Source organism: Bos grunniens, chromosome 3 (assembly GCF_055505025.1).
Source record: "Bos grunniens cultivar Pamir isolate PY7600 chromosome 3, Bosgru_T2T1.0, whole genome shotgun sequence".
NCBI lineage: Eukaryota > Metazoa > Chordata > Mammalia > Artiodactyla > Bovidae > Bos > Bos grunniens.
Window position 1 is genome coordinate 88,698,081 of NC_141167.1, and position 72,089 is coordinate 88,770,169.

At 42.9% G+C, this 72,089-nt stretch overlaps 1 non-coding gene across 1 annotated transcript; it reads right to left on the bottom strand.

The window, feature by feature from the left end:
- Positions 1–5,188: 5,188 nt before the first annotated feature.
- Positions 5,189–5,261, bottom strand: TRNAK-UUU (transfer RNA lysine (anticodon UUU)). The gene has a single exon. It is a non-coding gene; the product is annotated as a tRNA-Lys (tRNA).
- Between the last annotated feature and the right edge of the window lie 66,828 nt (positions 5,262–72,089).

Consider the following 72,089-nt stretch of genomic DNA (forward strand, 5'->3'; position numbering starts at 1 on the left):
AAAGTATATTCCAAGCTTCAACAACAGCAAATGCAAAGACCCTGAGGTGAAATGCTGCCTGGAATATTCATGGAAGGACAGTGTGGCTACGGATCAGAGTCAAGGATAAGGCCAGAGACATATGGGGCCAGATCTTGTAGGGCTTTGTTGACCCTTGAAAGGACCTTGACATTATTCTAGGAAGGAAAGTCATAGAAAGTTTTGAGCAGAGAGTGAGGTGATCTGACTTTTATTTTCACAGCATTAATTCTAGCCGCTCTTTGAAGAGTAGACTGAAAGGCCAAGGGAATCTAATTAGCAAACAACTGAGATAATGGAAGTGGGGGGTGACGGAGTGAGTCTTAAATGGGGAAGGGGAAGGTTTGGGTGAAGGGTTTTGGCAGAGGGAGCAAGAAGGAACATGTAATTTTTTTTTAATAATTCAGAATGTTAATTTCATTATGCCATATTATAACACTTGGTATCTCTGGCAATATAAAGTTCCTGTTTTTGATGATGAAGTGAGTTAATACATGTATAAAATCCACCTCTGGCCTATGGCAACCATTTGATTAGTGCTAGTTATTGCTTTGGAGAAGGCAATGGCACCCCACTCCAGTACTCTTGCCTGGAAAATCCTATGGACGGAGGAGCCTGGTAGGCTGCAGTCCATGGGGTCTCGAAGAGTCGGACACAACTGAGCGATTTAGCAGCAGCAGTAGCAGCAGCAGTTATTGCTTATTTTCTAAATTTTCTACCATAGCTATTTCTAAAAGGGATTTGATATAGCTAACAACCAACACTGTATCCATAACATAATTGGTTAAAATGAAAATAAAGTTCAGAAAATCATGTATAGGAGGAAAGGATTGTAATTGGACCAGAAATTAGATTATTACTGTAATTAAGCACTAATTCAATTTTTGTGTTTCCTGAGAGTCAAGACAAGAAATGAAATCCGATAATTTACAAGATTCTGTCTGACAGAGGAAACAGCAGTTTTTAGGAGACCCAGAATTGTTCTTGGCACTAAAATCCCATGGATTCTTAACATAAAGTCTCTGATTATTAGCAGTATATAATGTCCTCAACAGTAATTCAGCAGGTAATACAGAGACACTCTTTGTTTGGGTGTTTCTTTTATTGATTCACAATAGAATTGTTACATAATAACTCGGTGGAAACATTAGGGAGACAGCAGAGAAGGCAATGGCACCCCACTCCAGTACTCTTGCCTGGAAAATCCCATGGATGGAGGAGCCTGGTAGGCTGCAGTCCATGGGGTTGCTAGAGTCGGACACGACTGAGTGACTTCACTTTCACTTTTCACTTTCATGCATTGGAGAAGGAAATGGCAACCCACTCCAGTGTTCTTGCCTGGAGAATCCCAGGTACCGGAAGCCTGGTGGGCTGCCGTCTATGGGGTTGCACAGAGTTGGACACGACTGAAGCGACGCAGCAGCATGGTGTACTGAAAGACACTAGATGAGTTCTCAGAACTAAGCTTCCGTTCCTCAGTACCTGTGTCAGCTTTAGCACACTTAGCCTTTTTGATTTTAGTGTCAGCATCCATAAAATGGGCCCTCTACTAACTCCTTCTCTGTCTACTTGGCAAAATTCTGAGGCATGAATGAGATGATTCATTTGAATGATACCTTCATCATTCAATCAACAAATATTTACTGAGGGTCCTCTATGTGGTAGTCACTGTTAAGAAGTGTTGAGTGAATAAAAACGTCCAGACCCACTCTTCTGAAACTTTTGTTCCAGTAGGGAAGACAAGCACATAAAACACACATTTACTTTCTGTCTGGCTTACTTTATTTAGAATGATAATCTCTAGGTCCATCCACGAGAGAGGGAGAAACGGAAGGAGAGAAACAGGGGAGTATGATATTGCTTATATGTAGAATCTTAAAAAAAAGATACAAATGAACTCATTTACAAAACAGAAACAGACCAACAGACATAGAAAACATATTTATGGTTACCAAAGAATAAAGGGGGAGGAGAGGGGTAAATGAAGAGGATGGGATTAACAGATACACACTATTATATAAAAACATAGATAAACAACAAGGACGTACCCTATAGAACAGGGAACTGTACTCAATGTTTTGTAATAGATTATAAGGGAAAAGAATCTAAAAAAGTTTTTTATATAATAAAATATATATATTGACTCAAATATGTAATTGAGTCAGTTTGCTGTGTACCTGAAACTAACAACATTGTAAATCAACTATAATTCAATTAAACAACAGCAACGACATGTTTACTAAAGTTAAGTGATAACACAGGGCATACATAAAATTAAAGGAGGGCAAGGGGACAAGAGAATGAATCTAGAGAAATGTGGTTAATGTGGGCTCTGGCTGCCATGCCAAAAAGCACCCGCCATCTGCACTTTTGACTGGGGTCTACTTCATGCATTTACTCATTTTTTTCAATAAAAATTTACAAAGCTATTCCCATGGCCTAGAGTTTGGGCAGTCAGTTGAATAATTGCCAGTGTATTGTCGAACTGATCTCCCCATATCTCCTGACTTGCCACCTTGAGACTCTCCATCCAAGTTGCCTAGGCCTGGTCAGTTCAGTTCAGTTCAGTCACTCAGTCGTGTCTGACTCTTTGCGAACCCATAGACTGCAGCATGCCAGGCTTCCCTGTCTATCAACTTGTTCAAACTCATGTCCATAGAGTCGGTGATGTAATCCAACCATCTCATCCTCTGTTGTCCCCTTCTCCTCCTGCCTTCAATCTTTCCTAGCATCAGGGTCTTTTCCAAAGAGTCAGTTCTTCGCATCGGGTGGCCCAGGTATTGCAGTTCCAGCTTCAGCATCAGTCCTTCCAAAGAATATTCAGGACTGATTTTCTTTAGGATGGACTGGTTGGATCTCCTTGCAGTCCAAGGGACTCTCAGGAGTTTTCTCCAACACCATGGTTCAAAAGTATCAATTCTTCGGTGCTCAGCTTTCTCTATAGTCCAACTCTCACATCCATACATGATCACTGGAAAAACCATAGCCTTGCCTAGATCAACCTTTGTCAGCAAAGTAATGTCTCTGCTTTTTAATATGCTGTCCAAGTTGGTCATAACTTTCCTTCCAAGGAGCAAGTGTCTTTTAATTTCATGGCTGCAGTCACCATCTGCAGTGATTTTCGAGCCCCCCAAAATAAAGTCTGTCATTGTTTCCATTGTTTCCCCATCTATTTGCCATGAGGTGATAGGACTGGATGCCAAGATCTTAGTTTTCTGAATGTTGAGTTTTAAGCCAACTTTTTCACTCTCCTCTTTCACTTTCATCAAGAAGCTCTTTAGTTCTTTTTCTCTTTCTGCTGTAAGGGTGGGGTAATCTGCATATCTGAGGTTATTGATATTTTTCCTGGCAATCTTGATTTCAGCTTGTGCTTCATCCAGCCAGGCAATTCACATGATGTACTCTGAGTGTAAGTTAAATAAGCAGAGTGACAATATACAGCCTTGAAGTATTCCTTTCCCAAATTGGAACCAGGCCTGGTACCCAGCTTTAAAGCCTTGATATGCAGTTGGCCTCAGATGTTGCTCCTTCTCCTTCCTGGATGAGGAGAGCTCCCTCTCCTTCCTGGTGGCCTGGACTGTGGTCGCATGAATGGGGTTTATGTGAAATCCAGCATGGAAAGAAGGACCGTCTGTACCTTTTCTTTTCTTAACGCCCAAACCATTCTTAGAAAATAATGGAAGGCCCTTGCTGCTGTTGCTGTGTGCACGCCCATCTGCCATCTGGTAGCTCCCTAGGCCTGTGGGCTGGATTAGTGGATATCTCTCAAAAGCAGGTCAGTGTCATGGCTAACAGCCATGGTCTCTAATTCAACCTGCCTGGGTTGAAAACTCAGCTCTGCCATTTACCAGCTTTGTGGCCTTGAGTAGGTTTGACTTAGCCTGTCTGTAAAGTGGGATGAATGACAACACCTTTCTCATAGAATTATTATAAGGAGTTGATAAGTTAGTATATGGAAAAAACTTGGAATGGCACCTGGAACACATTAGCTATTCACTTGGTGTTAGGTATTATTTCCTGTACCTTTATGACAAACTCTTGAATTGATTCCAGCTCATGATTTATAAAGGACCAGCCCCTATCATTTTTATGCCTCTAAAGTAACCCCACAAGGTGGCCTTCCTTGGCTTAGCAAGAAACTTTTTCTACAATGCTTTTCTCTAAGGCAGTGAGTGAGATTTAAAGAGGGAAAGTATAACTTTAAATTGGCCAAATTTTTCTATTTCTCCCCATTTCTTGGGCTATTATCTTTGTGCAAGCTACTTTGACCTTTAGTTTGAACCCTTTCCAGGTCCATGCATCCATTCTGATTTGCAACCCCTAAATTCTGTTCTCTGTTCAACAGGCAAAGGAATCTCTTTAAAATGTAAACGTGATCAAGTTACTTCTCTGATGAAAATATCCAATTTCTTCCTATTACTCTTGAGATAAAACCCAAAGGGTTTCCTCTGGGCTACAAGGCCCTGCATAATCTAGCTTGATTATTCTCTCTGGTAGTCAGTCATACCAAGCACAATTTCTACTTCCTTGTTTTTTTTTACCTGCTGTCCCTTCTGTTTGAGTACTCCCTCCAGATCTTTGCATGGATGAAGCCTTATTATTCGGATCTCAGTTCAAACAGAGGCAGTGAAGGGGAATGGTCACAAGTATGACTTTAGAGCCAACCTGCCTGGATCAATAGATCTTGGGCTTCACCACTTTCTAGCTGTGTGACCTTGGAAAAGGTACTCAGCCTCTCTGTGCCCCAGTTTCCGCATCTGTGATAGGTGTGATAATAACACCTACATCATAGGATTTTTGGAGGTCTAAGTGTATTAGCATTTGCTTAAAAAAAAGTACAATTTGAATGTTTCTTTAAACAATTGAAATGTTGTTTCTGCAAAAAGTCATTCTTTGGCCTATTCCAAGTTATTACCTTCCCTATTTGGAAGGTGCTCAGTTGTGCCTGACCTTCTGTAACCCTTTGGACTGTAGCCCACCAGGCTCTGCTGTCCATGGGATTTTTCAGGCAAGAATATAGAAGTGGGTTGTCATTTCCTCCTCCAGAGGATCTTCCTGGCCCAGGGATCGCACCTGTGTCTCCCTCGTTGCAGGCAGATTCTTTACCCTCTGAGCCATGAGGGAAGCCCAAGGTTAGTATTCTCTGGCCCAAGAAAACATAGGAACTTAGTGCCTGGACAGGGACTTGAACCCTGGGCCCTCAGATTAAAAGTCTGATGCTCTACCAACTGAGCTACCCAGGCTCTAACAATGTGAAGGTGTCTCATTTTTCTTTTCTTTGTGGCACTTGCCATTTTCAGTGATCATTTGTTTGTGAATTGATTAGTTCCCCCACTAGATTTTTCATGGCGACAAAAATATTGTCTGCCTTATTCCTTAAGGATCTGTAATCCTGATTCTCAGAACAGAGTTTATGTTCTCAACAAACATTCATCAAATGAAAGAACTGGAGTTCAGATTGCTACCACTGTAGTGGCTTTTTATCTAGATATTTGACCTCATGCATAATATCTATACCTCCTTGCTGTTTGATATACACGCCAAACATTAATGCTGATTATCTTTGGGAGATGGGATTACAAGGGATTTATTTTTTCATTTTGTTCATCTATATTACTTTAAAAATAATGAGCATGAATATTTTATAATTAATATAACTTTAAAATTAAATAATAAATTTAATTAATTTATTTAAATTATTAAAATAAATTATTAAATTTATTTATTTAAATTAAATTTAAATAAATATTTGTGAATGATTTAACACAGATTCATAGTGAGTATTTAATAAATAGCCAGTCTTATTACTACTAAGCTTTTCAATAAGCCTGAAAGGGCCTCCTTCCTCTATGGCACTGAGCTGCTGACTCCTACCCCAATCTGAGGCTTGGGACTCAGTTACTACCAGACCCCAGCTGGAATGACCAGCCCACCTCTCCAGCCAGTTTCAGAAATTAGAATAAAAGTGAGCTGAGGGGCTTTCTCTTTTAGACCAGCTCCTTCTCACCCTTTGGAGCCCACGTTCGCCTCCGGATCCTGGTGGATGAGCTTTCAACATTGCTTAGTATGCACCTCACATCCTGCAGGGTGCAGAGAATATTAATATGGCAAATTCCATTGTTTATTTCCCTCCCAAATCATTTTCAGTGGTGAGGAAAGAGATCGTGCCCAGCTGCTGGAATGTAATCAGGAGCAGATCTGCACAGCCCTGGGAGATGGAGCTGATACAAAGCTGTGATTCTTCAGCTAGTGAATTTCCAGCACGAGGGCTTGCCCACCCCTCCCCAACATGGTGGATGGACCAAATGCTTATTATTTGTAGGCTGGGGGAGGGAAGTGGGACACCCCTGGCACAGAGCCATGCACAGCTTGGTGGCTGATGATGCAGGAGGCAGGGGAGCTGGGGTGAGTCCTCATTTTTCATTAGGAATCCTATGGCTTTTATTGTCGTCAGACTATCTGTCAGGGTAGCCGGCTCTAGCCGGGGCTTCTGGGTCCTAACGACCTGCTTTCTATTTGGCTCCCACAGACTGTCCATGATTATGTCTTTGAAGGTTAGCTTGAAATAATTTGAAAGCCATTGTTGTTCCCAGAGAGCAAAGGAGAAATACAGTCTCTCAGAGCAGGTTAAGGATTCTGCAGCTTTCTCAAAGGGCTTCCCAGGTGGTGCAGTGGTAAAATGGATCTGCTTACCAATGCAAGACACACAGGTTCGATCCCTGCATCAGGAAGATCCCCTGAAGTAGGAAATGGCAACCCATTCCAGTATTCTTGCTTGGAGAATTCTATGAACAGAGGAGTCTGGCTTGGTTTTCTCAAAAATGGTGACTTACAGGCTGCGGCTATCTGGTCCATCCTACAAAGCAGCGAGTCTTGTGTGTAAGCACAAGAGCACTAGGGTCACGTTCTCTGAGTTCAAAGCCTGATTAGCTGTGTGTCCAAGGGCAAATCTCTGTGTTTTCATTGATGCACCTGTAAAACAGGGCTGGGACTCTGCCTCATTTTTGAGAAATTCAGGAACCTGCAGTTTGAAAGATTCCATGACTGCTATGTGGATTCTCAATCTAAAACTGATGTCACTATAAAATTCCAGAGGACAGGCCAGCAGGCATAATCTGGCAGTGTGGGGCCACTACCCCTGTACTAGTGTGCTCAGCTAGGGGTAGATTCCAGGCCGGAGCCACAGTCCAAAGTATTGCTTTGGGGCAAGGTGAGTGATTTCAGTCATGTCCGACTCTTTGAAACCCTATGGACTGTAGCCTGCCAGGCTCCTCTGTCCATGGGGATGCTCTGGAGTGGATTGCCATTCCCTGCTTCAGGGGATCTTCCCCACCCAAGGATCGAACCCGTGTCTCTTAGGTCTCCTGCATTGGTAACCAGGATTTTACTACTAACACCACCTGGTATTGTTTTAATCATCTAAAATAAAGCCTGGAAAAGGAGAAACCTACCTACCACAGGTATCTATTCATGAAGACCAGAGCCAGTGGGGGAGATTCTAAGGATAAATTCTAGATTCTACCTTACAGCAACCCCATGCATTCATTTATTCATCCAGCAAATGAAACAATTTTTAAGAGGCTGCTGCTGTACAGTCCATCCTACAAAGCAGCGAGTGTCGTGTGTAAGCACAGAGGACTACGATCACATTCTCTGAGTTCAAAGCCTGATTAGCTGTGTGTCCAAGGGCAAATCTCTGTTTTTGCTGATGCATCTGTAAAACAGGGCTGGGACTCTTCCTCACAGGGTTTTGTGAAGAGAAAAGAAGGCAATCTATGTTCAGTGTTTAGCATATTTGGCACTTTCTAAATACTCCATGAAAAGTAAAAGTAGCTTTCACTTTTCACTCTTCTGTCCATGGGATTTTCCAGGCAGGGATACTGGAGTGGGTTTCCATTTCCTTCTCCAGGGGATCTTCCTGACCCAGGGATTGAATCTGGGTCTCCTGCATTGCAGGAAGATTCTTTACTGTCTGAGCCACCAGGGAATCCCAAATACTCCATAAATGATAGCTATTGTCATTATTTCTACAGGAGACACAGAGAAGTTAGTCTTGGTCCCTGACTTTGAGATGCTTGTATGAATGTGCACAGCTGGCAGCATGGCACAGATGACCAGTCCGGTTACCGTATTCCGGGGTAAGTGAGCTTTCCTTGTCACCTTGACACTAAAGTCCCAGCATTGGAGGCTGCTGCTGGTAGTGACCTGGCCTTGAACTAGATCTGGTGGCTCACGCCTCTGTCCTCACGGGCATTCACTTCCCATACATCTTGCAGTGTTTGCCTTCTGCCACTTCCTACACTTTCCCCCCTTGAAACCTCCTCCTTTTCTTTCTTAAAACAAAGTAAAAATGTATCACCTGAAACAGAGGCTGAAAAATAGTCCAATCACTGTGGTTCAAAACCAAATTCCTTTTTGGTGGCACTTCTTGGTGAGTGGTTCCCTTCATGACCATGGGGCCTTCCTGGAGCAGAGATAAATGAGCCAATTTGGCTCTTATTTTATGTTTGGACCAAAATAAGTAGGAAATTCTGAATTATAATTTGTTTGTGTGATTATTAACTCATCTAAACATAAATTCCTCACAAACCATGGTGTTGAAGAGAAATTATTAACCAATCCATTATGTTTAACGTGCAGCTCTTTAAAAAAAAAAAGCCAGCTAGGTGTTCTCTGGTGGTCCAGTGGCTAAGACTCTGAGCTCCCAATGCAGGGGGCCTGGGTTTGACCCCTGGTGAGGAAACTAGATCTCACACGCTGCAGCTAAAAGTTGGAGCAGCTAGATAAATAAATAATAAAATAAACAATTAAAAATTTTAAAAAAGCAGCTAATAATTCATCTTAGGGGCCAGTGAAAGTGCTGCTAGCAATAATAGCTAGTGTTTACTGAGGACCTTCCTTGTGCCAATCACTCTTCTAAATATTATGTATATATGAAACCCACTTCATCCTCACATCTGCCCTGTGAGGTAGGTGCTGTAATTATCCCTTTTTACAGATGAAGAAAGTCATCTGTAAAAGTTACAGAGAGATTAAGAAGCTTGCCCTGTGTTTCACAGTCAAAACACATTAGGACCAGGATTCAAACCCAGGCAGATTGGTTCCAGAGTTGATGCTCTTAGCCTCCCAGTTACTCATTCATCATGTGTTTGTTGAGAACCCCCTTGGTGCCAGGCACTGTGCTGAGTCCAGAGGGTTCAAAGGAAAACAGGACATAGCGCTTTCCTTTTAGGGGCTGAGTCTGGCTTGAGAGTTGAACACATAAACAAACAGAGCTTAGATTTGAACCCAACCATTCTGGATCCAGAGAGGGGTACTAAATGATGAGTAGGGATTTGCCTATCAGACAGAAAGGAATGAACGGGAAAGCTTTTCCTGGAAAACTGAAAGAAGCCAGACCAGACAAGGGTACCTCCAGATTGCTTTGTGCTGGTTTCCTTTCTTCCACCAAATCCTAGGGAGACTTCCCATTCCTAAACCCACACCATGATCCACTCAGGGATAAAACCAAAACCACCCAAAAGGGATATATCAAACCACATTAGCTTTTTGAGCAGGTCCTTACCTGACCTGAGCACGACAGTATTCTTGAGGCTCAGGTGCTGTTTGATCCCCTTGATATGTGGTTCCCTTTGGAGGGATTTGAGTTTTAATCTGTTTGATTTTTTCTTTTCCCTGAAGATTAAAATCCTCTCCCTCTTGCTCTTGAAATCTCAGATTACTCAGAGATGTGATCCACTACATTTCGCCTGGAGAAGGGGAGGAAGTGGGCTGTCGTCCTGGTGCCGGCTGGCATCTGGACTGCACCCCCCCACCCCCCAACACACACCCAGGGAGAATGGCAGGAGGTCAGGTCAGGTCACACTTAGGATGTCCATTTTACTTTGAGGTTTCTTAGGAAGCTGACTTCACCCTTCTTTCAATCACCTGGTCAGATAGATAGATTGCTGCAAGAAAAATCCTCTTGTTAATCCTCGGAGGCCCAAATGCAATATCTCACCCTCCTAGGCCTCCCCTGGAAGCAATAATACACATCTATAGTATTGGTGTGGCTCATATTGTGAGGCGAATAGCAAAAGAGAAGAGACTGGTGGGTGAAAAAATGATCTCTAGAGATTTGGGGAGACTGAAGTTGTCAACTTGGGAACCACATGATGTGGAAATCCTCCTTATTCTTTGATGGGTACCAGGCTGGCTTTATTTTTCTATTTCTATTATCTCTTCATTAAGAGGGCTTCCTAGGTAGCACAGTGGTAAAGAATCTGCCTATAATGCAGGAGACACCAGAGATGCAATTTCAATCCCTGCATCAGGAGGATCCCTTGGAACAGGAAATGGCAACCCACTGCAGTATTCTTGCCTGGAAAATCCCATGGACAGAAGAGGCTGGTGGGCTGAAGTCCACAGAGTCTCATAGCCTTATCCATCTCCTCTACGATGAGTAAATCTTTTGCTGTAGTCCTGTCCTCTTACCCCAGGGTCCAATGCCTGGTGTGAATATCTATTTATGAATCTCACTGTCCATCTAAACCTGACAAGTCCAGCACCCAGCATAAAAAAAACAAAAACAAAAACAAAAAAAACACATTCTCTCCCATTTCTGTTCAGTCAATATAGTTATGGACCTCAAAACTTGTGGGTTACCTGGAAACCACTGTTCCATAGTGCTCAGCTTTCCTAAACTTCCAGCAGTCTCCTCACAGCAGATGTTTTCTTCCCCTACCCACAGTCGGGTCCCTACCCTGAAATGGGTTACCTCACCATTTGGCTGGACTTCTAAACAGCCTTCCTAAGGGTTCTTCCATCTCTGCCTTCTCCACCCCCACCCCCTACAGTCCACCCAGCAGCATGGTGCCCCAGAGCTTCTTTGAAAAGACTACTATAATCACATAACTCTCTTCTTCACAAGCACTTGATGGCTTCCTTGTTTTCAGAACAGGGCTTCCAGGATAGCTCAGTTGGTAAAGAATATGCCTGCAATGTAGGAGACTCTGGTTCAATTCCCGGGTGGGAAGATCTCCTGCAGAAGGGATAGGCTATCCACTCTAGTATTCTTGGGCTTCCCCTGTGGCTCAGCTGGTACAGAATCCGCCTGCAATGTGGGAGACCCTGGGTTGGGAAAATCCCTGGAGAAGGGGATAGCTACCCACACCAGTATTCTGGCCTGGAAAATTCCATGGACTCATGGCAAATAGATGGGGAAACAGTGGAAACAGTGGCTGACTTTATTTTTCTGGGCTCCAAAATCACTGCAGATGGTGATTGCAGCCATGAAATTAAAAGATGCTTACTTCTGGGAAGGAAAGTTATGACCAACCTAGACAGCATATTGAAAAGTGGAGACATTACTTTGTCAACAAAGGTCCGTCTAGTCAAGGCTATAGTTTTTCCTGTGGTCATGTATGGATGTGAGAGTTGGACTGTGAAGAAAGCTGAGCCCTGAAGAATTGATGCTTTTGAACTGTGGTGTTGGAGAAGACCCTTGAGAGTCCCTTGGACCGCAAAGAGATCCAACCAGTCCATCCTAAAGGAGATCAGTCCTGGGTGTTCGTTGGAAGGACTGATGCTGAAGCTGAAACTCCAATACTTAGGCCACCTGATGCGAAGAGCTGACTCATTTGAAAAGGTCCTGATGCTGGGAAAGATTGAGGGCAGGAGGAGAGGGGGACGACAGAGGATGAGATGGTTTGATGGTATCACCAACTCAATGGACATGGGTTTGGGTGGACTCCAGAAGTTGGTGATGGACAGGGAGGCCTGGCGTGCTGCGGTTCATGGGGTCACAAAGAGTCAGACACGACTGAGCGACTGAACTGAACTGATATAGTCCATTGGGTCATAGAGTCGGATGCGACTTTCACTTTCACTTTCTTTTCAGAAACACACCGAAATTCTCCCAAAGGCTTTCAAGGCCTTCTGTCCGTTTCCAGCCAAGGCGCCCCCTGGTGTCTGCTCTGGGTTTGCATGCGTGCTAAGTCGCGTACGACTGACTCTGTGGCCCCACGGACTGTACCCTGCCAAACTCCTCTGTCCATGAGATTCTCCAGGCAAGAATACTGGAGTGGGTAGGCATGCCCTCCTCCAGGGGATCTTCCTGATACAGGAATCAAACCTAAGTCTGGTATGTCTTCTGCATTGGCAGGTGGGTTCTTTACCGCTAGTGCCACCTGGGAAGCAGGTTTGAGGATAGCATATTCACAGTCTTCTTGTCATTTATCTCCCAAGGAGTCCCAAGGTTGCTGAGATAACCAGGACTGATTACTTTAGGGAAATTGAGTGGACAGGAGGGGAAACTCACTAGACACAGCAGGAATGACACATAGGCGACTCCTGTCCTTCAGGACCTGTCTCCTCACCTTGCCTGTTCAGATTACTCCCAGGTAGTGTGTTTCAAATGGAGCTGAAATCCTATCCCATTTATTCTTGTTCATATTAGCACAGTGTTTGGTGAGCTCTTTATCAAGGGCTGACAAGTTGGTGCCAACCGAAGGAGGCTGAGCACATTTATCACTGCAGCTGGAACATGCCCCAGCCTAAAAAGACTGTGCCGACCACTTGTCATTTCCTGGCAGCTCCCTGCCGTTCTTGCACCTAGCTTTCTCATAATTGAAAACCTCCAACTTCTGTGACCTTCAAGAGTTGCATGAAAAATTATTGGCCAAGTCCAGCTTCACATGGAAACTGAGAGCTGAGGTTTTGCCAGAGTCAGGCTGGGACAGTTGAGCCTGAAGTGTTCTGGGGAGTAAATAAAATAAGAGAATTTTGAAGTCTCATTACCCTTCTTACTTTATAGGCCAGTAGAGTGAGGCTGGAGATGGTAGGGAAGGCCCCAGCTTTAGGACTTCCATGGAGAAATTTGAGGGTGACATCTTGATTGGAAGAAGGAGCTAGCAGACTTATATTAAAGATGAAATTTCATAGAAGGCATTTTTAAAAATTAGATTGCTTATTGGGAGTGGCTGTGGGGGTTGGTGGAGACAATGGGGGTAGTCAGGCCACAGCCCTATACTAGCCATTGATATTTATCATCCAGTGTTTTTCCCTGCTCGGCTCTGCACCACAGGGGCCAACCCCTGAGAATGACGTGTCCCAGGTTCCTTTGTCCCCTGGCTTCTAAGAGAATGAGAGGCACTGGCAGGAGACTGAAGACCAAGAGGATTCAGGAGGCCCGGTTGCTAGTCTGAGGAGGAGAGTCAAGGAGAGTCTGCATCTCTTCTATGACCCCAGACACCACTAGCAGCTCTCTTAGCTCCAGCTCCTCTATCCACAGGATGGTCTTGCCCCTGGGATGAGGTGACACCACACCCTCCCTCTCTCTGCAGCCCGGAGTTGGTGAGTGCTTCCTACAGCTTGCTTCACCCTCCTTTATGATCCTTTAACTTCCTACAGTATATAGTGCTGATGAGCAAAGTCCAGGAGATGGTGAAGGACAGGGAAGCCTGGTGTGCTGCAAACATGGAGTCACAAAGAGTCAGATGTGACTTAGTGACTAAACAATTACAGACAACCTCTCTTTAAGTTTCTTCTATTGAATTTTGTGACATGGATGCATTTTCCTGACTGGACTGTCTTTCCTAAACGGTTCCTTGACACAGTCACTAGCAGGAATGGATTTGAAGGCAGCTATCTGGTGAGAGCCAAGTTTAGAACCATTGCCCTGACCAACAGTTTATAGAATCTTTTGATGCTACCACACAACCTTCTGAAAAACAGGCACACGAGTCACAAATAAAACAGGTCTCTGCTTTCCCAAGTGAAGTCACTCAGTTGTGTCCAACTCTTTGCCACCCTATGGACTTCTTCAGGCCAGAATACTGGTGTCAGTAGCGGTTCTCTTCTCCAGGGGATCTTCCCAACCCAAGGATTGAACCCAGATCTCCCACACTGCAGGCTGATTCTTTACCAGCTGAACCACCAGGGAAGTCCAAGAATACTGGAGTGGATAGACTATCCCTTCTCCAGCAGATCTTCCCGACCCAGGAATTAAACCGGAGTATCCTGCATTGCAGGCAGATTCTTTACCAGCTGAGCCACCAGGGACTATTAGGAGGGGTCCTGTTAGGATACCCCAGGGATCCTATTAATCATGTACCATGCTGTACAACACAGGCTCTTCTTCCCAAATTATGTTCAACATGCTCTGCCAGCATCTTGGTGAGAGATGGAAGGGAAGGAGGAGAAAGAGATGCTGCTCCTCCAGGGAACTCCACTCAGAGAAGAGACCTGAAATTAGGCAAACGATGACAGAGCATATGTCGATGAATGCTTGCTTCCAGGCTCTGTTTCTCTGCCTTGCAGCCCAACCCCATGCCTTTGCTACCTGGACTGGTCAGTGAGTACTATGGAAGTGGAAACTTTCCTATAATATCAGCCTCAGAAAAACACTGCCGAGATGGGAAGCTCCCCAAACATATGTTTGGCCCTCCCTCCCCCAAACATTATGTTGGCCCTCCCTCTCCCAACATAATGATACCACACCTGCAGCCTTCTTTTTGATTCCATGAATATTTATCGAGCTCCCAGAGTGTGCCCTCTTGGGTATTTCAAAGAAATACAAATCATGGTCCCTGCCTTCAAAAGGTCTTTATCTATCTGCAGAGAGGAAGTGGACCTATCTGAACCATCTGAAGAGGGGCACAAGGCAGACTTCTATTCAGTGTCAGGATGAGGGCTTGGGAAGGCAGGTAGTGGGAGCTTCTACTGGTTGTGCTCCAACTAGAGTTTTAGAAGCACTGCTCACTAAACATTTTACATATATCATTCCTTTTAATTATTCCCCAAATAATGAAAACTGTATATCATTATTTCCATTTAATAGAAAACTGAGACTCCAAGAGGTTAAGTATTCCAGAATCATAGGGCTCTTTGGTTAAGTATCCCAGGATAGCCATGGTAGAGCTGGAATCACTGCCTCATTTGTCTGGTTCCAAACTCATGCTTTTCCTACCCTTTCACTCACTTGTTCCTGCTGTAGCCAGGGGCAGAGACTGGACTCAGTCCTGGGTATCCTGGGAAGCCAAGTAGTGAAGATGCTGGACCAAGGGTGGGACATTAGGTGGGCTGTGTCTGAGGATCACTCTGCCTGAGGTCTGCAGGGTGAGCCCAGGAAGAGACTAGGGACAAGGAGAGGAGTTAAAGGAACTGTGCCAAAGATGCCTGTAGATTCCCTGAGAATGGAAAGGAATGGGTGCAGAAAGAAACGGTTTGAAGGGAAGGTCACCAGACCTATGTGGCTGATTGACACAGAGAATGAAGGAGAAGCGTTGAGAGGATTAATGAGCCCTCAATGACTCATAATTTGAATGTGATTATGATTTTGAAAAAATTTACCTCCTCAATCTGAAACTAAATGCCAAATATGCTCTTTTTCCTCCCTGTAAATTAAAAAAAGGGGGAGTGGTAGTTTTCAATAAAAAACTATACTTTATACTTGTTGATTTCATGATTGGGATGGTTTATTGAGTTATTAATAACTGTAATACCAGGAAAACAATACTGGTTGTCAATGTTTCCATTGGGTAAAAAGGGGGTTGATGGAATTCAGGTTCAGGCAAATGTAGTAGGCCATGGAGAGGTTCCAGAAAAGACTCACTTAAAAGTTGTAGAGGAGGAAGCTAGAGGATTATTGGCTTTAGGAAGAGTTGGTTGCAGAAAGGATCCATTGGGATGAGACTTGTCACTCATTAGGAAAGAATTAAATCTTTCAAAGACTGGAGTTGAGTAAATCAGCTACTCCTTGGGCAATAAACAGACCAGAAGGGTAACAAATAGATGTATAAACATAGTCTTATTGCTTAAGCTGTGCCAGATGGATTGATTAAGCTACAGATCTGTAATCTGCCTGCTGAGATGTATGCTGTGACCTGAGGTTTCCTCCCACTGTTGTGTTCTTTATTTTGAAAACCTGAATGAGTAGAAAACTCACCTAGGACTCCAGATAAAGGATCCCAATGTAAAAGAAAAAGGATCTGTACGTTTGGATCCTAATGTAAAAAAAAAGCTCTGTCCCTTACTTTCTTGGTTAGTGAGAAAAGTAAATGTACATGAACACTGATGCTCTCTGTTTGAGGCTTCAGTAGAATTAGGGTCATCAGGAAGGATACTCAGTTTGTGAGAGGACATGTGGTTTAAATGAGAGGAATAGTATAAGACCAGTCTAGACTTCTCATTTCATGGACTAGGACACTGAGACTCACAGAAGGAACGTGGTCTTAGGTTGAGGTGCTGATGGAAGGTCTAGACCAAGAGGTGAGAGGAATGGGAATTAAGAAAGTGAGAAAGATGTGATGGTAAAGACCTGAGTCTTAAAGGAAACTGACAGCCAGGAGCAGAAGAGATATACTCCAAAATACAGTAATAAAATGTGAGAGAACAAGAATAGTTCAGTATAAAGGAAGCCAAAGAAGAGAATTTTGAGAAGAAAAAGATTAGTCAATGTAGCAATGGCCCCAAAATGATAGTGGAAATCCGATGTAAGCAATTTTTGAATTTGTAATGTGATCTTTAGAAGTACCATTGTAGTAAAGTGATAGGAAGGGAAAAACAGTCAAGTGAAGGGTGTGTGTGTGTGTGTGTTCACCTGAGTCCTGTTTGAATTCTCCTGCCCTGACTCGAAGGTGGTGAAGCTAAAGTGAGAGGAGGGTTGGCACCACTGACGAGTGGAGCAGAGGTTGAAGGTGAGATACTCTTCTCCGACACTGAGGGAAATGCTCAAATCAGGACCCAAGAGTCAAGCATGGATCTGACTTCCTAGAGAGGGGTATTGGGATGAGCCGGGATCCCAAAGGGCCAAACACAAACTGAAGGGAAATGAGCCAGAGAATGAACCAGGATGCGCTCAAGGAAGAGGGAAGGGCCCAGGAGGGATCAGACTGGGGCAGATGAACTAGGGGCGTTGTCCAGAGCTGCCTTGGTGTGTCTGCCACAGTGTGACGGGCGTAGGAGCAGGGTCAGCTTTATGAGCACACAGACTGCCCTCAGAAGGCCCAGGCTTGGTTTAATGTTCTGTTCTCACCATCTTGAAAGTCTTAATAATTTTATTTTACAGCTTTTTGTAGGTAAAGTCTGATGAGATGATGGAGAGAATGTGTGTGAGAGGAGTAGTGTGTGATGTGTGTTGGCCTCTGTCCCAATTTCCTATAGTGTTTGTGATGTCCCCTGAGCACAGAAATTTTCCCGGAGTCACGAGGTGTGAGACACTCAAGGAAAACACAAGATAAATGTGCTGTGTGTGTGGTTGAGTAATTCGAGGTGCTAACAGCTACCCACCCCCCTCCATGAAGCCACACTTTCCATTTGGACTAGAACTTGCTTCCAAAGCAGACTGCAATGATGTTTTAAGCCCACAAATGACTAAGGAACCCTATCCTATCCTTGCTCATGTTACTTCTCTGAATTAACCAACCACTCACGCTAAAAACGATGACTTAGAAGGAAAGGGAAAGACAGGACAACCTTACTCCTTTTCCTCCCTTTCTTACTCATCAGTAAGCTGGAGACAGTGAATATTGATAGAATGGGCACAAATTGAGAAGTCAAATGAAAAGCAAAAAAAGAGCTTAAACAAGTCCAGACACAATTAATATTAGCACCTCTTCACTAGCTTTTCAATTCAAGTGCAGCTTATAAATACACATTCACTTGAAGGGAGAAATAACATATTTAGAGAGGAGTGTGGACATTAGAGCTATTCTGGTGTCTCAGATGGTAAAGAATCTGCCTGCAATGCAGGAGACCAAGTTCAATCTCTGGGTTGGGAAGATTCCCTGGAGTAGAAATGGCAGCCCACTCCAGTATTCTTGCCTAGAGAATTCTGACAGAGGAGCCTGGTGGGCTAGAGTCCATGGGATCACAAAGAGTTGGACATGAACAGAATAATGAGGCAAGCCTGTGCTCTATGACTGTGAAAATAACCACTGATTTCTACTCACACCCATTTTCTTGTTGATGCCACAGCTTCTCTTTCAACCAAATAGGACAAATTGGGTGTTTTCTCATTTATTAGGCAGTGATAATGATCGCCCCTCAGCATACTGTCTACTTTTATTAAGGATAAAAGTATTTCATGCCTGAGACCAGACTAGATGCTCATTACAGGAGCACAGTCACTGCCCTCACTGAGTTTTCAGTCTGGTGGGAGATACACAAGTAAATAGGTGGCTGTGATGCCAAGTGATAATTGCTATGGGGATGGACCCACAGGGATGCTGAGGTACACTCAAGAGGGACCCAAACCCAGCTGTGAAGCATACCCCCAAAAGATGATAGTTATGCTGAGTTTTGAAGGACAGAAAGTAATTTGCCAGACCATGGAGATAAGGGGTAGAGGGAAAACCATTCCTGGAAGAGGGAAGGGCATGTTGATGGATCAGAGGAGAGGGTGGGGGGTGCATGTGTGCATAGTATACATGGGGGACTGCAAGGACAGGGCAAGTGATACAGAGAGCTCCAGAGGTAACAGCAGAGAGATGAGAACAAGAAAGGCCTCCATACCGTATTCATAAGTGAGCTTTATCCTGATGACTGTGAGGGGTCATTGAACTGTTTGAGGAAGGAGGGTGTCATGATCAGATTTGCATCTTTGGAAAGATGGTCCTGGAAGCAGTGTGGAGAGCAAATTGGGAGATGGTAAGGCTGAGGGAAGGAGGTCATTTGGAGATGGTTGCAGCCATTAGGGTAAAGCAATGGGAACAGTGGCTTTCAGTGGGGGAGACACGGAGGGGGTGTGGTGGGGAGAAGGTGATGAAAGGGAGAAAGAACTGGTGAACTTGGGTATTGATTGGATATATGGGGTCAAAAAGAGAGAGGGAAATCCCAAACCACTTCCAGTCCTCTAGCTTGGGAAGGAGGTTCATAGTGTTACTGTTCTCTAGACTAGAAACAGAAAAGGAAAGCATCGAGTGGGAAAAATGATGCTGAGTCTGAAGGACCTGTGAGATATCCAGTAAGCCACTATGTATTTGATTCTAAACCTCTGGAGACAGATTTGAGCTGAAGATATAGACTGGTAATACAGGAGTTATGCCCAGACAAATCAGGGCTGAGGGCTTCCCTGGTGGTCCAGTGGTCAGGACTCCCTGCTTCCAATGCAGGGGGCATGGGTCTGATTCCTGGTTGGGGAACTAAGATCCCACAGGCCATGCAAAAAAAAAAAAAAAAAAAAACTGAAAAAAAAAAATCAGGGATGAAAGAGGGACACTGACATTTAGTGGGAGGCCAAGAAACGTGTTTAAGAATTCTTAACCCAGAAAAAACCTAGAGAAGGTGATATTTGGATGCCCAAGAAAAGAATGAAACACATGAGGAAAAAAATCACCAGCTGAAAAAAAAGTCATAGATAATAACTAATATTTGAAAATTTTAATCCAATTAAAATGTATTAATTGGATTTAGCAACAGGGTCTGTTTTTGTCAGTGATGAGGTCGGTTTCCCCAGGGGGGTGATGGAATGCAAGCCAGATTGTAGTGAGCTGAGGGGTAGGAGTGGGAGGTGAGAAAACAAAGATAAATATAGACAACATTTCATGACATTTGACTTCAAAGGGGAGAAAAGAAATAGATGATAGTTAAAGTTGGACCTATGGTTAGAGGAAGATTTTATTTGTTTAAGTGGAAGTTGTTTAATCAGACTTAATTGCTGATGGAAAGAGGGAAGGGGGAAGAGAAAGAGAATGAATACAGGAGATAGTTTTCCAAAATGCTTTCATATTTACTCATTTATTTAGCCTTACAGTTCACTTAGAAGACTATTTGTCTTTTTTATTTTTCTTCCATTTTCAGGTAGAGAAACAAAATGAAACCCAGAAAAGTGAAGTAAATTCTCTAAGATTATATGTCAGAGAGACAAGCCTAGACTCTGGGGTTCCACTGGGCAGTAAAGCTTAAGGAAGAAAAACTCATTTTCATCCATAAAATCCCTTGAGCTCAGAGCAGATCCAAGGTGCTGTAATTATCTTGCCCCGGACTCCCCACCCGCAACTGGGAGGGGGAACCAATCTCCTAGCTCTTATCAGACTCTATTGAGCTGGAGCTTTAATGAGCAGCAGCAATCTGTTATTTTCCCCGTGTTTGCCTTGCAAGTTGCTCTTTTAATTCACATCCAGAGAGGGAGAAGGAGATGAATATTAAAAGCGCACATCAAGGGACTGAGGGAGGCAGGAAGACAGGGAGCTCTTCAGTATGCAAGGACAGAAGCAGGATTTGACACAATGCAAAATCTGTTGCCCGAGTCTGCTCTGGTCTCTGACAAGTCTACTCTTGGGGATTGTTGCTCACTAGACTGCTTGGCTGTTGGGAGAGGAGATGTTTCTGGAATTGTCTAAACTGTGAGATTGACTCACTCTGGAATGATGGCAGAAAGAAGCTGTATTATTGAGACCTTGAGAAAATAATTCTTTCTGGAGTAAGGAGTTAGGCAAGGGGCAGATTTCTGTTATGGGACATCTCCTCAAAAGGAGCAGTAAGTTCCACTGGAGTGGGATGGTTTGGGGTGTAGGTAAGATGGATGGACAAAGTCTCAATGTCAAGAGTAACATTTTCTTTTGTGTCTACTAAGTAATAAGGTTCAAATTTACCAAGTTAACTTCCTAGACAGGTGAAAATCCAGGACAGAGGTTGGCAAACATTTGAGACTTGTTTGTCATTGCTGGTCCAGAATACCCACTCAGGGCTTTTCTGCTTTGTGAATCTGAGAACTGGAAAGAATGAGAAGTTAATGAGAGAGCATAGGAAGATAGTCTCAGTTCCATGTGCTACATGAATTTTCACTTTCAGAGACACATAAAGCTTGTATTTGCTGATTCAGGCAAGGTCAGGTCTGGAAGACCTCAAGGTTGTAATGGATGAGTGCCAGGATTGGTTGGATCCTTTGTCCATGGAATTCTCCAGGCAAGAATATGGAGTATTTCTTGGAGTATGGGTAGCCTTTCCCTTCTTCAGGGGATCTTCCTGACCCAGGGATCAAACCCGGTCTCCTGCATTGCATGCAGATTCTTTACCATCTGAGCCACTGGGAAGCCCCAATATGGCTCTGCAGGTAAAGAGTCCACTTGTGATGCAGGAGACATAGGAGATGTGGTTTTCACCCCTGGGTTGGGAAGATCCCCTGGGGGAGGAAGTGGCAACCCATTCCAGTATTTTTGCCTGAAAAACCCCATGGACAGAGGAGCCTTGTGGGCTACAGTCCAAAGAGTACAAGTCCAAGATCACAAAGAGTCAGATACGTCTGAGTAATTTAGCATGCCCTGATAAGAAAACCAAGAAAACCGTTTGCTGGTTGGCTGTTAATCCATGCAAAGCACAAATTTACACAAGGCTGCCATCTTTAAAATCTAATACTGTGCATGAAATGTTGTAAATATTTCACAAATCTTTGTTTAATGACTAAATGAACCCTCCTTATTCTTCATTGCTTTATTCAGATGATCTGTGCCAATTCAATCCAACAAATTTTTATTGAGCACTTTCTATGTAAGAGGAACCTAGAAAGCTCTAGAAAGGGACTTGTCTTCCTAGTTGTAGCAGAATGTAGCATAGTTTGCCTATGTCCACATCCTCTTAACACTCCTGATTCCTCAATAAGCTACTGGCTCCTTCCTGAAAGCATTTGTGACTCTCTGACTTGGGGCTTTCTCTTTTTGCAGGAGTCTGCTCAGCCTGTGCACAGTGTGGCTTGGACCAGTGCTCCTGGGAGCACTCTTCAACTAATGACAGGTGGCAGTCAGGGCAGTCAGTGGAGTCAGGCACTCCTGGAAGTGCCTAGGAAAAGTGAAGCCCAGTTGCCCACTGAGCAATGGCAAACCCTACATTGACTCCCATCCTTCCCTTTTCTCCACTCCCATGTATCATACAGGGCTTCCTGGGATTGCCTTCCAAAGAAACTTCTTCTAGTCAAATCTTTGTTTCAGCATCTGCTTTCAGGGGAACCCAGCTGAAAAGACATAATCTGTGGTAAGTATATTTGAATATGATCTGCAGGGATGGAAAGAAAGTTTCTATCACTGAGCAGCTGGAGGCAGAACTGGAAGAAGGAGTGAATGGTAGGTACACTCTCATGATCATAGCCGAATACTTGCCTGAAAGGGGCTAGTTAAAAGACAAGGTCTCTGGAAGTAACATGGTAGTAATTATAGGGTCCCTCTAAAATACGTCTGCCTGGAATCTCAACATGTGACCTTATTTGGATATAGGATCTGCAGATGTAATTGGTTATGAAGAGGTCATAGTGGATTAGAGTGGGCCCTAAATTCAATGACTGATGATTTTATTAAGAGGAGAAAAGGATGTACAGAGATACACATAGGTTAAGAAGGCCATATTGGAAAGTGGAGTGATGCAGTGACCAAACCAAAGAAAATCAAGCATTTCAGGAGTCACAAGAAACCAGGAAGAAGCGAGGAGAGATTCTTCTCTAGAATCTTCAGAGGGAGCATGGCTCTGCTAACACCTGGATTTCAGACTTGTAGCCTCCAGAACTGTGAAAATATAAATATCTGTGGTTTTAAGCTACCCAGTTTGTGGAACTGTTTCCAGCAGCCCCAGGAAACTAATATAGATATGAAAGCAAATAGATAAGAATTATGGAAGATACAAAGTGTTATGTAAAGACAAGGTGGTGATATATATTTTTTAATGTTGTTATTTTTCTTTGGAGTCCCTGCTTGTTTTCTCTAGCCTGTCCCTAGTGTTCATTAATTAAGTAGGGAATCCTAAAAGGACTCTATGCAGCTCCTTTTTTTCTGCCCTACAGGCCTGAGTCTACAGAAGCCAGATCTGTGTTTGCTGTAGGCAGATGCCTGTTTTCTGAGCTCAAAAGTGGGGAGAATGGAGGAGGGCACTTTAGGTACTGAGAAATGTCAGCCTAATGCTCACTCAGTGGGCAGAGAGAATGTTTTTCTGCCTAATGAGATTTGAAAAATATTTACAGGGCAACTTCAAAGCCACTGGATAAAAAACAGAATGAAAGGAGGTATAGACTAAGTTGAAAGGAAAAGTGATGAGTTGAAATGTAGAGGGAGATTGTCTGAGTTCCTCAGTCTTCCTTCAGGGCCATCTCATTCTTTCCCCCTCTTTATTGACTTTAGTAATTCTATAAAGATGCCACCCCTGATTTGGGCATCTGGTCTACCTTCCTCTGGCCTCAGCTCCTACACACCTTACCACCTATAGGGTATGATTCAATGAGGGCATGCATGCTCCCTGCCTTCAAATACTTTCCCTGCTTGTTAGTCACTACTTATTATTTCCCTTCCTTAATTTTCTTTAATAATTGATCAACACTTTATTTCTACCAAAAAATAAAACAAAACACCAAAGAGTTCACTTGCAAGTGGCAAGTGGGGAGTTTACTTGGTGGTGGGGAGGAATAGTACATTAGCTTAAATTTTGACTTACTTGTAAACAACTGTCATCAAGGCAAGTTTTGATGGGGAAAGGGAAAGAGAGAAGACAATGTCTTGGACTCCTCTGACTTTTCTCAGCATGGCAGGTCTGGGCATGCCTCCCCCAGGGACTAAGAACTCAAGACCAGTTCATCATGTCTTCTCAGCAAACCTACTGATGCCCTCTCATCCCAGGACCTTTTTCTTCCTACATGCTCTGTCTGTATACTTTATGTGGTATATCAGGTCTAGAGTAGTTTTAAATGTCTCAGATAATAATAACAACAAATACCCACTGCTGGCATGTGCTAACTTAAATGTATCTTCTGAGCTAACCCTCTAGGCATTCTACAAGGTAGATAATTGATTACATAGATGCAAAAAGAAAGCTTATGTCACATAACTCATAGATAGCATAGCCAGGGTTTGAACCCATATCTCTCTAATTTCAGGGCCTGAGTCCTTAACAAGACTCTCCTTCATGAAATTCACCCAATTTTTCCTCTAGTCATTCTTTAGACACTTCCTACTTTTCCTCTGCTCTTTCCAGCCTGACCAATAAATTCAGAGCAAGAGCTGCTGTTGCATCACCTTTCCAGCATCTTCGAATAACTTTCATAGGTTGAAGGGAAGGGTGGAGGTAGGGAGAGATGGTTAATTTTGCTTCCATCTCTTTTCTCACCCTCAACAGTTCTTTCCAAGTATTGTACTCAGCTGCTGTGTCATCCTCTAGAGTGAGAGCCTTCAGAGATTCTCACACAGCTTTTACCTCTGTGCCCAAACCTCTCTTTCTCTTTGAAAGGAAATAGAGACAAAGTCTCAAAATAGTTCTTCTGTGGATCTTTATATAAATATGTTTGAGAGCTTTAAAGTGGAGAGCTATGACTGCCAGCAAGAGTTTGACCCCCTTTTCCCTCCTTTATTCCTCCCAAGACAGGTATATCCCAGATACCAGATAAGAAGTTAGCTCAGCTGTAGTTTATACACTGCTGGGGCTGGAAAGGCTGTTTATAAATGTGAACTCTCCCTTCCATATCCTGCTCCTGCTCCATTTTTTTGCCTTATTGTTCCCTTTTAGGAGTTTCACTGCTGTACTGGGATGGTGATGTGGGGTTGGGGAGGATGGGGTCACTGGTTTCTGTATTTTCCAGGGTCAAGACTGGTCTGACCAAGTTCAGAGGCACAGGAGGATTCAGGGATATTGAGAGAAACACAGCTCAGGCTAAAAAGCTAATGGAGGATGCTGTGATTGGTGCAGAGAAATAGCCCTGAAGGATAATCTTATGTGAAGCCATGATTCTAATAGAAGAAGACCAGTCAGTTCTGAAATTAAGACTAGAGTCAGAGGTGGGGCCCATAGCTGAGTTCTTCATTCAGAAATGGAGCAGGACTCTGAAGTTCTTGCCCCACTGTGTCCCCAGCCTGCCTTTGTCTGAAAAAATTTAGTCAAAGAATAAGTCTTAAGAGCCTCCTGATGAAAGTGAAAGAGGAGAGTGAAAAAACTGGTTTAAAGCTGAACATTCAGAAAATTAAGATCGTGGTATCTGGTCCCATCATTTCATGGCAAATAGATGGGGAAACAGTGGAAACAGTGGCTGACTTTATTTTGGGGGGCTCCAAAATCACTGCAGATGGTGATTGCAGCAATGAAATTAAAAGACCCTTACTCCTTGGAAGGAAAGTTATGACCAACCTAGACAGCATATTGAAAAGTGGAGACATTACTTTGTCAACAAAGGTCCGTCTAGTCAAAGCTATGGTTTTTCCACTAGTCATATATGAATGTGAGAGTTGGACTATAAAGAAAGCTGAGCACGGAAGAATTGATGCTTTTGAACTGTGGTGTTGGAGAAGACTCTTGAGAGTCCCTTGGACTGCAAGGACATCCAACCAGTCTATCCTAAAAGAGATCAGTCTTGGGTGTTCATTGGAAGGACTGATGTTGAAGCTGAAACTCCAATACTTTGGCCACCTGATGCAAAGAGCTGACTCATTTGAAAAGACCCTGATGCTGGGAAAGACTGAAGGTGGGAGGAGAAGGGGATAACAGAGGATGAGATGGTTGGAGCATCACCGACTCAATGGACATGAGTTTGGGTAAACTCCAGGAGTTGGTGATGGACAGGGAGGCCTGGTGTGCTGTGGTCCATGGGGTCACAAAGTCTGACACGACTGAGCTACTGAACTGAAGTTTAATCAGAGAAATGACAACATGCAGAAACAAAGGAAAACAGTCAAAGGAGACTAAGTAGTAATAATGTAGTCATTAAGCATAGTCAAGGACTTTTAGTTCCCTCTCAAGGGCCACAGATAATATTCTGAGCCATATCTTGTGAGCCTTTTTATAGCTACTGAAACCTGTACCAGATGAAAGTAGTTAACTACATGATGACCAGACAGTGGCCGTGACATATGCTGCCACAGTTCTGAGAATTGGCCTCAAAGAAATGGAAACAAACTAACCGTGGAACTGAAGATTAACTGAACCTAAAACAATCAGGATGACGCTGATCAGATCACCAATGACCAATCTGAAGATATGCATGTAGCCCCCTACCCCCAATTACCTGTTAAAGCTCTTGCCCTCTGATTGTTAGGGGCTGGGGTGGGGGTGGTGGGTGGGACTTGGGCTTTTGAAGGACATCTGCCCTCCTCACCAGTTGACAGTATCTGAAATAAAGCAAACTTTCCTTTTAACCAACCTGGTCTCTTTATTGGCTTTTGAGCGGTGAGAAGTCAGACCCACCTTTTTGCTAACAATTCCTGTGAGGCTGCCTGGAGCTCCAAGATGTAAAATCAGGACAGGAAAGCCCTGCTCCAGCTTGTCAGGATGGGACTGGCTCAGGGCCAGAGTTACTCCTCTGGAACTCTGCTCTCCCTCATCCATGTCTATCACTGCTGAGAAGGGTAGAAACAGCCACTCATCTGATTGCTGCTAAGTCGCTTCAGTCGTGTCCGACTCTGTGCGACCCCATAGACGGTAGCCCACCAGGCTCCCTGGTCCCTGGGATTCTCCAGGCAATAATACTGGAGTGGGTTGCCATTGCCTTCTCCAAGTGAAAAGTGAAAGTGAAGTCACTCAGTTATGTCCGACTCTGTGCGACCCCATGGACTGCAGCCTACCAGGCTCCTCTGTCCATGGGATTTTCCAGGCAAGAGTACTGGAGTGGGTTGCCATTGCCTTCTCCAACTCATCTGATTACCCTCCATCTAACCATCCCAGTCCCATCCAAAAAGAGCAGAGGACACTGAGTAGGGTGGCCATGCCAGGCAATTGGTTATAGTTTGCTGAGGACACTGGCTATGGATAATGACGCTCTAAATCCCCTCCCCTCTCTGAGCCCTTTTATAAGGTGAGCCCAGGCCTGCCCAGTTGGAGCCTGTCCCTGGGCCAGCCTCCACCTGCAGTTCCCCATGGGCCAGAGCCCAGGACCATGTCTTAATGCTTTCGTTATAGTCCACATTTCTATACTGTTACCTGGGGTTCCCTGGTCAGCAACCCTCTTTCTGATTGTTCTGAGTTCCTTATCCTGCTTAATCAAGTCTGCTCTCAGGTAATTTTTGTTTGGAGCAATGGGCTCCAGAGATGGTGAAATGAGCCCATCTCAGTGGGAGGAAAAGAAGAGGGCAGTCATTGGGCAGGCAAAAGGATATTCGGTGCTTTGTTCCACTGATGGCTCATGGCTAGGATGGGTGTGGGAGACTAAAAACCACTTTCAGAGTGTGGGGGCATGTGTTCTAGGGCACCTTGAGCAGCAGGGTGGGGTTGGAACCTTGGTATCACAGAGTTGTTGGCACTTGAAAGTACGAAGTGGCTGCAGTGCTGTCTCCAGGGGTGATGATGATAGCGATGATAACAAAAGCTTCCTGCTCTATTCTTACTATGTGCTCAAAAAAAAAAAAAAAAAAAAAAAAGTGTCCCCGGACCATGTTGCTGTTCAGTTGCTAAGCTGAGTCCAACTCTTTGCAACCCCATGGACTATAGCACACCGGGCTTCCCTGTCCTTCACCATTCCCCAGAGTTTGCTCAAATTCATGTCCATTGAGTTGGTGATGCCATTCAGCTATCTCATTCTCTGTCACCCCCTTCTCCTGCCCTCAATCTTTCCCAGAATCAGGGTCTTTTCCAATGAGCTGGGTCTTTGCGTTAGGTGGCCAAAGTATTGGAGCTTCAGCTTCAGCATCAGTCCTTCCAAATGAATATTCAGGATTGATTTCCTTTACGATTGACTGGTGGTTGGTCTCCTTGCTGTCCAAGGGGCTCTCAAGAGTCTTCCCCAGAACCATTATTTGAAAACATCAATTCTTCAGCACTCAGCCTTCTTTATGGTCCAACTCTCACATCCATACATGACTATTGGAAAAACCATAGCTTTGACTAGATGGACCTTTGTTGGCAAAATGATGTCTCCGAATTTTAATATTCTGTCTGTTGTTTAGTCGATAAGTCATGTCCTACTCTTTGCAACCCCATTGACTGTAGCCTGCCAGGCTCCTTTGTCCATGGAATTTTCCAGACACAAATACTGGAGTGGGTTGCCATTTCCTTGCTTTTCTTCCAAGGAGCAAGTGGCTTTTAATTTCGTGGCTGCAGTCACCGTCCACAGTGATTTTGGAGCCCCGCAAAATAATATCTGTCACTGTTTCCATTTTTTTCCTCATCTGTTTGTCATGAAGTGATGGGACCAGATTCCATGACCTTGGTTTTTTTGGATGTTGAGTTTTAAACCAGCTTTTTCACTCCCCTCTTTTATCTTCATCAAGAGGCTCTTTAGTTTGTTTTTGCTTTCTTAGAGTGATATCATCTGCATATCTGAGATTGTTGTTATTTCTACCAGCAATCTTGATTCCAGCTTGTGCTTCATTCAGCCTGGCATTTCACATGATGTACTCCACATATAAGTAAGCAGGGTGACAATATCTAGGTTTGTCATAGCTTTTCTTTTAGCCTTAATGTATTTCTGTCCCAATTTTGAACCAGTCCATTGTTCCATGTCTGGTTGTAACTGTTGCTTCTGGACCATGAGCAACTGAAATTAGTCCATGGTGTCCACTTCTGTGTCCACAGTGCCTGGTCCTAAATTCACTTACTGAGCTTCTCCTCTGAACCTGACGGTGTACTAGGTGCTGGGAGTTCATAAACAGGACACAGCCTCTGCCCTCAAGATGCTCAGAGTCCAGTAGAGGAAACCTGAGAACAAACACACAGTGTAAGAGACTGGGTGACTGAGATGCAAACTGAGCGCAGTGAGTGTCCAGATGTGGGCGGACTAAATCTGCCCTGGGGTTAGGAGAGGTTCAGGTAGGAGGCTTCTGTTGGTTTGAACTGAAGATGTCAGGTGAGGAGCAGCGGTCCAGGCTGGGTGTGGCTCTGTGTGGCTATTTGTCCCTTTTCTGGCTTTAGACAAGAGAGCCATGGTGGCCAGAACACTCTGAAACAAGGGGCTGAGAAGAAGAGCAGGAAATACAGGGAAGCTCTTCCCAGACTCATCCCTAAAGAAGAGCAGCGATAACAGAAAAGTTAAAAAATTTCTCCATTTTACTTCCTCAAGGTGTCAGCTTGAGCCTGCCCTCTCCTGCCACCTCCCTTCCCCTATGGGTTGTTTCTCCCATCTCTTTCTGAGAGGGACTAAAGAGGTGTCACACATCTCTTCTGCACACCTACTCTGTACCCAGGAGCCGCAGGGCACTGAGAGCCTTGAATCGCCTCACGTGCAGCAGCCGTGCCGGGGAGCCTGGGTGTGTGTGTGCACCAGCCTCTGCACCTCTTGTGCAGCTCTGACCACAAGGTGCAGGAACAGCCCTGGGGTCCCCATTCACCTGCAGTCTTTCCTCCCTAAATTCTCCCCATCCTCCTCCATCCTACCCATTTTCACATTTCTTCTCTCGGCATGCTCACTCTCTGTCTCCTCTAAGCCTCTCTCTGACTTATTCCCCCATCTTAATAGGATGCATTAAGATACAGGGAAAAGGCAGTGGGCTTTGGAGTCAGGCCAGATTCAAATGAAGGCTTGGCTGTGTGGTGTGGGACAAGTTGCTTGCTTGGCAAAACTGCAGCATTCTCGACCTTTTAGCTGTTGGAGTTGCTGTGAGGGTTAATAATAGCCCTCAGTAAATGATCACCCTTAGTATTAGTCACCTACCAGCCACCTGCTGCTTCCCATAGCTTCCTTCTTCTCAGTCCTTAACCAACCCAGAAGTCAAGCTGGGATGAGAAGGTTGAGGGTCCTGGAATAAATATATTCAACCATCCCTTTCTTTGAGGGGACTTAAGGCTGGGGAAAGCACTGGAGAAGAGCAGAGAAGGAATCCCAAGGACAAAATACTCCTTAAGGACTTCTATGGGCCAGACACTGCTGGATGTTTTATATGCATCCTCATTTAATTCCTACAACAATCCTACAGGGTAATTGTTATTCTTCCCCTTTTTTTGGATATTATCCTCACAGAGAGTAATTACTATTCCCAGAATCAAACAAAGAATAAGTGCAGGGAATTGCCTGGTGGTCCAGTGGTCAGGAACTTGAACTGTTACTGCCAAGACCTGGGTTTGATTCCTGGTCAGGAAACTAAAATCCCACAAGCTGCACAGTGTGGCCAGAAAAAAAAAAAAAAAGGAAGAAGTGTAAAGCTAGTTCTTAAACTCAGGTATTTATGTTCTTATTGTTATTTTATTTTTTTGTCTATAAGTCAGGGTAAGATATGCTTGGAGCTAAGACAACAGAGGGGACCCCTTCTCTCCTTGCCCGCAGTTCCCCTGCAGTCCTCCCTGAACCTGGTGCTCACCTTCTGTTCCCATGGGAATCTTATTATCCCACCAGGCTCCACTTTGGCATCCTCACAGCCAGGCCACGGCTCCACCTGAAGATCTCGACAGGAAGAAGTAGAAGCTGCAGAAGAAAAGGAGGGCCTGAAGATAGTCAGTAAAAGAAGAGAGGACTCACGAATTACTCCCAAGAAGGCAGAAGTCCAAATAAACAGTGGAGCAGCTGAAATGCTTGCATGAGAGCGTTTTGCTGCAAGTAATTAGCAAGGTGCACACAGCTGAGCACACATAAATGCTGACCAGGAGTGTACTTTTCTAGAATTAGGATAATTTGTCAGAGGCCAGAGAAGAGTAGAAATGATAAATAGACAGAAGTATCCTGCTCTGAACCCACAAACTGACCAGCAGCTGCCAGCAACTTGGAATTATGAGGAGGCATCAGCTAAGGAGACGTTCAGTCCCCAAATATCTGAAAGAACAGGACAATTCAGTCATTTTTCATGAAAAGCCCTCCTTGAAGTTCTGCATATGTCTCCCAAGGCCTCTAAAGGGCATTCAAGCTTCCAGGAAGGGAGCTGTGCTGTTTCTGACATTCCTCTTGACTAGGCTAGTGATGGGCAATCCCACAGGAGAGAAGTGATGGGCCAAGGCATTCAGAACTGGGAATGGAGGTAAACAAAAGTCATGCCTTGTTGACAACAGCCTGAAATGAGTCCCCAGACAGAGCTCTCTGGGGGTGGTGAGAACACCACAAAAGCTGGAGCCAGGTGAGGGGGGCCAGGTCTCTAAGGCCTGCTGAGCCAGGAGGAGAATCACCCAGACCCAGGGAGAGTGCATTGCCTGGAGGGAAGTGACATCATAGTCAGAAAGAGCCACCTCATTCCCAGATGGGCAATGGGGCATGTCTGAACTGAAGGGCAAGGCCAAGAAGAAATTGGGTGTCTGAAGAGGGTGGAGGCCAGCAGTGTGGGGTTGGGACATGGCATACACAGGGTCTAGGTAGCTGGGATTCTGTCCAGGATGAGGGAATCTGGACCAGAGTCTGAGTATCTGAGGATCCTCCTTCTTAAGTGATCTCTGGTTTTTTCCATCTGGATGTGATTGTTTAAGAGGCGAGAACCATGTTAGAAAAGTGAAAGTGGAAATATTAGTTGTTCAGTCAGTCGTATTTGACTCTTTGCAACCACGTGGACTGTAGCCCACCAGGCTCCTCTGTCCATGAAATTCTCCAGGCAAGAATACTGGAGTGGGTTTCCATTCCCTTCTCCAGGGGATCTTACTGACCCAGGGATTGAACCCTGGTCTTCTGCACTGCAGGCAGATTCTTTACCATCTGAGCCACTAGGGAAACCTGTCTTAGGAAAATTGCTGTTTTACTTATCAGAGATTCCTAGGAGTTCCCTAGGCAGGACAGGCAAAGTCCAACCTGGAGGTGCCACTGGGAGCGCATTTGCCAAGGTGAGCCCTCCTTAAAGAAGCTTGGCCTGGTGACCCTCGGACATACCTCCCAGTGGGCCTCCCCATGTCCTCCAGGTGAGGCCTTATTGTTCCCTCAGCCCTTCAAGAACACCCCCTTGGGTCAGGCACCAAAATGTAGAAAGGAGCTAAGACAAATGGAGAAGGCGATGGGCCTCTGTCCCTGACATGCTGAACCATCGTATGTGATGACTCCAACTCTGACCTGGCATCCAAGGAGGCTGCTGGAAGCCTGTATGTACCCTCTCAGGGTTGGCTTTCCTCATCCTGCAAACGGAGCTCCTAGCAGCCTCTGAAGCATGGAATGAAGCCTCTTTCTAAGGTAAGAGGAGAGAACAGTTGTATCCAGACTGGAAAAAGCAGGAACTGTGAGATCCATTAAGGAAGGATTAGGGGTGGGGGATTCTTCTTTATCTAAACCTTTTTGATTTTAAAAATCTTGAAAGTGATTGTGTTAGTCACCCAGTTTCACTTTCATTATCAAGATTCTCAAAACCAAAAAGATTTTATTGTTGTTCAGTTGCTCAGTTGTGTCCGACTCCTGGCAATCCCATGGACGGCAAAACGCCAGGCTTCCCTGTCCTTCACCATCTCCCAGAGTTTACTCAAACTCATGTCCATTGAGTCGGTGATGCCATCCAACCATCTCATCCTCTGTCATCTCCTTCTCCTCTCCTCTCCTCTCCATCTTTCCCAGCATCAGGGTCATTTCCAATGAGTCAGCTCTTCACATCAGGTAGCCAAAGTATTGGAGCTTCAGCTTCAGCACCAGTCCTTCCAATGAATATTCAGGGTTGATTTCCTTTAGGACTGACTGGTTTGATATCCTTTGCAAAAGAGGTAATGAAGAATCCCCCACCACCAATCCTTAATGAATCTCACAGTTTCTGCTTTTTTTCAATCTGGATACGACTGTTTGAGAATCTTAATTGTTCTTAAAGGTCAGCTCAACCCTGTAGCCTTTGGTCAGTGCCTTTCCTCCAACTCTTACTGATAAATGTGTTTATCTGCTTTGGGGCTTTAGGGTGTCATTAGGCTCCTAAACTCTCAGAACATCCTTTTCAGGCTCAACACCTTCTAATGATGACATGGAAGCAGTGCAATGGCTTAGTGAGCGCCAAGGGCAAACCAGTAGTGCCAGTGCTACTGGTTTTCACACTTCAATGTTTTAGGAATTACTGGGAATCAGGAGTGGGGCCTGAAGTTCTTCATTTCTAGTATGCTCCTAAGCCAAGGCTCAGCATGAGTTTTCTGTGTATGAGGACCATATAGCAATATTTTCAGCTTTGCAGGCCATGGGGTCTCTGTCTTAACTGCTCACCTCCTCTGTAGCAGCCAGCACAAAAGCAACCCTGTGTGTGTTAAGTCACTTCAGTAGTGTCCGACTCTTTGTGACCCCATAGACTACAGCCTTCCAGGCTTCTCTGTCCATGGGATTTTCCAGGCAAGAATACTGGAGTGGGTCGCCAGTGCTACTCTAAGGGATCTTCCCGACCCAGGGATTGAATTTGTGTCTCTTAACATACTAAACCAACGGGTGTGGCTGTGTTCCAATACAACTTTATTGACAAAAATGTGCAGTTGTTGACAAAAATGGAAGGCTGGATTTGGACTTGTGATCCATCCCCGTCCCAGTTGATGCGGATGTTGCTGGCCTGTGGACTGTACTTCTTATGGCGATGCCTGGGAAGGTTTGGCCAGCCTGAAGACCTGAAGGAGATCCTGGAAAAGCCATGTCCCCATAGAGGGGGTGTCAGGCATCTGCAGGGAAGTGGGCCCCTCCAGGTAAGGGGGACTAGTGTTATTTATTGTTATCACAAAGGGCCTGGGGGAGACACAGTGAAGACGGAAAGTTTGTGAATTTTCAGCAACATTTATACTTTCCCTTTGGTTGGGGAATCTGTTCCTCCAGGCTGATTTATTATGTTAAATGAACCAAAGGACCCTGACCTGATTTCATTGAATTTTTTTCTTGGATTTCTCTCAGTATTGAGAAGAATGGGAAGAATGTGAAGATCACAGTCTTTATGGGGATCTGGAGCGCTTATTTTGACTGTCTTTTGAATTCAGATACCAGCCCGTATTTCCAGGAGAATTCAACACTGCCTTGTCCATAAGCTTGCTTGTCCCAAATTGATCAAAGTGGAGGGAAACTAATCCATAGCTTCTTGTTCTTTCCAAGGAGGCTCAATTCAGAAAAATGGGCATTAGTGCTATAACTTAATGGTGTTTATCAATCATCATTATGATTAAGAGTTCAGGTTTCAGAGACAGTCCAACCTAAGTTTCAGTATACCACTTAATAGCTGGGTGGGCAACTTATTTAAGCCAACTTTTTATGTGACTACATCCATTAAAAAAAACACCCAATAAATAAATTAAAAATGACAGAAATATTGAACATGAAAAATAAAAAGTTCACTACCTAAAATGTCGATGACCCCAGGATAACCACTGTTGAAACCTTGATATATATTCTTTCATTATTTTTTAATGACTATTGTAATAAAAATATTTTTTCTCAAATCATCATGTTGTTGTTCAGTTGCCCAGTCATGTCTGTTTGTGACCCGATAGACTGTAGCATGCCAGGCCCCCCTGTCCCTCACCATCTCCTGGAGTTTGCCCAAGTTCAAGTCCACTGCATCGGTGATGCCATCCAGCCATCTCATCCCTGACACCCTCTTCTCCTTCTCCCATCTATATTATTATTACTGTTCAGTTTTTTTTTTTTCCTATTACTGTATTCTGAATATCTTTCTGTGTCAGTACATAAAGATATCTCTTTCTTTTACTGGTAAGTAGTGTACTGATGTGCCATAATTTAATTAATTAAGTTCATTTGTTTAACTTTATTAAGTCTCAATCCTTCATAGTTTCAATAAGGGTAATAGTACCTACTTCACAGAATTGTTGCTGAGGATTAAATGAATTTTTATTTGGAGAGAACTGAATACGGAGTCCATGGTATTTAAAAAACTCACAGAGTGATGATAACAAATCAGTCATGTCTCATATCTATTTCCCAAAGGCCTGCAAGCTGCACACAAGACAGACTCATGGAGATGAGATACAAATAGAACACAAGCGCAGGAGGAGTAGATGGCCAGAAATGCTCACGTCACTGCAAAGTGGATTAGCATCTTAAGTTTCCAGATGTTGACACTGTGTATTGAGTCAAGCCAATAGGTAAGATCAATTTGAAAGATAAAAATCACATTGCACCTGAATTATTTATACAAAATCAACAGTCATTTGCCTATATTTCTTACTCAAGCGTTTTGGCCAGAGCTAAAGCTCCAAAAGGACTGATTTCTTGCTTTGGACAGCGCCCTACCCATTGCCACCACAATGGGGGCTTATAAATAGTAATTTTGATGCAGTGATGCAGCATAATAGAAAGTTCACTTGGCTTACGTTGAGCCAGCGGCATCTGTTGCCTATTATTAGGAGTAGAAATGAGAGTACTTCTGCCTACAAGGAAAGCACAGCATAATCAAGCCCTGGATGGAACAATGTTTTACTTACAAAGCTAGATCAGCCTCAGTAGTGGGCACTGGTCTCCCATGGCCAGTGGGTCCTTCCCGGCAGCCAATGCAGGGCAATTGGCCCTCTTGTGGTGTGACAGGAGGACGCTATTCGCTCCTTGCAGAGGACAGATGTAGCACCGGGGTTGTCCAGGTGCCATCTGATACACATGGCTCAGCAATTCAAAGTCTTGCTTGAATCTGAAACAGAGAAAGTTATTCCTACACAATGTGACCAGTCCAGCACAGGCTGCTGGGAATCTTTATCTCAAGGGAAGAAAGTGTTTCAAAGACTTCCCTAGTGGTCCAGTAATTAAGATTCTGTGCTACCACTGCAGGGGGTGCAGGTTCAATCCCTAGTCAGGGAACTAGGTTCTCATATAACTCACGTGTAGCCAAAAAAATGAGAGAAAAAAATTGTTTCAGACCCAAGGTCTACCCTTAGGCAGGTGTGCAGGGGTTGAAAGACAGAGTGCATGAGACTGCCTTTTCCAACAGCTTAGACACAAAAGACATGCTTGATTCTGGGCTCCGCTGCCAACAGACCTGTGACAAATAGTATCCTTGGGTTTCTTTTCAGTGTGTGCTAAGTTGCTCAGTCACGTCCAACTCTTTGTGACCCTTTGGACTGTAGCCCGCCAGGATCCTCTGTCCATGGAATTTTTCAGGCAAGAATGATGCAGTGGGCTGCCATTTCCTTCTCCAGGGACCTTCCTGACCCAGGGATTGAACCTCTGTCTCCTGTGTCTCCTGCATTGCAGGTGGACTCTTTACCTGCTGAGCCATACTGGAGTGGGTTTTCTTATCAGTAAAGTAGGCCAGAAAATCTATTGTACCACCCAGGTTATCTGTGAGGATTAGGGAAGATAATGAAAGCCCCGAACAAAAGACTTTACTTGGGATTAGTCAACTTGGAATACATAACTTGATCTTGCTACATCATTGATCATGTGGACTCTAAACAGGAAGTGAACTTAAAGTTCACTTAAGTTCACTGTGTAACACAGAAATTGGAGCTAGAGGGATGCCTGCTATGAGAGTTAATGTAATTTCAGGCTGCATTTGTAGAAACATAACAGGATGTAACTGTTCTACTCTGCTCTGTACAAATCACACTTCCATCTTGTGTGTGGTCTGGGTGGAAGAAATCGAGGCTGTTTGAGTCTAGGGTAGAGAACAAATGGGAGAAGGCAATGGCACCCCACTCTAGTACTCTTGCCTGGAAAATCCCATGGACAGAGGAGCCTGGTAGGCTGCAGTCCATGGGGTCTTGAAGAGTTGGACACGACTGAGTGACTTCACTTTCACTTTTCACTTTCATGCATTGGAGAAGGAAATGGCAACCCACTCCAGTGTTCTTGCCTGGAGAATCCCAGGGACGAGGGAGCCTGCTGGGCTGCCGTCTATGGGGTCGCACAGAGTCGGATACGACTGAAGCGACTTAGCAGCAGCAGCAGCAGAGAACAAATGGGACACATGACCACCCTCTCAACCCTTGAAATATCTGAAGCCCTCTGTTTAGCCCAAGGTTAGGGATTTGATTCTTTGTGGCTGAAAATGAGAGATTTGGGTTCAGTATAAGGAAGCACTTTTCACAGGCAGAACTGATCATAGAAGGAATAGACCCCAACAAGTTCCCTGGCACGGTGGTGTGTGAGCAGAGCCTAAATGGCCATGGGTCTTGGTTGTTCTGGGGGAGATTTAAGCCACAGGTAGGTGGTTGGGACAGATGGTCTCTAAGGCCCCCTGAGATCCAGATATTCAAGGATACTGTGGTTGGTCCCAAGAAGCAGAAGTGGTTGCATGTTTACTAACAATGACACAAATGCATAGAAAGAAAAGAACTTTGGATTTATTATTCAGCCAACTACTTAGAGCATTTTGGTCATTTCTATACTAACATAATAAAAATGGAGTATTGACATATGTTATTATTGGTTGAACTGGGTTTTCAAACAAAACATATGTTGGAATCTAACCCCACTACCTCAGAATGTGATTTTACTTGGAAATATGGTCTTTACAGAGGTAATCAAATTAAAATGAGAATCCGTCTGCCAATGCAAGAGACATGGGTTCGATTCCTGTGTTGGGAAGATCCCCTGGAGGAGGAAATGGCAACTCACTCTAGTATTCTTGCCTGGGAAATTCAGTGGATAGAGGAACCTGGTGGACTATAGTCCATGGGGTTGCAAATAATTGGACATGACTTACAGACTAGACAACAGCAACAGAAGGATAAAGCCCCAATGCAATATGACTTGTGTTCTTATTGAAAGGGGACATTTGGATACAAAGACACGCCCAAAGGGAAGGTGATATAAAGACACAGGGGAAATATGTACAGATGGAGGTTTGGAATGATGTATCTATAAGCAAAGGAACCACCTGAGGCTATCAGAGCTAAGATAGAAGCTGAAACAGACCCTTCCCTACAGCCTTCAGAGGGAGCATGGCCCAGCCAACACCTTGCTTTTGGACTTCTGGCCTCCAGGACTGAGAGACAATCGTTTCTGTTGGTCGAAGCTGCCTGGTTTGTGGTATGTTGTTATGGCAGCCCGGACTAATACAACATAGTCGTACGTAAGCGTCACTATGTTGTGGCAAAGAGGAAAAAATACACATATGTATGATACACGTGTAGAAAAAAGAATAAATCAACTCCCGGTGGTGTGGAACTGGCATAACTTTCTGAGGAAGATAAGATAATTTGCAATAAGGTGCAAAGTGAAGTTGCTCAGTCATGTCTGACTCTTTGTGGCCCCATGGAATGTAGCCTACCAGGCTCCCCGTCCACGGGATTTTTCAGGTGGGAGTACTGGAGTGGGTTGCCATTTCCTTCTCCAGGGAATCTTCCCGACCCAGGGATGGAACCTGGGTCTCCCACATTGTAGCAGTTGCTTTACTGTCTGAGCCACCAGGGAAGTCCATATAAGGAACAAACTTGGCCATAATAAGATATACAGACAAATAAGCTTGTGCATGATGAAAAAACAAAACCAAATCACAACAATAAATACATTGAAGGATTTCCTTCCTCCTCTCCCCGACCCTCGCCCACCAGAGGACTTTGAGGATTCTTTAGCCTTAAATTAGCTTATTGATATGATTCTGCTGTTCTCTTTGGAGGCTAGATCTGGCTTTAAGAGAAAAGAGGTCATAGCTCTTGCTGTCAAAATGCTCCTATAGTTGACTTAATTGGTTGGAGAAGAAGCCCTGTCCTGTTCTTGTCTGGGTTTGAGGGCAAAACTATAATGTGAGTTTCATTTCAGCCTCATCCACTTTGTTCTCAAGTTCACGTGCCCTCTGGGCAGCACCAAAATAGCTCTGCAGAAGTTCAAGCTCCTCTCACACCTCCCACAGTCAGGCAAGGTGTTAGAGTGCTGGGCTCTGTGTGGTACATAGCATCACGATAGGATGAGGGCAAAGAGCTTTTTGGAAGAGGAAAAAACTGTCCTTTTTTCCTCCCCCAGCTGATCCCAAAGCTTATTATCTCTCATGCAATAATAATTCTTGAATCCTAGAGCAAGAAGAAGCCTTGGCTATGTAGAACTCTCTTACTTTGCAAAGAGAAAACCAAGGCCTATTAGAAGTGAGGATGGAATTTCGATGACACTGGGGGCATGGATTCAGAACTAGGTGAATTCTCCATTCATCTTTTCTCCTGAGAGTGAGGAGGGAGCACCGACTGTAGGTAAGGCATTATTCTAGACTCAGAAAATGAGTGGACAATCTTTGCCACCAAAACCTTATGACTTGGTGTCAAACACTATAGGAGGAAATGAAGCTAGTAGGGCAGCGATGTCTTCAACCCAGGTGCACATTACAATCACCTAAGAAGCTGTAGTACTGTACTTATTTCACCATCAGAAGTGCAGCTTTAATTGATCTGGGGTAAGGTCCGGGCATTGGTGCTTTTTTAATCTTCTCATGTGATTCTTTTGGTCACTTGATGTGAAGAGCCAACTCACTGGAAAAGACTCTGATGATGGGAAAGATTGAAGGCAAAAGAAGAGTACAGCAGAGTATGAGATGGTTAAATAGCATCACTGACTCAATGGACATGAGTTTGAGCAAACTCTGGGAGATAGTGGGCTGCAGCTTGATGTGCTGCAGTCCATGGAGTTGCAAAGAGTAGGACATGACAATTTAGTGACCAAACAACAACAACATGTGATTCTAATGGGCAATCAAGGTTGAGAATCACTGTATAAGGGGAGCAGAGAGCTAGGGCCATAAGGGAAGCAAGGAAAGTTCAAGGTTTTGTTCAATGAGCTTGGAGTCTGGTCTGGATCCCTATAAGTGGAGCTCAAAAAACGAGGGAGCCTCCTACAGATGTGAGGACCCACATGAGCAGGAAATGGAAGTGGGAAAACATGAAACATGATCAGAGGATAGCTGACCTTGTTTTTGTGGTTCACAGAGCACCTAGGGAGTAAAGGGAAATGGGCAGGAAAGATGGAGAGGAGACTGCTTTGTTCAAGGACACACAGAAAGTACTGGCAGAGCTGGAACCAGAATGTGAATCCCCTGATGCCTGGATCACATCAAGGGGCAGAATCTAGGAGCAAGACTCTTGAAACCAGAGCAGTAGTCCTGGCACGGGATAAGGAAGCCAAACCAGAGACTTTTCTCCGGTCAATCTTGATGACACAGGACAAGAATATGCTGAGAGCTGAAGAAAACTTGCTAGCTGTATTGGTCTGGAGGAAATGAAGTTCTTTTATTACTCTGGGAATACAGTGAATCATGATTGGTTTGCCTTCTGTAAATGATCAACTTATACACTGATATAACAAAGACCAGTTAATAAACTTTTTTAAAAGTTAATAAACTTTTTCCAGGTCACACAGGTGAAAATTTTACCTGTTTTGAAAATCACTTCTGTTCCTTTTATTTGAATTCTACTTTGCCTTGCATGCTCACTCTGGGTTTTGTACTATTCTCCTCCATAAAGCCTGTGCATAGCTCTGTAGTTTATATTTTGTTTTTTACTCTGTTTACCTCATTAGACTGTAAGCTCCTTGAAGGTAGGGCCATATCTTATTCAAATAAAATCAAATGTACATAGGACTCCTAGATACATATTACAGGTTTCCCTGGTAGCTCAGCTGGTAAAGAATCTGCCTACAATGCAGGAGACCCTGGTTCAATTCATGTGTCGGGAAGATCCTGGTTAGTCTGTCTATACCTAGGGCTTCCCTAATGGCTCAGTCAGTAAACTGTTCATTTGCTTAATAGTCACTTAATGAATGACTACCATGTGCCAGGTACTGGAAACACAGTAGTAAAAAAAATTTAGTTCCTATCCTCAAGAAGCTCATAGTCTATTACAAAACCTGTCATAGAAGAGTGCTCACTGGATATATGTCCTCTCTCATCTTGCTCTGCTGAGTTTACTGATTAATCCTTACCTAGTCAGTCCAGTTATAATCTAGGTATCTAATCTTTCCTGTGGCATCAGGGATAAATTAAGTTTTACTGTGTTGATAGGATTCATCTGGATTAGCCTCTAGAAATGTGATTTGTAAAGCAGAACAGAAAATAATAAACCATGGCATGGAAAGGCAATATTTGAGACAGGCAGATGGATTTTAAATAGCAGGCATAGGACCAGGCAGCCAGGCTGCAGGTGAGCAAGAATGCCAGTCCTAAAGTTGGCAGTAAGTGAACCAAGAAATTCCAGATGTACAAACTGGGTTTATAAAAGGCAGAGGAATCAGAGATCAAATTGCCAACTTTTTTTGGATCATAGAGAAAGCAAGGGAATTCCAGAGAAACATCTACTTCCGCTTCATTGACTAAGCCAAAGCCTTTGACTGTGTGGATCACAACAAACCGTGGAAAAAATTTAAAGAGATGGGCATACCAGACCACCTTACCTGCCTCCTGAGAAATCTGTATACAGGTCAAGAAGCAACAGTTAGAACTGGACATGGAACAATGGACTGGTTCAAAAAGGAGTCAAGTCTATATATTGTCACCCTGCTTGTTTAACTTCCATGTAGAGTGCATCATGCAAAATGCTGGGCTGGATGTATCCCAAGCTAGAATCAAGATTGCCGGGAGAAATATCAAGAACCTCAGATATGTAAATGATACCACTCTAATGGCAGAAAGTGAACAGGAATTGTAGAGTGAAAAGGCTGGCTTTAAAACTCAACGTCCAAAAAATGAAGATCATGGCATCTGGTCCCATTACTTCATGGCAAACAGATGGGGAAAAAGTGGAAATAGTGACAGATTTTGTTTTCTTGGGCTCCAAAAGTACTGCAGATGGTGACTGTAGCCATGAAATCAGAAGATGCTTGCTCCTTGAGAGGAGGCCATGATAAACCTAGACAGCATATTAAAAAGCAGAGACATCACTATGCCAACAAAAGTCTGTATAGTCAGAGCTATTGTTTTTCCAGTAGTCATGTATGGATATGAGAATTGGACCGTAAAGAAGGCTGAGCCCTGAAAAATTGATGCTTTTGAATTGTGGTGCTGGAGAAGACTCTTGAGAGTCCCTTGGACAGCAAGGAGATCAAAACAGTTAATCCTAAAGGGAATTAATCCTGAATAGTCATTGGACTGATGCTGAAGCTCCAATACTTTGGAGCTACCTGATGCAAAGAGCCGACTCACTGGAAAAGACCCTGGTGCTGGGAAAGATTGAGGGCAGTACGAGAAAGAGGTGGCAGAGGATGGGATGATTAAATAGCACCACCATCTCAGTGGAGATGAATCTGAGCAAACTCCAGGAAATAGTGAAGGACAGGGAAGCCTGGCATGCTGTAGTCCATGGGGATGCAAAGAGTCAGACGTGACTTAGCAACTGAACAACAACAACAAAAGTTGGCAATTGCCACTAGGCACTTAGTTCCTATATCTCAGGATCCAGGTAGGTAAAGCCACACAGAATCAATATTATCCAGTGCTTCAGGTATATGTCTATTCAGCTTAGCAAGGAAAGAACACCAGTACAATAAACTTTAGGTTAAACTGACTGGTGTAGTCTTAAAATTCAGTCCCCAGATCAAGATCAACCTCTGGAGCTGGAGAAGAGGGTGTTTCTCTGTCCTTAGTGCTGAAAACAGCCAATAGATTGGGGCCCTTGCCCTGGAAGTGCCTGTTATCTATGAGATGTGTGGTGGGTTGAGGGGGAGTGATGAGACATAGCTCTCTGCAGTACTTTCATTGGGAAGGGGATGGTATGATCAATACTGAAATGCCCCAGATATCTGAGAGTGGAATGAGAAGTCAGTCTTAGCTCCGCCAGGCTCCTTCATGCCTCTGACATAGCACCTATGTGCCTATTTCAAGAATGGCTCTTATTACATGTGTTGAAAATTAATAAAATCAGGTCTAACTCTAAATCCACGCTCTGTTCTCTCTTCCTTTCACCTTGCAGTTGCCATGCAGTAATGTATATTCAGATGAATCAGGTTGACATGTTTATGGATTTTCCCTACCACGTAATAAGTTCTATTAGGGTTTATTTATCTTATCTCAATACAATCTAGTACAATACATCTAGTACAATATTGGCACTGGTGGGCACTCAAGAGATTCTTTTGGCAATGAAATAAACAGTTCACACTTGATTATGAAAAAGATCTAGAGAAAAGACCATTGACTGGGGAGGATTCCATTTTCCTCTATACTCTTTTCTCAGTAAGAAATCATTTACAATGGTAAATCACACAAAAACTTTAACAGATACTTGACTCCATAACTCCTCTATTGCTGGATTGAGGGTTGCAGGTGGGGTGAGAAGCCAAAGCCCAAGAAAGTTTGCCAATGGGTCTGAGATAATGATGTTACTATTTCACAAATGTTTTTCTTTAAACTCCTCTGAAGTGTCATCTTATCCAACTCTAGTTGATCACCATAACATGCATATGAGATGGCCAGACTAAGCATTAGAATCTTTATAAACATATAAGATCATGGCTAAGACCCATTAAATGTCTTGGCTAACAAAACAATGTAAATTGTAACTGATCTTGCAAATAAAATTGAAGTATCTTTACTCCCAATGCAGAATTCCTCCCATTGTTTGATAGAGGACCAAGGCAAAATTAAGACAAAAGCCTCAGAATCTTAGCTGTTTCACTTAGCAGCTCTCCTAGGGTCACTAGAGGTTTGAGGGTCTTTGGGAGACATCTCATAGGAACCATCCCCTCCCAGCTCTTTCTCTCATGGGTGGTAATAGAAACAGCAGAGTTAATTGTGAGTGCCTTGGTTCTATTTGGCTTAATTTATTCTGTACAAGTCTTGCCTCCTTCCTTAAAGCCAAGTCATTATATATATATATATATATATATATATTTTTTTTTTTTTTTTTAAGGTTTCAGTTATTTGCCTTTGTGTGTTATGTGTTGTGCCCAGTTGTGTCTGACTCTTTGCAACCCTTTGGACTATAGCCCGCCAGGCTTCTCTATCCATGGGATTTCCCAGGCAAGAATACTGGAGTGGGTTGCCATTTCCTCCTCCAGGGGATCTTATTGACACAGGAATTGAACCCATGCGGGTGTATTCTTTACCACTGAACCATTGCCTTTAGACACTTTAAAATTCAGGCTAATTGTGAAGTCTTTCAACACTGTCCAAAAAATAAACAGATCTAATCTGTATTGAGTACCTGCTGCTAAGTCACTTCAGTTGTGTCCGACTCTGCGCGACCCCATAGATGGCAGCCCACCAGGCTCTCCCATCCCTGGGATTCTCCAGGCAAGAACACTGGAGTGGGTTGCCATTTCCTTCTCCAGTGCATGAAAGTGAAAAGTGAAAGTGAAGTTGCTCAGTCGTGTTCGACTCTTAGCTACCCCATGGACTGGAGCCTACCAGCCTCCTCCATCCATGGGATTTTCCAGGCAAAGTACTGGAGTGGGGTGCCATTGCCTTCTCCCTCACCACTTCCCCACAGGAAATCAAGTGCAACTAACAAGGAAAGATATAATTAAATATTGAATGAATAAATTAATGTTAGGTACTCAATATGTGTGATATTGAGTACCTTCTGCTGCTGCTAAGTCGCTTCAGTTGTGTCCGACTCTGTACGACCCCATGGACTGCAGCCTACCAGGCTCCTCCATCCATGGGATTCTCCAGGCAAGAGTACTGGAGTGGGGTGCCATTGCCTTCTCCGATGGAGCACCTAACATTCATTTATTTATTCAATATTTAATTATATCTTTCCTTGTTAGTTGTGCTTGATTTCCTATGGGGAAGTGGTGAGGGGACCCAAGGATAGTTGAGTTCTAAAGGGACTTAACAGTATTGTCAGGAGACATGCTATAAAGCTGTGAAATGTTGAGTAATAATAAGAACAATTTAAAACAGGAGCAGAAGAACTATCACAAGGCAGCATTTGATTGATTGCCAAATAAGTGGTGCAGACAAGAACGCTATGATCTTGAGATATTATACATTGATTTCAGGAGATTGAATTGGACTGAGCATAGCTCAAGGGGTAAACTGGTATAGAGGATGCACTAACGAAAATTTCCACCAAAATGCAATCAGGGAGATCCTCTTGACAGGCAGGCCTTGGGGAAAAAGAGGAAAGGAGAGAAAAAGATACAAGTTTGTCTTGAATCCCATTAAGGAAGAGGAAAATTTTTTAAGGTGATGGGACAGAAACAAGCTATAGTTGTAATCTTTCCAGCAATATGCAGGGAAAAAATCAGCCACACAGAAATTTATTTATTAAAGAATCTTTATTGAGGCCAGGGCTAAGGATACCACGGTGACCCTGAGAGCCATGGACCCTGCTGTCTTGGGGAATAGAAGTGGGGCTGCAGCAGGTGCTAAAGGAGCACGGAGGAGAGACTGCCCAGCTGCCCTGAGGGTTAGTAAAGTCTCCCTAGAGGAAGTGGTGTTTTATTTGAGACCTGAACTTCAAGCAGCAAAGAACTAATTTAAGGGACTTAGGAATATGAAAAAGGTTGTTTCAAGCAGAGAAAACAGCACACGTGCTGGCCCCAGAGAGAGAGAGAAATAGTGCATGCTTAGCTGCGTCTGACTCTTTGTGACCCTTTGGACTGTAGCCTGCCAGGCTCCTCTGTCCATGGGATTTTTCAGGCAAAAATACTAGAGTGGGTTGCCATTTCCTCCTCCAGGGGATCATCCTGACCCAGGGATCAACTCGTATCTCCTGTGTTTCCTGCATTGCAGTTTGACTCTTTATCTGCTGAGCCATACTGGAGTGGGTAGCCATTCCCTTCTGTAGGGGATCTTCCTGACCCAGGAATCAAACCCAGGTCTCCTGCATTCCAGGCAGATTCCTTACTGTCTGAGCCACCAGGGAAGCCCATAGAGTGAAAGAGCATATGGTCTATTTTGCACAGAAGAAGTTTAGTTTCCTGGAGCCTACTGTTTGAGACAAGAAGTCCTGAGCTGAGGCAGGAGAAGTAAACAAGGGCTAGATTATGCAGAATCTAAGACTTTGCAGAGAAAAGCAGGGCATGGGGAAGACAGTCACTCAGTCATGTCCGACTCTTTGTGATCCCATGGACTTCAGCCTGCCTGGCTCCTCTATCCATGTTTTTTTTTTTTTTTTTTTTAGGCAAGAATACTGGAGTGGGCTGCTATTTATTCCTCCAGGGGATCTTCCTGATCCAGAGATTGAACCTATGTCTCTAGCATCTCCTGCTTTGACAGGTGGCTTCTTTGTCACTGAGGCACCTGGCAACATAGGAGAAAAATACATTATTGAAGGGTTTTATTGGGAGAATGGCATGAGATTTGCACAGAGGATGCTATGTGAAAAGTAGGTTGGGAGGGGCAGGTAGCCTAATCAGAAGACTGTTACAGTCATTCAGGCAAGAGGGGGTGGCACTGAACTAGAGCAGTAGCCATAGAAATGGAGAGAAGGAGGGCGGGTTTAATGGATATTTGAGACAAACTCTGTAAGATTGATGATGGGTTGGATGTGAAGGATGAGCGAGAGAGGGAAGTGTTGAGGCTATTTCCAGGTTTATGGCTCTTCCTGTATCGTGATTGCATCCTGCCCATCACTGATTCATTGGGTGAATTAATCTGGCATGAACTTTCTAGGTGGCTTGTTTGGCTGGGTGATCTCTAGACGAGTGCACTCCTCCACACTGTGCTTGTCTCTGTATGCTCAATCTCATTTATCTCAGGAAACCTTACTTAAATCCCAGGAAAACTCAAATTGAGGGTGAACAGTGGTAGAGGGGGAAAATAACTAGAGGATTAAAGACAGTCATTTTTTAAAATTAATTTTATTGGAGTATAGTTGCATTACAATATTGTGTTAGTTTCTGCTATATAGCAAAGTGATCAACTATATGGGTACATCTATCCCCTCTTTTTAGGATTCATTTACTATTTAGGTCACCACAGAGCATTGAGTAGAGTTCTCTGAGAACAGCAGGCTCTCATTAGTTACCTATTTTTAAAATATAGTATTAATAGTGTATATATATCACCCAATCTTTCAGTTCATCCCACCCTCACCTTTCCTACTCATATGTTTCCATATATTCGTTCTTTATGTCTGTGTCTCTATTTCTGCTTTATAGATAAGTTCTTCTGTACAATAGAAATGGTCATTTCATTCAACTGTTGTTTGTTTCCAAAGGACACTTTAAATTTTTTTTCCTTGGTCCTGAATCACAGTATGAATTCATTTCTCTAGATTTGTCTGCTGCTCATGGTGACATCTTGGTTTTACTTGGAGAAAGAAACAAATAATTCTCTGCTTTGAGTCTGGCAAGGAGGACCTGATCTGCAGTGTTCAACTGCTAAGAAAACATTATCTCTTCCCTTTCTAAGTGCATCTAGGATCCTTTTCCTAACAGATTGGAGGACAGAACCATAGAAGGCTAGAGTTGGCTCTGGGTGGGGGAACCCCTCCCTCCCTGCCACTTAGCTGAAAAATCTGGCAGAGGTAAAAGAAATATCCTAGCAGAACTGTCAGCCCCCAAGCTAATGGAGTTGTGTAGGTAAGAGGGGAGCCAGGGAGATCAGTGAGCGCTGTCTAACATATGGCTCAGCTTCCAGTGGACAAGGAGGACACCTGGACCCCTGCACAGGAGCCAAGATATTATGCAGGTAATTAGGTAGAGCTCAGGCTCAGGCCAGGGTTGGGGGTGATGGAAATCTTTGGGAGACATCTTTTTAGACAGCACCTTTATCCAGCTTCAATTATTTTAGAAGAAGCCTGGATGGTTTCTCTTCTCTTTCTGCAGTGGAAACCAGAGAATAGAGCTTCAAGTCTGCAGTGAAAATGGCAATGCTGCTGGGACACAGATTTTGTGTGTCTCTGAGACTGATGAAGATCCATTCCAAGAGAGCTTTCCCCACACGCAGGGGTGAGGTGTGACAGAAGTGTGACAGAAGCCCCTGTTTCCATCAGCTTTTCAGAAACATTCCCCAGAAGTTTGATCCTGCTTGGCAGCAGCTTCTTGCTGGCTGTGGTGCTGAACATAACGAGGACTCCCCATTTGTGAGCTGTTTTTCATCTCAGTGGCACTTTCCAAAGCGCTATATCATGAACCAGGCTCGGAATGGCTTTCAAAGATTCCTTTGCCCAAGCAGGCAGTACAGGGTCAGAGAGGCTGCTGTGGGTGACCTGATGACAGTGCATGAGGGCTTTGTATCTGATATGGAAGGTTCAGACCATCCTCCTGTGGCTGCAGTGGTCCCTGTAAAGGGTGGGGCAGAGGCCTTCATGGCTCCTGGGTCCCTTAGTAATTTTTGTCACAGCCATGTTGGGGCAAGAAGGACATGCCACAGCAAACGGGATTGAAAGTGTAATAACAAAAGTCGTCCTCTCCTCTACGCCTGAGTCATGCTGTGCACGGTGAACTTGATGAGGTTTAATCTGTGACTCCCAATGTTACCTTTGATTTCACGTCAGAAACTGAGCCCAGGCCTGTGTGAGGAAAAGCCTGGAAAGTGGAGAGAGGGAGTCTAGATGCTCTCACTAAACTTCCAAATCCTAACACCAACGTTCTCAAGCTTTGGTTTATATCCCAGTAGACCGGAAGATGCATCTTTTAAAAAATTCATTTTATTTTATCTGTTATTTAACTGTGGCTGTGCTGGGTCTTCACTGCTACGTGCAGGTTTTCTCTAGCTGCGGTGCACAGGCTTCTCGCCGTGGTGGCTTCTCTTGCTGCAGAGCATGGGCCCTAGGGCATGTGAGTTCAGTAGTTGTGGCCCACGGGCTTAGTTGCCTGGCGGTGTGAGGAATGTTCCCAGACCAGGGGTTGAACCTATGCCCCTGCATTAGCAGGTGGCTTCTCAACTACTGGGCAACTAGGGAAGTCCAAGGAAGATGTGTTTTTAGCTGATTGACAATATTGTGATCGTTTCAGGTGGACAAAAAAGGGACTCAGCCATGGATAATGTATAACGGATGCATGTATAAAATGTGTTTTTAAAAAGTGGATTTTCAGGGTTGGTTTCAGAATCTCCAGATCAGGAACAGACCACTTGAACTTTTAATAAGCACGACCCCTACCCTGGGGTGCATGAAATACACACAGATGTTGGAAAATCATTGTATTTAAGCAACCATTCTTGAGAGTTCTGTATACCTTACACCTCTGAGAGGCCTCAGATCTTGACTGGTGCCGGCATAGAGGTGTTTGAGACCTCCAGCAGAGGTGTGCGAGAGCCTCAGGTCCAAGACAAAGGGCACTGCCAGGCAGATGCAGGTCATTGCTGGAGATGCAGAGGGAGCTGCCAGGCCAGCTCAGCCAGCTGGGAGTGCAGCCTCTGATTCTGAAATGTCAGAGCTGTTCAGCAAGCCTCTGTGGAGAGCGACTGGCTCTCAACAAATGGGACTGCATTGAATAATCGTGTTGAAATTCCAGCAAAGCAGAAGACTTGTAGACCACATTTGAAATTTTAATCACTTTCTCAGAATTGGCTTTGATTAACATCTTTTCTCGCCTTTCCTAGGTGTATCCTAAGCCTCCCTCATTCCAGCTGACAGGTAATTAGTGCTGTGACTGGGGAAGGAGGAGCAAGCTGTTCAGATCAAGTAACATAATGCATGTGAATTGACTCGAAAGACAGAAGTTGGAAGGGATTGCTCTTATTCCTCCCACCTCCCCATCCCACAGTTCACACTCCTGTCACCCAGGACCACTTGGAAGCCTGAGTATCATGTATTAATTGCTCACGCTGTCCTCCCGCTGCCTAGAATGCCCTCCCGTTCTGTGCCCTAGCCACCTATGAATGCCTGCTCTTTTCTCAAGGCAGAGCTCAAAGCTGCTTTAGAGATTCCCCATTCCCCCGCAGAATTCAGCAGTCTGCCCACCTCTATTAAGGCCACTTGAAATAGGCTACATCACCTCTGGCAGGCGGTGGCTGTGTGTGCTAAGTCACTTCAGTCGCGTCTGACTCTTTGAGATCCTCTGGACTGTAGCCTCCCAGGCTCCTCTCTCCATGGGATTCTCCAGGCAAGTATACTGGAGTGGGTTGTCATTTCCTCCTCCAGGGGATCTTCCTGGCCCAGAAATCGAACCTGCATCTCCTGTATTGCCTCCTGCATTGCAGGCAGGTTCTTTACCACTAGTGCCACCTGGGAAGCCCCAGGTAGTAGCTACTTGATAACTATTCTCTTTTATCTCATCATTTTTTGTGTGTGTCTACCTCCTCTTTGGAGTAAGAAATTAGGTTATTCTTCTCGGCATTCACAAAAACTATACAAAGCCCAGACTCGTAGGACTCGTAGATGCTCAGTAAATGTTTGATGAATGAAAATAGTAGGTATCAGTCAGAGACTGAAAGACATGAGGTGGAAAGAAATGCCTTGCCATTCTACCCAGAGCCCTTCTGGAATGCCACATTGATCTAACAACTGTAGGAAAGGAGCGGTTCTAATTTCAGTGTGTTAGCCACTGAGATAATCCTGGCCAACATATCTAATTTAATGCCATACCATTGTGGTTGTAAATGGTAACACTTGGTGTTGTATTAGTTTATAGTTCAGAAGATTCGCCTCTTCATGCCTCAGTGTTTCTGTCTGCAATGTGGGACGGAGCAAATCATGACTCTGATGAGTAATCCTGCCTTCCCTCCTTCTCTGATACATCTTTAGAAGAAGACAGCTGTCACTGGGGGCGGGTGTGTATAGCTCTTAGGAAAACAGAGCCATTTGTCTTATGTAGCAAGAAACATGAAAGGCAGAATTTGAGATGGAGAAAAAGAGAGCGAATTGCTTTTTTCATTACCCATCTTTCTGACACCACAGTCTGCATTAATTTACCCTACCCTGAAAATAAGAGGAGCAAACAGCATTCACTGCATTGCTAGCATACTATAGACAGCCTTCTATTTAAAGTGGGATTCTCAATCCAACACATTGGCACCACCTGGGAACTTAATAATGCAGAATCTCAGACCCTACCCCAGATCTACTGAATCAGAACTGGAATTTTAATAAGATCCATAGGTGACTCATAATGCATTAAAAATTGAAAAGCCCAGGCACAGAGTCATCTTAAAAACATTTCTGAAAGTGAAATAAGAAACAGGGAAGAGTAGATAGAAAGGGCATTAAGAAGATATTTTGCCCATAGAAACAGTGAAATAGAATGTTCTTATTAAAATAACTAGAAAATACCATGCTGAGGTGGTGGGAGATAGGGAGGAGGGGGTTTTATTTAGCTGCAGAATTACTTAAGGAGTTGACACAGAAAAGGAAAACATTCGTGTGAGCTCAGACCAATGCAGGGCACCCAGTCCAATGAGAGACGAGTCTAAACAGACGTTGGAGAGCTGACAGCTCCCCTAAGCCTGTCCTGTCAGATCTCACATGGTGTTCATCCCCAGAACTGCCAGGTCGCCCACTCACCACAGCAAGATACCTATGACCTTTTCCCAGGGCAATGGTGGTGGGGAGTGAGGTCAGTGCATTCTAGTTCTGTTTTACAGTGAATCCTCCTGTTTTTATTTAGTTGAGGTCTTAGACTGAATCCTCTTCCTCACCAAGGATTGAGACTGGATTGAGGAGTCTCCCTGTGGGATATGAGGCATGTGTGTGTGTGTGTGTGTGTGTGTGAGTGTGTGCTTTTGTGTTTACACATCTTTAGTTGAAGTATCTTTTCCATGTTATAAAACTCACAAATCTTAAGTGTTTGGTTTGATGAGTTTTGAAAACTGTATACACACACCTATATATATACACACATCTCCAAGTTAGGCTTCAACAGTACATGAACCAAGAACTTCCAGATGTTCAAGCTGGATTTAGAAAAGGCAGAGGAACCAGAGATCAAATCGCCAACATCTGGTGAATCATAGAAAAAAGCAAGAGAATTCCAGAAAAATATCTACTGCTTCATTGACTATGCCAAAGCCTTTGACTGTGTGCATCACAACAAACTGTGGAACATTCTTAAAGAGATGGGAATACCAGACCACCTCACCTGCCTCTTGAGAAATTTGTATGCAGGTCAAGAAGCAACAATTAGAACAAGACATGAACAACACACTGGTTCAAAATTGGGAAAGGAGTATGACAAGGCTGTATATTGTCACCCTGCTTATTTAACTTCTATGCAGAGTACATCATGCAAAATGCCGGACTGGATGAAGCACAAGCTGGAATCAAGATTGATGGGAGAAATATCAATAACCTCAAATACGCAGATGATACCACCCTTATGGCAGAAAGTGAAGAGGAGCCAAAGAGCCTCTTGATGAAGGTGGAAGAGGAGAGTGAAAAAGTTGGCTTAAAACTCAACATTCAGAAAACTAAGATCATGGCATCTGGTTCCATCACTTCATGGCAAATAGATGGGGAAACAATGGAAACAGTGATAGACTTTATTTTCTTGGGCTCCAAAATCACTGCAGATGGTGACTGCAGCCATGAAATTAAGACACTTGCTCCTTGGAAGAAAAGTTATGACCAACTTAGACAGCATATTAAAAAGCAGAGATTTTGAAGAGGAAAAGTTAAAACTTTACATAACCTCCTGCTCGTTCTGCCTCTGTAACTCAGTTTGTTCCTTGCAAAGTCTGGATCACGTAGGTCACGTAGTCTCAGAAAGTGTGGACTTACAGTACTAGGAACTGGAGCTTATCTCACTCACTCTTGTCCTGCTCTTTGCAATTGCCCAGCCCCTGAAAACCTGCTTAATCAAGCCTGTCCGTGTAAAGGTCAGGCATTCCCCCCCTGAATCTTGACTGCTGTTCCTGTGTGCATGAAATCCCTTAGTTTAAACCAGCCCGTTAGCAGCTAGTGTTGCCCACGATAGTAGGTCTATAAAAACTCTGTAACCCCTTTGTTCAGGGCTCAGATTTTGGAGTGTTAACTCCTCTGGGTCTGCCAGCGTAATAAACCTGAGTTCTCCAACTCTGTGAGTGTGGTGCTTGGTTTCTCGATTACTGGTTTCTGCAACATTACTTTGCCGATAAAGGTCCATCTAGTCAAAGCTATGGTTTTTCCAGTAGTCATGTATGGATGTGAGAGCTGGACCATAAAGAAAGCTGAACACTGAAGAAATGATGCTTTTGAACTGTGGTGTTGGAGAAGACTCTTGAAAGTCCCTTTGACTGCAAGGAGATCCAACCAGTCAATCCTAAAGGAAATCAGTTCTGAATATTTGGAAGGACTGATGCTGAAGTGGAAGCTCCAAAACTTTGGCCACCTGATGTGAAGAACTGACTCATTGGAAAAGACCCTAATGCTGGGGTGGATTGAAGGTAGGAGGAGAAGGGGATGACAGAGGATAAGATGGTTGGATGGCATCACCAACTTGATAGACATGAGTTTGAGCAAGCTCCAGGTGTTGGTGATGGACAGGAAAGCCTGGGGGTGCTGCAGTCCATGGGGTTGCAAAGAGTCAGACATGACTGAGCAACTGAACTGAACTGAACTAATACACACACTTATGTACATGCCAAACAAAATGTGTTTCTGTTGCTCCAGAGAGTTTCCATGTGCCTGTTTTTAGTCAATTCATCATCTTTCCATCTACCCAGAGGCAGTTTCCAATTACTATTCCCATAGAATAGTTATTCCTATTCTTAGACATCATAAATAGAATCAAACAGTACAATCATGAAGTATGTACTTTTTTCGGACTCACTTTCACTCAACATACGGTTTTGAGATCTGTCCAGATTATTGCATGTATCAGTAGTACATCCCTTTTGATTTCCTAAATAGTAGTCCACTGTATGAAGATCATATGATTTGTTTATCTATTTTATTATCAGTATACTTTGGAGTTGCTTCTAGTTTCTGTTTCTTGTGAGTAAGGCTGCTCTGAGCATTCCTGTAGAAGCCATCTGTAGACTTTGTTTCAGCTTGCAGATTTAACTTTTGGTGGAGTGAATACCTAGGAGCATAATATCTGAGTCATAGGTAGATGCATGTTAAATTTATTTCAGCTTCTCTCATCAGCAATGCACAAAGTTCTAGTTGTTTCATGACTTCACCCCATGAGTTGGTATTACCAATCTTTTTGATTTTTAGTGATTCTGCTAGGTAGGAAATGGTACCTCACCGAGATTTTAATTTATATTTCCCTAGTGACTCGTGATGTTGAGTACTTTTTCATGTGCGTATTAGCCATTTATTTATCACTTTCTGTGAAGTGTCTGTTCAAATCTGGTGCATATTTTTTTTAAGTATCTTTTATTGTTAATATGTAGGAATTCAGCTGTCAGATGAGGTGTCAATCATATGAAAGGCAGCTAGGCTGGAGGTCCAAGATGGCTTCCTCACAGGAAGGCAGTTGGTGCTGGGCATGCATTGGGAGCTCAGCTGGGGCTGTTGATGGGTTGCCTCCATGAGGTCTCTCCAGCATAGCAGCTGTCTTCCTTCAGAGCAATTATCCCCCCCAAAACCAGGCAGAAGCCACCTGGCCTTTCCTGATGAAGCTTGGAAGTAATCAGTGACACATCTACCAAATTCTGTTGGGGAAAGAAAAGATACAAAGTCCAGCTTAGATTTAGGGGAAGAAACATAGATTCAACTGCATTTTGCAACATTCACAATCAGTGTAGGTAATCAATTTTATTAATCCTTTCAATCAGCATTTGAATCTGTTGATTTTATTTGCTGTTTGTCCATTTAAAAATTTTAATTGGTTTCTGTTCTTGTTTTTATTATTTATTTTATTCTATATATTTTGAATTTAATTTGCTCCTCTTTTTCCAGATTATTAAGGTTGGTCAGGGGCAGTGATGAGAGGAGTTACCCCGTGTCCGAGGTCAGGGTCCGCGACAAGAGGCGTTAACCTGCGTCCGAGGCCAGGGGCGGCGGGCGGGAGGAGCTACCCCAAGCCCCTAAGCCCGAGGCCAAGGGCGGCTGCGGGGAGGAGCAACCCCACGTCCAAGGAGCTCTGGCTGTGCGGGCGCAGGAGGGCCTAGAGGAGCTATCCTACGTTGAAGGTCAGGAAGGGCGGCGGTGAGGAGATACCCCTCGTCCAAGGTAAGGAGCAATGGCTGTGCTTTGCTGGAGCAGCTGTGAAGATATACCCCACGCCCAAGGTAAGAGAAACCCAAGTAAGATGGTAGATGTTGCAAGAGGGCATCAGAGGGCAAACACACTGAAACCATACTCAAAAAAACTAGTCAGTCTAATCACACTAGGACCACAGCCTTGTCTAATTCAGTGAAACTAAGCCATGCCCGTGGGGCAACCCAAGATGGGCGGGTCATGGTGGAGAGATCTGACAGAATGTGGTCCACTGGAGAAGGGAATGGCAGAAGCAAGGTCCGATGCTGTAAAGAGCAATATTGCATAGGAACCTGAAATCTCAGGTCCATGAATCAAGGCAAATTGGAAGTGGTCAAACAAGAGATGGCAAGAGTGAACGTCGACATTCTAGGAATCAGAGAACTGAAATGGACTGGAATGGGTGAATTTAACTCAGATGACCATTATATCTACTACTGTGGGCAGGAATCCCTCAGAAGAAATGGAGTAGCCATCATGGTCAACAAAAGAGTCCGAAATGCAGTACTTGGATGCAATCTCAAAAATGACAGAATGATCTCTGTTCATTTCCAAGGCAAACCACTCAATATCACAGTAATCCAAGTCTATGCCCCAACCAATAACGCTGAAGAAGCTGAAGTTGAACGGTTCTATGAAGACCTATAAGACCTTTTAGAACTAACACCCCCCAAAAGATGTCCTTTTCATTATAGGGGGCTGGAATGCAAAAGTAGGAAGGCAAGAAACACTTGGAGTAACAGGCAAATTTGGCCTTGGAATATGGAATGAAGCAGGGCAAAGACTAATAGAGTTTTGCCAAGAAAATGCACTGGTCATAACAAACACCCTCTTTCAATAACACAAGAGAAGACTCTATACATGGACATCACCAGATGGTGAACACCAAAATCAGATTGATTATATTCTTTGCAGCCAAAGATGGAGAAGCTCTCTACAGTCAGCAAAAACAAGACCAGGAGCTGACTGTGGCTCAGACCATGAACTCCTTATTGCCAAATTCAGACTGAAATTGAAGAAAGTAGGGAAAACCACTAGACCATTCAGGTATGATCTAAATCAAATCCCTTATGATTGTACAGTGGAAGTGAGAAATACATTTAAGGGCCTAGATCTGATAGATAGAGTGCCTGATGAACTATGGAATGAGGTTCGTGACATTGTACAGGAGACACGGATCAAGACCATTTCCATAGAAAAGAAATGCAAAAAAGCAAAATGGCTGTCTGGGGAGGCCTTACAAATAGCTGTGAAAAGAAAAGAAGCGAAAAGCAAAGGAGAAAAGGAAAGATATAAGCATCTGAATGCAGAGTTCCAAAGAGTAGCAAGAAGAGATAAGAAAGCCTTCCTCAGCGATCAATGCAAAGAAATAGAGGAAAACAACAGAATGGAAAAGACTAGGGATCTCTTCAAGAAAATCAGAGATGCCAAAGGAACATTTCATGCAAAGATGAGCTCAATAAAGGACAGAAATGGTATGGACCTAACAGAAGCAGAAGATATTAAGAAGAGATGGCAAGAATACACAGAAGAACTGTACAAAAAAGATCTTCATGACCCAGATAATCACGATGGTGTGATCACTGACCTAGAGCCAGACATCCTGGAATGTGAAGTCAAGTGGCCTTAGAAAGCATCACTATGAACAAAGCTAGTGGAGGTGATGGAATTCCAGTTGAGCTGTTCAAAATCCTGAAAGATGATGCTGTGAAAGTGCTGCACTCAATACGCCAGCAAATTTGGAAAACTCAGCAGTGGCCACAGGACTGGAAAAGGTCAGTTTTCATTCCAATCCCAAATAAAGGCAATGCCAAAGAATGCTCAAACTACCGCACAGTTGCACTCATCTCACACGCTAGTAAAGTAATGCTCAAAATTCTCCAAGCCAGGCTTCACCAATTCGTGAACCGTGAACTTCCTGATGTTCAAGCTGGATTTAGAAAAGGCAGAGGAACCAGAGATCAAATTGCCAACATCTGCTGGATCATGGAAAAAGCAAGAGAGTTGCAAAAAAACATCTATTTCTGCTTTATTGACTATGCCAAAGCCTTTGACTGTGTGGATCACAATAAACTGTGGACAATTCTGAAAGAGATGGGAATACCAGACCACCTGATCTGCCTCTTGAGAAATTTGTATGCAGGTCAGGAAGCAACAGTTAGAACTGGACATGGAACAACAGACTGGTTCCAAATAGGAAAAGGAGTTCATCAAGGCTGTATATTGTCACCCTGTTTATTTAACTTATATGCAGAATACATCATGAGAAACCCTGGACTGGAAGAAACACAAGCTGGAATCAAGATTGCCGGGAGAAATATCAATAACCTCAGATACGCAGATGACACCACCCTTATGGCAGAAAGTGAAGAGGAACTCAAAAGCCTCTTGATGAAAGTGAAAGTGGAGAGTGAGAAAGTTGGCTTAAAGCTCAACATTCAGAAAACGAAGATCATGGCATCTGGTCCCACTACTTCATGGGAAATAGATGGGGAAACAGTGGAAACAGTGTCAGAATTTATTTTTCTGGGCTCCAAAATCACTACAGATGGTGACTGCAGCCATGAAATTAAAAGACGCTTACTCCTTGGAAGGAAAGTTATGACCAACCTAGATAGCATATTCAAAAGCAGAGACATTACTTTGCCAACAAAGGTCCGGCTAGTCAAGGCTATTGTTTTTCCTGTGGTCACGTATGGATGTGAGAGTTGGACTGTGAAGAAGGCTGAGTGCCGAAGAATTGATGCTTTTGAACTGTGGTGTTGGAGAAGACTCTTGAGAGTCCCTTGGACTGCAAGGAGATCCAACCAGTCCATTCTGAAGGAGATCAGCCCTGGGATTTCTTTGGAAGGAATGATGCTAAAGCTAAAACTCCAGTACTTTGGCCACCTTATGCGAAGAGTTGACTCATTGTTAAAGACTCTGATGCTGGGAGGGATTGGGGGCAGGAGGAGAAGGGGACGACAGAGGATGAGATGGCTGGATGGCATCACTGACTCAATGGACGTGAGTCTGAGTGAACTCCGGGAGTTGGTGATGGACAGGGAGGCCTGGCGTGCTGCGATTCATGGGGTCACAAAGAGTCGGACACACCTGAGCGACTGATCTGATCTGAAGCTTAGATCATTGATTTTATGATCATCTTATATTCTTTTTCTAATAAAGATATTTAAAACTATAAATTTCCCTATGTGCATTGCTTTAACTACGTTCCATAGCTTTTAATATGCTGTGAAACTAAGATTATTCAGTTAGAAATATTTTCTTATTTCCCTTGTGATTACCTCATTGACCCATGGTTATTGTTTTTTAATCTATAAATACATGGAGTTTTTCTATAGATTGTCATTCATTAAATCAAATTTGACCATGGAGAGAGAACATACTCTATATACTTTGATCCTCTGAAATATATTGAGGCTTGCTTAATAGCACAGATATGGCCCATATTATTGAATATCCTTTGTGCATATTATGCATATTAATGCATATTATGTGGTTTGAGGCTATAGTACAATATTTTATACTTGTAAGTTAGATCTACTTGACTGAGAGAGTTGATCAAGTCTTTTGTATCCTTACTAATTTTTTGTCTACTTGATTCTATCAATTACTATATGATGAGTATTAAAATCTTTAACTATGATTGTAGATTTGTCTATTTTTCCCTTTAATTCTCTCAATTTTCCTTCATTTATTTTGAAATTTTGATATTAGGAACCACTTGTGAGCTTTTGAAGAAATTGGAAGATGTCAACAGGATGATGGAAGATTGCTTGTAATCAGATATGTCTGACTATGATCCTAAATAGCCTTTGTCACTTTGTGAATAAGGAAAAGAAAACATGCTATGTGCAAAAGCTGGCCATTCTTCAGTGAAAGGGCCAATTAATTGGCTTTTGTTTTCATTTGTTTGCTTTAATAGGGCATTCATCTCCCAAAGACATAAACCCTAAAGGCCTTAAAAAGGAACTAAGACAATATCCAGACCCTGTCCCATGAATAGACTCCTAGGAAGCTAATGAACAACAACTGCTTCTTTCCCACCTCATTAGACATTATAGCATTGGGGTTTCATTTAAATATAATCAAATCAGACAGAAAACTGGTTTTGCTGTAAGCCAGAGGGACAGTAATCAGAATTGCTGGGGCTTCAGGTATTCTTTCTAAAGAACATCTGAGACAGGGTTGATGTATATTTATGGGAATCTCCTGTGTGTGCCCCTGAGTGATATCTAAAAAGAAAGAGGAGTTCAGACTGTGCCCTTAAAGAGTTTATATTCACGCTGTGTAGTCTAAGAACACTGAGTGCCAAAGAATGGATGCTTTCAAATTACAGTTCTGGAGAAGACTCTTGAGAGTCCTTTGGACTTCGAGGAGATCAAACCAGTTAATCAGTTGATTCAGGAAACCCAGTTGATTCAGGAAATCAAACCTGAAAATTCATTGGAAGGATTGATGCTGAAGCTGAAATTCCAATAATTTGGCCACCTGATGCAAAGAGTCTACTCATTGGAAAAGACCCTGATGCTGGGAAAGATTGAAGGCAGGAGGAGAAGGGAATAACAGAGGATGAGACGGTTGGATGGCATCACCAATCCAATGGACATGAGTTTGAGCTAACTCCACAAGATGGTGATGGACAGGGAAGCCTGGCATGCTGCAGTCCATGGGGTCACAAAGAGGCGGACACAACTGAGCAACTGAACAACAACAATCTATGCCCGTGAGGGAGAAATTAGAGGAAGACAATGAATAACAGTCCTCCACTTGTGTGTGACACTTTGGTATCTATCAGTGTCCTGTACTGCTCTTAACTACTCTGAGTAGTAGGTAGCACAGATTGTGCTTTTTCAGGTGTGCAAAAGGCTTACTGTGAGTCCATGACTCCACTTTGGCTCCATCAGAAGCATCACAAACCTTTACTTTGCTGTTTGTTATACGTTCTTTACCCCAAGGCCATAGGGACGGCCAGTGTGAAATTCGCTCAGTGGTATCCGACTCTTTGCGACCCCATGGACTATACAGTCTGCGGAATTTTCCAGGCCAGAATACTGGAGTGGGTAGCTTTTCCCTTCTTCAGGGGATCTTCCCAACCCAGGGATCAAACCTAAGTCTCCCGCACTGCAGGCGGATTCTTTACCTACTGAGGCATATTATTTAGGAATTGGGTCTGACCATACCAGTCCCTTTGCTATAATGTACTGGTTAAGAGCACAGACTTGAACCCAGGCTGTCTGGTTTTTAATCCTATCTCTGCACTTACCAGCTATGTGATCTTGACAAATAACTTAGCCTTTCTGTGTCTCTGTTTCTTCTCAAATCATAGATCAACAGATTATTGGCAAGCTGAAATCAAATATGTAAAGTGTAATTATCTATGATGATAATATCTATCTCAAAGGTGGTCATGGAGGTTAAATGAGGATTGTAAAATGCTTACAATAGAAATTTGAAAGTTTATTTTCCAATATCCTTGTTATGTTAAAATAAGAAGGCAAATAGAAGGCTCACTCAATCTTTCAAATGAGTATTTGTTGTGTAAGTCAGGCAACCATGGTGGGCTTTGGTTTTACTACCTAAAGTCACTCTAAAGCTCTACCGTCATTTGCTTTCAAAAAATTTATAACAGCTAATGTGTTCTACAGAATTTACAGTCACCTCCTTTATTCTGGCAACAATGTATTAAGTACTTACTATGTTTCAAGTGCCGAACTAAGCCCATTTCAAATAGGCTATTATTTAGCCCTCACAATGTGTCTTCAAAGATCCTAACTTGGATGGAATCTAAGAGTAAGTTAGCCATCAGTGTTCCTTTCTCTGGGACCCCTTAAAATGAGGACTGCTCCACCCACTCCCAATCTAGTTTCTGGGCAAGACTAACTGGTTCATTTTGCCAACTGGTGCCTCTGGAAGTAACGGATATGCTGATTTTTTAGTTGTCTGGAATGACTTAAAAGGCAATTTCAAGCCACGGGCAGAAAATAAAGCAGAGTTAGAAACATAGGCTTTGAAATCAAACAGACCTGAGTAGGAGTCCCAACTCTATTCTTTTCTAGTTATGTAACCTTGAGCAAATTCTTTACCATTCAGTCATCCGTCCTTTCATTCAGTCAATAAATATTTATGAGCATCTCTATAGTTCCAGGCTCTGTTCTAGGCTCTGAGGATATAGAAGGGAACTAAAGAAACAACAGACTCTTCCCATATGGACTTTACATCCTGTTGGCCTTGTGCTTCCATTTTTTTTCATTTAAAATGAGGAAAAATAATAAAGCCTTCTTTATAGATTTGTTGTGAGATTAGTTGAGGTAATGTAGGGAAAGTGCTTAGCATAGTTCCCTGGAACATATTTAAAAAATAATAATGTCAAGGAAAATGAAAACATCTTCCTGAATTTGATGTTTTCCAGACATCTTTTGACAAACTTAACAGCGTGGGAGAGTTAACTGTCAGAATTGCAGTGGTTTCTAGAATCTGATCTGAAGGTTGCTCTTCTTGGTCTCTTTTCCAAGGAAAGCTGCCTGACCAAAAGATGAAATTACAGCCAAGACCATTTACTATAGCAATTTAAAAATATTTATGATAATCTGTAGAATAAATTGAGGAGAAATTTCATTTACATCTTTAACAAGGAGCCAGCATTATTGACTATTTAATTGTCCACCCTTCATTGTTTATCTCAATCCTTCAGATAGATATTTGAGACAAGTTTGAAGGTCAGTATTTCTCCTTTAAGCTTATTCTAAACCTAAGTATTATTGCCTTAAATCTGACCATTCTCATAATAGTAATAGAAGGGTAATTGAGGGGTTCAGTGGATAAAGAAGATTAAGATGGAATGAACCTCACTTCAACTCAGAACAGGCGCATAGTTGGTTTTCAATGTATGTTAATTGAATTGAACTGAAGTGGCATTGATTTCTTCTCAAATCATAGATTAATAGACTGTTGACTTAGTTTCATAAAGAATTCTAAAAATACCTAAATGATGATGACAAAGTCATTTAAAAACACTTTAAGTGGAATTCAGCTAAAACCATTCAAAGTCTTAAGCTTGAATATTTTTATACCAAAATGTACACAAAAGTATGCTTAACATCGCTAATTATTAGAGAAGTGCAAATCAAAACTACAATGAGGTATCACCTGATGTCAGTCAGAAGAGCCATCCCCCAAAAGTCTATGAACAATAAATACTAGAGAGGCTGTGTGGAAAAGTGAACCTTTCTACACTGTTGGTGGGAATTTAAATTGGTACAGCCACCATGGAGAACAGTACAGAGGTTCCTGAAAAAACTAAAATTAGGGCTACCATATGATCCAGTAATCTCACTCCTGGGGATATATCCTTTATAAAACCACAATTCAAAAAGATACACGCTCCTCAGTGTTAACTGTAGCACTATTTACAATAGCCAGGACACGGAAGCAACCTAAATGTCCATTGACAAAGGAATAGATAAAGAAGATGTGGTATATATACAATGGAATGTTACTCAACCATAAAAGAAGAATAAAATAATGCCATTTGAAGCAATGTGGGTGGACCTAGAGATTATCATACTAAGTAAAGTAAGTCATACAAAGACAAAAATATAATATTGCTTATATGTGTACTCTAAGAAAATGAAACAAATGAACTTAATTACAAAACAGAAATATACTCACAGACTTTGAAGACTAACTTACAGTTACCAAGGGGGAAATGTGTAGGAGGAGGGATAAATTAGGAGTTTGGGGTTAAAATATATACACTACTACATATAATATAGATAATCAACAAGGGTCTACTGTATAGCACAGAGAACACTACTCAATATTCTGTAATAACCCATATGGAAAAAGATTCTGAAAAAGAATGGATATATGTATAACTGAATCACTTTGCTATGTACCTGAAACTAACACAGCAGTATAAATCAACTGTACTCCAACATAAAATAAAAATTAAAAAAATCTTTTTATAAACAATATGTCATTTCAAAACAATAACTTTATCATAACTTCCAGTGAAGAAAACTTACTACTAAAATCAGAAGGAAGTAGCATCTGTCTAATAGCGGATACAGTTTCAATTCTGAATGGTTTCAAATACCCTTTTATTACCTACCACTTCTTTTTAGCTTATTTATTTGAACAATGTGGCATGAATATTAGATAATCTGATTGCACATTCTCTGCTATTATTATAACAAGAAGAGGAGACAATCTCTTCTACTTGAGGACATGATTTTATAATTTTCAATTGAGTGTGAAAATTAAAACAGACTTTGGAAGAGGTGAAATTTTGGTTAATTATTTCAGGAATGAAAAATTAAAGGAAAAGTAAAGTTTTGATCTGGAAAACTTGGGAGCAAGAGTGTGGGATAAAGAACTGGGGATTAAAGTCATTCAAGAAGATTTATTGAGCACCTACTATGTGCTAGCCACGATATAGGTCCTGTGGATACAGAGGTGAAACCTCTTGTGACACTGATATCTAAGTTGGGGGAGACCTCATTTAAAGAGGTTCTAATGATGTTGAGCCTTGGAAGGAAAGGCTTCCTTCCACCCCTTACCTTCCTGGAACTTCTTGATCCTATGCAAATGTGCACAGTCCCTTTCTACCTATGAGCTCCCCATATTCAGAGAAATTAGGAAGGAAAAGCATAGTCAATCATAATACAATTGTTATTAGAACCTTGTCTGGGGCTTGGATTGTCCCTTTGTCTTACATTTACAAAAGCAAGAGAGGCTACTCAGGTAATTCTTCACTAAACAGAAAGATATGTCCCAAGGTGGATATCTGTGTCTATATGGACTGAAGACTGGCTGGCACTTTTCCTGCTAAATTTGAAAATAAATAATAACAATAATAGATAAAACAAAATAAACACTTTCTGTGTCACCAGGCATTTCCATAACTCAAAATGATCAAAGTGTAAATTAAAGATAAAGTAAAGAGCATTCATTGCATGGTGCTTTGGCATGAGGTCAGTATTAGACACAGACACAGACACAGACACAGACACACACACACACACACACACACACACACACTTTGTTCCTCCACTGCATTGAGAAGCACACTGCTACTGTCTCTGAAAAAGAATATAAATCAGGCTCCTAACCATCCAGCACAGGCCATCAGCCCCACCTCCTGCACATCTGGCATGTAAAACGTGTGAATCTCTTTAATCAATATCTCAGAATAATGGCATTTCTGACCCTCATCAGAGAATTCAACCAGGGATTGACTGCAATGCAGCTCTTTCAAATGTTTGCTGGGACAGCTGATATCTAAGAGAAACTGCCTAATGGATATGTCATCTACATTATATATGTCATCTATGTGCTTTCTCCTAAGCTTTTTCTTTCAATTATCATTAGAATCCTTTGCCTGGACTACATTATTGCATTTCTCTATACAATCCTTGTTGAATTAAAATGTGCTCTCCATTTATTTATCTTTTAGAGATAATAATTTATACTAAAAATATCTGCTTAGCATGGTACCTGGTCCACGTGTGTGTGTTAGTCGCTCATTCGTGTCCAACTCTTTGTGACCCCATGGACTGTAGCCCGCCAGGTTCCTCTGTCCATGATATTCTCCAGGCAAGAATACTGGAGTGGATTGCCACTTCCTTCTCCAGGGGATCTTCCCTACCCAGGGATCAAACCCGGGTCTCCTGCATTGCAGGTAGATGTTTTACCATCTGAGCTACTAGGGAAGCCCACCTGGTCCATAGTGCTGCTGCTGCTACTAAGTTGCTTCAGTCGTGTCCGACTCTGTGTGACCCCATAGACGGCAGCCCACGAGGCTCTGCCGTCCCTGGGATTCTCCAGGCAAGAACACTGGAGTGGGGTGCCATTTCTTTCTCCAATGCAAGAAAGTGAAAAGTGAAAGTGAAGTTGCTCAGTCGTGTCCGACTCTTAGCGACCCCATGGACTGTAGCCCACCAGGGTCCTCTGTCCATGGGATTTTCCAGGCAAAAGTACTGGAGTGGGGTGCCATTGCCTTCTCCTGGTCCATAGTAGGTCCTTACTAAGCTATTTGGATATCAAAAGGGTAAATCTGTTTAAACAAGAATTATGGGTGTTTCCACCTCAATATAGCATAAGTGAAAATAACATCCATTAGAATTTCCCTTTTATTTCTTCTCTGTCTAGGGAACTACTCTTTGTCCTTGAAATCTTAGCTGGATACCACCTTCTTTATGGTGCCCTCCGCACTTCCAAGGCAGAGTCTTAAACTCTTTCCTTTCTGGCCCCCTCCTATTTTACAGCACCTATCACATGTTGTTGGGGTCACACAGAGTTGGACACGACTGAAGCGAATTAGCAGCAGCAGCAGCAGCATCACATGTTGTGCAGTTGTTTGCACTATCGTCTCCTGGCTGGACTGTGAGCCACTTTAGGATATGACTGTCTTCTTCATCTCTGTAACCACAGTAAATGGCACAGGGTCTGGTCTACAAAAGTTTAATAAATGTTTGAATGTCAAAAGATAAACAAAACAATTCAGTGTCCCTTATATATACCAACTGAACATTTTTTCTTAAATTCAGTAACAGGAAAATTTTATATTTACAATACATTTCTATTGAGTTTCTGCTTTATGAAAAATGTTTTCTGATATAATAGAGATCTTTACCTTACCACCAAGGACTTCTCCATCAGGTGAGGGAAACATATATATCTACAGGTTTTTTTAAGGCAATCAGATTCAATGTTCTAATAGCAGTACACATGAACAGCTTAGAGGAGTGTGATGAGGGGAGATGGAACAGATTAATTCCAGCATTGAGATAAAAGAAGCTTGTTGCTTAAGACTGACTTTGAATGGATAGAATTTTGATGGACAGATATGGGTAAGAAGCAGGTTCCAGGTAGAAAGAAGAGCTTTATTACTTTAGTTGTCTCTGATTCTTTGGTTTTTGAATACATGAACTGTATTTTTATACACCACTTAGTACGGCCCTGGCATACGACAACTTTTCAATAGATGCTTCTTGGAAAATAAAGTTTACAAATATGGAAGTAAATAAAATTGGAAAGCTTGGTTGAAACCAAATTGAGAAGGTCATAGTTCTATTTGTTGTGGGTAGCCATTGAATATTCTTGAGCTGGGAAGGGATGTAATCAGATCAGAGCATCTGTGAAGGATGAACTGGAAGGGAAAGAAACTGAACTAGGGGAACAGCTAGATGATGCTTGAAAGATAGAGGTGAGAATCAAAGAAGACATAAATTAATCAGTGGAAGGAGAAGGAAGCAGTGAGCGTCTTCTGGTTTTAAGTTTGCATTTCTGTTTACCTCTCTTTTAAAAATTACCCAAAGCAATAAGAAGGACTAGAATAAAACATGTGTTTCATCACTGATGAAACTAGGAAAAAAACACACTCCCAAAGCATAATATATAAAGACAAAAACTATATGGAATGTTGAGAATTGATTTAGCAGAGCAGAGAAAGCATAAAAAGATTAAAGTTAAGGGTCTATGGATGGGCATATCAGTGAGAAGCAATAATATTCATTCTGAAGAGTTCAAAAGAGAACAAAAGCCTAGAGGTACTAAGTGCTCTAGAAGGTATAGATGTATGTAGTTGAAAATAGAGGAATTCATTGAAAATCTCTATGTAAAAGGATTGAGTAGACCTCAAAGATCCCACCCTGCATATCCAGGTGATTAACCCTCTCTCACTTTGATGGGAGAGAGAGAATTTATTCTCTAAATCAATTCAATCGGAAGGCCTCTGAATTTGGATACCAGGCATGGCAGAGGGCTTAGATGAGGTGGTCGACTGAAAAGAGAGGAATTACATGAAAGCCTGCATCTTGAATAATGAGGTTCTCAGTCCTCTTTCCCTACCCTACAGAAGACAACCTTCCTTACACCCTCATGACAGAAGACTGAAACATCCTTCTCTGGAGAATCTCAAAGGCCCTGGCAGGGGAGGAGGGAAGAGGACACACACACACACACGCACACGCACATGCACACGCACACACTTCCCCAAGGAAAACAACACAGTCCATAATGTGAACTTGCCCAATCACAGAGGATGTCTAATTAGTCTTTTAGTAATTCAATCTTAAAAATAAACAGAAAGTATAGGGTCCAGAGTTTTGAGAAAGTCCGACAACATAAAAAGCAGAGGGAGAAAAAAGAACTCCAAACCAAGGAGCAGAAGAAAGCTTACCTTAAGGAAAAAAATAACTAACATTCTCAGAGAAATACAGATGCTCTAAAAAAGGAACAATAAGGGAACAAACAAAAGCTTTTGCAAATTAGCAATATAACTAAAATAAAAATTCAAAAGAAGAAGCTTCCCTGATGGTCAGTGGTGAAGAATTTGCCTATCAATGCAGGAGACACAGGTTCGATCCCTGGTCCAGGAAAATCCCACATACCATGGAGCAAGCCTGTGCACCACGACGCTGAGCTCATGGCCCTAGAGCCTGTGCTCTGCAACAAGAGAAGCCACCACAATGAGGAGCCTGAGCGCTAAAACTAGAGAGTAGCCCCAACTCGCTGGACCTAGAGAAAAGCCCATGTAGCAGCAAAGACCCAGTACAGGCAATAAATAAATACAAATTCAAAGGAAGAATTGGAAGATTAAGTTGAAGAAATCTCATTCAAAGTAGAACACAGGGGCAAAGATATAAACAATAAAAGAGAAAAAGATAAGGAAATTTGAGGATTCAATCTCTGATATGAAACTAATAGTGATAACAGAAAAAAAAATGGATGAAACAAAATTATCAAGGAAATAAATTGGGGGCATTTTGGAGAACCAAAGTACAAAGGTATTAAAAGTCTAAAAAGTGTTCCTTCCAAGATAAATTTTTTAAAAGGCTGCACCAAGACACATCATTAAATTTCAGTATACTAGCAGAAAAGAATTAATAGAAAACTATTCCAGAAAGAAAAGTTACATACAAAGATTTAGTAGCTGGCAAATATCTTGAATGATAAGACAGTGGAAAATTACATTCAGTATTATGGAGAAAAATTATTTCTACTCTAGGAATATACAATTAGACAAACTATCAAGATCTGTGATGACAAGACAAAGATATTTTAGATATTAAAAAATCGCAGCAAACATACCTCCAAAATATCATGTCTGAAGAAATTACTAGGCAATATGTTCCACTCAGGGAGGAAAGGTGAAGCATGAAATCCAAGAAGGACAGGAGAAAAGTGAAGGAAATTTCCAGGCTAACAGTGAAGGAAAGTCTCAGGACAAGAGCCATGTAGCTGACTAGAGAGTAACCAATCCATAGAACAGGAAGATTAAAGTCTAGGGAGATAATTCTTCAGGCCAAAAAGAAAAAGGAAATGAAAATATGGTATGATAGCAAACTGCATTTGAAAATTTGTTGGAGGAAATGAAGAGACTGAATACAGAGTTATTGGTACATAGAATACTAAGAAAATGGGAGTTAGGGAGAGGCACATATTGATCCTAAAAAAAAAAAAACAAAACTAACATCGAACAAGGAAGCAACGATAATAATAGTACACTACTTGATACAGGAATAAACAGCATTTATGTGGTCCCAACATTTATGTGGTCCCAGCATTTATGTGAACAGGGATTCCCTGGAAGGTCAGCTGGTAAGGAATTTGCCTGCAATGCAGGAGACCACGGCTTGATTCCTGGGTTGGAAAGATCCCTTGGAGGAGGACATGGTAACCCACTCCAGTATTCTTGCCTGGAGAATCCCCACAGACAGAGAAGCCTGGTGGGCTACAGTCTATAGGGTCACAAAAAGTTGGACACAACTGAGAAACTAGACACAGCACAGAATCATGTTGAATACTGCATATTGATTGAAATGAAACAGTGATGCATAAATTCATACAAAATAGATAAAAGAGGGGGAGTTTGAGAAGTCATCTTTATCAGAGAGTGAAAGGCACTTAATTGTGCCTGACTCTTTGCAACCCCATGGGCTATACAGTCCGTGGAATTCTCCAGGCCAGTATACAGGAGTGGGTAGCCTTTCTCTTCTCCAGGGGATCTTCCCAACCCAGGGATTGAACCCAGGTCTCCTGCATTGCAGGCAGATTCTTTACCAGCTGAGCCACAAGGAAAGCCCATTATCAGAGACGTTCAGTACATAATCACCAATACTGGAGAATCAAGAAAACACTGTACAAGCTTATTATTTAGAATCTTAAAGGTGATACTAGAGGAAATAGCTGAAAGAATTGAAAGTGGATACAATTTGGCTAGGCTATCTCTGGTGGTGAAGGTTAATGGATTACACAAGTCTGGAGGGTGCCATTCTCTTCACAAAGTGTTTAAATGCCCTCCGCTCCCCAAGCTGAGTTTTGCACAACCTACACAGCTCTGTGCAGAAGTTCTGCCTTTTGGAAGCAGGACCAGCACTGGGGCAGGCTGATGACAGAATGGGATTGCTTTATTCAGTTAGAAACAATATAGCACTATTTGCTTTTAAAATTGTGTGTTTGGATTTTTAAAATTCTAAAAAAAAGAGAGAGAAGATAGATTTGAGATATATTTCTGAAACAGCTTATTGGGATTTGTCAGTCTCGGAGGAATAGGCAGACAGTAAACAGAGGGGAGAAAAATCAGTTACATAGGGAGGAAAAAGCAGAGGAAGTTAGAATCATAGAAGTCAGAAGGAGAGAGTTACCAGAAATAGATAGTGGCTAACAGTGCCACATGCTGGTCAGTAGGAAATTATACCAGTTTTGGTATAAAAAGTCCCAGGACTGAGCCTCACTCAGCTCCATGACCCTCCCAGGGGCTGTTTTATCTTAAAAATAGTGATGATGATACCAACCTCATATCACTGCTTTGCTGGTGCTCTCATGAAATATAGAGTGGCAACCTATCTGGAGCAAGCAATCATTTTCAGCATCCAGTTTTACATCTTGGCAACATTCTCCTCAAACTAATCTAAGTATTATCTGGGGAAAGTGCTGTGCCATTAAAAATGATTTTATTTTTGAAGTTATATTAATTATTTCCAGGCACTTGGGAAGATGGTTTTCTTTTCAATTATACTGGAGTGAGGCTCTATTTCTCTGAAGCAGAGAACTGTTGCTGAAATTTCTGAGGCTTTGGGAGACCCCCATGGAAATTCTCTGGCCCTAAAGAGTAGCCAATGCGATATTGTTCTTTACAGCATTGGACCTTGCTTCTATCACCAGTCCCATCAACAACTGGGTGTTGTTTTTGCTTTGGCTCCATCCTTTCATTCTTTCTGGAGTTATTTCTCCACTGATCTCCAGTAGCATATTGGGCACCTACCAACCTGGGGAGTTCATCTTTCAGTGTCCTATCTTTTTGCCTTTTCATACTGCTCATGGAGTTCTCAAGGCAAGAATACTGAAGTGGTCTGCCATTCCCTCTCCAGTGGACCACATTCTGTCAGACCTCTACACCATGACCCATCCAACTTGGGTGTCCCCAGATGGCATGGCTTAGTTTCATTGAGTTAGACAAGGCTGTGGTCCATATGATCAGATTGGCTAGTTGTCTGTGATTGTGGTTTCAGTCTGTCTGCCCTCTGATGCCCTCTCTCAGTGCCTACCATCTTACTTGAGTTTCTCTTACCTTGGACTTGGGGTAAAGCCAAAGCAAAAACAACACCCAGTTATGGATGGGACTGGTGATAGAAGCAAGGTTCAATGCTGTAAAGAGCAATATTGCATAGGAACCTGGAATGTTAGGTCCATGAATCAAGGCAAATTGAAAGTGGCTAAACGGGAGATGGCAAGAGTGAACCCTGACATTCTAGGAATCAGCAAACTAAGATGGACTGGAATGGGTGAATTTAACTCAGATGACCATTATATCTACTACTGTGGGCAGGAATCCCTTAGAAGAAATGGAGTAGCCATCATGGTCAACAAAAGAATCTGAAATGCAGTACTTGGATGAAATCTCAAAAATAACAGAATGATCTCTGTTCATTTCCAAGGCAAACCATTCAATATCATGGTAATCCAAGTCTATGCCCTGACCAGTAATGCTGCAGAAGCTGAAGTTGAACAGTTCTATGAAGACTTACAAGACCTTCTAGAACTAACAACCAAAAAATATGTCCTTTTCACTATAAGAGACTGGAATGAAAAAGTAGGAAGTCAAGAAACACCTGGAGTAACAGGCAAATTTGGCCTTGGAGTACAGAATGAAGCAGGGCAAAGGCTAGTAGAGTTCTGCCAAGAGAACGCACTGGTCATAACAAACACCCTCTTCCAACAACACAAGAGAAGACTCTACACATGGACATCACCAGATGGTCAACATCAAAATCAGATTGATTATATTCTTTGCAGCCAAAGATGGAGAAGCTCTAATAGTCAACAAAAACAAGACCAGGAGCTGACTGTGGCTCAGATCATGAACTCCTTATTGCCAAATTCAGACTTAAATTGAAGAAAGTAGGGAAAACCACTAGACCATTCAGGTATGACCTAAATCAAATCCCTTATGATACAGTGGAAGTGAGAAATAGATTTAAGGGCCTAGATCTGATAGATAGCATGCCTGATGAACTATGGAATGAGGTTCGTGACATTGTACAGGAGACAGGGATCGAGACCATCCCCACAGAAAAGAAATGCAAAAAAGCAAAACGGCTGTCTGGGGAGGCCTTACAAATAGCTGTGAAAAGAAGGGAAGCGAAAGGCAAAGGGGAAAAGGAAAGATATACCCATTTGAATGCAGAGTTCCAAAGAATAGCAAGGAGAGATAAGAAAGCCTTCCTCAGCGATCAATGCAAAGAAATAGAGGAAAACAATAAAATGGGAAAGACTGGAGATCTCTTCAAGAAAATTAGAGATACCAAGGGAACATTTCATGCAAAGATGAGCTCAATTAAGGACAGAAATGGTATGGACCTAACAGAAGCAGAAGATATTAAGAAGAGGTGGCAAGAATACACAGAAGAACTAAACAAAAAAGATCTTCATGACCCAGATAATCATGATGGTGTGATCACTCACCTAGAGCCAGACATCATGGAATGTGAAGTCAAGTGGGCCTTGGGAAGCATCACTATGAACAAAGGAATTCCAGTTGAGCTATTTCAAATCCTAAAAAATTATTCTGTGAAAGTGCGGCACTCAATATGTCAGCAAATTTGAAACACTCAGCAGTGGCCACAGGACTGGAAAAAGTCAGTTTTCATTCCAATCCCAAAGAAAGGCAATGCCAAAGAATTCTCAAACTACCGCACAATTACACTCATCTCACACACTAGTAAAGTAATGCTTAACATTCTCCAAGCCAGGCTTCAGCAATACGTGAACTGTGAACTTCCAGATGCTCAAGCTGGTTTTAGAAAAGACAGAGGAACCAGAGATCAAATTGCCAACATTTGCTGTATCATGGAAAAAGCAAGAGAGTTCCAGAAAAACATCTCTTTCTGCTTTATTGACTATGTGAAAGCCTTTGACAGTGTGGATCACAATAAACTGTGGAAAATTCTGTAAGAGATGGGAATACCAGACCACCT